The sequence below is a fragment of the Amphiura filiformis genome, chromosome 16 (assembly GCF_039555335.1).
Source record: "Amphiura filiformis chromosome 16, Afil_fr2py, whole genome shotgun sequence".
Lineage (NCBI taxonomy): Eukaryota > Metazoa > Echinodermata > Ophiuroidea > Amphilepidida > Amphiuridae > Amphiura > Amphiura filiformis.
Window position 1 is genome coordinate 19,044,978 of NC_092643.1, and position 72,089 is coordinate 19,117,066.

Below are 72,089 nucleotides of genomic sequence, written 5' to 3' on the forward strand. Positions count from 1 at the left end.
TGTTACATTTCAGAACCACCTATTTGTGATGTGGCCTATTTTCTAATGGTCTGAGGACGATCACCTGGCAGTGCGAAGCAGTCCAAGGAATCTGTCCTTTGACTGGATCAGACTTGGCGTAATGTATTATACTATATATAAGCATGATGAAATGACTTTTTATTGTGTATTCAAGTTTGGTTTGGGTATAGAGGTGTGTCGCTGAGAATCTGAAAAAGTGGACCCATCAATATACAAAATTTTCAAGAAATTTGGACCCATCGATTTAACAAAAGTCAAAATAGTCAGCCAAATTGAGCACAAAATTAATTGTCTTAGTTTTTACAAATTTTCTCCTAAAGTTTGGGGACATTTCCAACATTTTGGTTACAGATTGAGGCCAAATTGGGATATTTTCCTTTTCCGGAAAAAATGAGAAAATTTTGAAAAACGGACCCAATCATGTACCAAAATTGACCTAGAGAAGGGGCGGGTTATTGATTTACCAAAGGGCCGAAAATACTACATTTGCGCCACGTCCCGTATGAATTCTCTCCATATATACCGAGTTGTCTCCTCAGCGTCGGACATGTACGACGTAATATGAGACAAAATCAATGATTTAATTTTTGACACACCGTCTTTGCCCATAATCTATTAGTATTATGGTAAGCAGTAAATCTCTTTCGAAGATCCTCTCCAGATGACAGTCTGAACTCTGGCGCGCCGCGCCAATGCGTATTATGAAATTTGTCAAGTTGCAATTCAAATTATTGATCATCCCAGCAAACACAAAACGTTTTAAAACGTTTTAAACCGGTTATATTTTGGGCGTCTGGTTTTGGTAAAAACGTTATAATAACAATCGGGTTATATCATAAAGGTCATGAAAACGTTTTGTATGAAAACAACCTCAGGACTGTTGTTGGTAAACAAAATCAAAACATCCTAATATGCTTCCGTAGTAGTCAGTTAATTAATATTTTTGAATGTTATGAAAACGTTTTATACCCTTTATATACCCTTTATATAACCCGACATTTAAACATTTTCTAGCAACCTTTTCGAACCTTTTACGAATGATGTCGAAAACATTTTGTGTTGGTTGGGATATTGGCTGATTAACTTTAAATAAATAGAGAGCTTCCCAACTTGCTTCCTATAAACATGATAAAAGAGTGAGCTAAAAGAGTGAGTATTTTATGCACTTCAAAAGAGTGAATGTCACTCCAAACATGGAACTATTTCCATTCTCCAAAAGAGTAAAATTTCACTGTTTCAAGTAGCATAATCATAAAGGATCAGTCCAAAAAGAGTTGACATTATTTTCACTCGTTTGGAATGAAATTTTCTCTTTGAGGGAACACAGGCTCCGAATTTTGAAGAGATTTTCGCTCTTTGGAGTGCATAATGCAATGGGCTATTCCAGAAAATAAATGCACGTGTGCACCCCATATAGAGGAGTAACTTTTTAATCAAATTAATAAATGATGATTTCCAAGTCTACTCCATAGTGAAAACGACTGGGATTCCAGTTGCCAATGTCGCTTGAAAAAGCTTGAAAGTCCAATTAAATGATCCGGATTTCTGATTTTGACTTATTTTTCTGCTGGATTTTTTCGCCTTTGGACACTTTCAAAGTCTGGATTTCCAACAATCACGACTGGACAAAAAGTCTGGAGATCCGAACTCCTCTATAAGGGATGTGCGTCTATTTTCTGGAATAGCCCAATTATAAATACTCACTTTTTCATATTAAGATACGTTACCATAGACGAAAAATCTTACCCAATGTGTACATATTTCGTCTCAGGTGTGACCTCATTCTGCATTTCTACCATCCAAAAAGTAATGATATCGAGAAATTTTGTTTTCTTATTTTGTTCAGGTGTCTTAGTCTCAGATGAAACATTGGTCTTACATTAGTCTTTACAATAAAACATTTAATATCAAAACTGGAATTAAATTGGAGAAAAAATGCAACACACTATAAAAAAAATGACGTTATTACGGGTATGCTCCCCGGAAAGGCCCCCTTTTTCGATTCACAGCTCCAAAAGACACCCTAAATTTGACAAAAATAGAGCTCCGAAAGACCGGCTCTTCATTTTGACAATTTCAGCTCTAAAGTAAAAGACTCATAAATTGCTCACGGCCTCGCATTTCTGTTTTTTGGGCGATTTTCAACCAGAAAGCCAAGAAAGACCCTTGATTTTGACTGTTCGCAGCTCCCAAAAGACCCCCTTTCCTTGTTCGCAGCTCCAAAAGAACTCCCTTTACGGGTACGCCGTCATCTACCAAAGACCCACCACCTCAAAATTCCGGGGAAAAATTCCGGGGGAACATACCCACCAAAAATGTATGGCGTGCCCCTCGGGAAGTGTCTGAAAAAGATGCTTCTTATCGGCAATGACCACCCGGTTATGCCTTCTCCATAAGAACCTTCATGATTTTCCCTACAATACACATATGTGATGCGATCAAGCAAAATCAGTCGGAACTCGGAAATATTGATTTAGAGATATAGCCAAAGAAAGGAAATATTTCTTTTTGTTTCCTATTGTTTTGGAAACTCTTTAATTGCTCATATCTTTGGAACTGGTTGATCAAATTCAATGGGAATATCTGCAAAATGTAGCTTTGCAAATGCTTTTTACAGTACTATAAGAAACTGAAAATTAATATTTCCGAGTTCCGACTGATTTTGCTTGATCGCATCACATATTAAAACAGCAATGTTATCATATGAATGACATTTATGATTCTATAAAAACTTCGAAATTTAATTATTGCACCAATTTAACGACACTATAAAGTTGATTTTAAAATAATTATCATCTAAATACGACTTCACCGTTGACATTATCATTGTTAATCTAGCTTACTGAAACCAAGACATTGTTAGCGCGTCCAAAGTTCAACTTTTTTCTGTAGAAAGAGTCCCATCTGCTAAGCGAAAATTTTTAAGCTAAAGATTATACAATTTATCTCACAGTGCATACACACAGACGGAACTATTCCCAAGTATTGTTGTATTATAGAAATCCTACCAGCTGATGGAAAACATTTTATTCCAATTTTACAACTTTTCGAAAAATTTACTCTTTGGTTTTTAAACTCTTGTTGCTACCACTACCAGCAGTTTATACGGAAGTTATTCTTTCACCTTTCAACCTCGGCGAACTTGTCACTGGTTTTTTTTTCATCCAGAAAACAATTGGATTTGTATGTTACGGTTCAACAATCCTTTACAACTCGGGTTGGAAGTGTGGTAAATCCCGTAGTTGCATGTAAGGCCGACTATTATTCCTATTTCTATAGAGTTGTATGCATAGCGAATTATTTACCAGCTTTTGATATGCAGCTAGACCTCTCAACTCAACTTGCTAGACTATAGCCCACGCCCCCGTGTATTTTTTACCATGCCACGTAATAGGAGTGCTAAACCAATCACTAGTCGCCGCTATGGATATTAATTCGCATCAACTCATCTTTTCAATGACATGTTGTGGTAGCAAAACCCTTTATTTAAAGAAGCATCATCTGTGACACTCGACACTGGAGTCCGAATAGCGGCGGACTGTTGTTGTGTACTTTCTTTTTTTGGTGGGCTGTAGTTGTATATTTTACTAATTCGGTGTGTTATCATATACGAGAATACTAATTTCAATCATGGCGACGGCTTACAACTATTTGGTGATTGTTTTCTGCACTACTGCTGGTCAGAGAGGTGCTTTACTCGGGACAGATGAAACAGATTTGATACTTTTAGTTTGGGTGGTAGTTGATCTTGAAACTAATAAGGTAAGCATTACATTCCTATGTATGACACTCATATTTCACGCCCATTACTCTACGTACTAATAGTATTATATCTCCCCCTGATCGTACCGTTGATGAAGTCACCAAGTATTGTCTGTTATTGTTAACTTCGTTCATCAATCTTTCAAGTTTTACTTCTTTTAAAAACAATACAACCTTGATGATCTTCACTACAATATAAATCTACATGTTTTTAAACATTTTGTTTCCTCCTCTTCAACAGGTGGTGAGTTTTCAACAATCTTTCATCAGACCAGATGAAAGTGAAGTATCTGATGATCTTTGCAAGGCTTTGGGTGTTCAACGAGATGTCATCATGGAATCTGCTTCCCTGGATGTCGTCTTACAACAGGTGAGTTACTTAGTGTTAAGGACATTACGCACCTGGACATCCGGTAGTACAAACTTTCATATCTTGTTATCTACATATATTATAACTCTCTTACACGCGGTATTTCAATATACCGGCGTTGCATATTTAGTTATGTTATGAGTAGTGAGACCAGAACCATGTGTGTTTACCATTCTATTCATAAGTCTCGGTGCGAATCAACAGGTCTCCGTGTTTTCAAAGCCTGTATTTAAACTATTTCTGACGACATGGTCGACAGCCGGCTGCGTAGTTTAGAAATCATGTACATGTACAATTTTGCCGTGTGTTTATATATTAATATCGTTATGATGTACATGTATTTAAGCAATTATGCGTGTAGATTTAAATCAATATTTTTGTATTTGATTCATTTTTATGAAATGATCCGTGAAAGGAAATTGAATAAATTATAATGTCGATTTAAAATAAATTAATTTAGAGATCAGCACCGTAATTTCGACAAAAATGTGATAATTAATAAAATGATAATCATGTAAAATTGCAACCCGCATAATTTGCGATATAGTTTGGCATGTACATATCGCTCGGTTATTGAAAACAGCTAATTATTAGTTTCCATATGTTTGGTTTTATAAATATGCCCGTATATCAACACGTGCGCTTATTACTTATCATACAGATATCTAAATGATGTATCATTGTATTCAAAAATATTTAAAATTGGAGATTGTAATTAGGGATCAAACTTGCGGAAAAGATAAAGTTGTGGTATTTTTTCTAAATGTAATACACGTGTTCCGGGTAATATCAGGATGACTAATTACTTCAAGATATTCTTTTGCACACCTGTGAGGTTAGTCTAAAATAGGACCAATGTATGATCAGAACGGTAACCAAACTTAGGCCTTGTTTTCATTGTAAACATTTTCTACTAATTAAGCAAACAAGATCTGTACACGGTAAAGACTAGTATAATAGTAACATAGCATTAAAATGTTTATCTTCATTTGAGTACATGTACTTTACGTTGTTTACCTATGTCTTAACACAGGCTCAGGTATAGTTTAATGCCATAGTATGCAAATTTTACCAAACTTGTATTAGGATTATAATGTAACCCCAGGTCAAACACGAGCTTATACCATTACAAGTATAATCGGTTAAAACGTGCGTTTGTTGATATTTTCATATATGTTACATATTACTATTTTTATTAACATTTATTCCCATCTACGTTAAAATAGAAATAGCTCATTTGCTTTGCATTTTTGCGAATGAAGCTGCTGACTAAACATTAATAAATAATATTAATAATCTGAGACGGATCGCACCTATATTAGAAATTGTATAGAATATTTATCATAATAAACATTCTTTTTTTAATTCCATATGGTAGTTTATCACTTGAAATATGAAGTGAATAATATCAAAATTAAACTTTTCCATGGTCGGCCATGACTTGCAAAAACTTTACAACCATTTTGTTGGTATGACTGTCATATATAAATGCAAAATAGTATTCTTTTCGAAATCAATAACATATTGAAAAGGTTGAAGTTTTACTACGAATTGTGAGGACTAAGTGGCTAGCCTTAGCAATGAACTTATATAAACGCATTTCAATGACTCAAATAAGTGAAGTGGTCTGGAATAATAATTGAATTCCAAGTTGTCGTCTTATGCAAATCGAATAATCGATCTTTTGGACTATATTGATGAAATTGACTTTACAAGATGCTACCATGCATGGAAGAAGAAAAGAGATTTCCTGCTGGTACTTGGGGCGTATTATCAACGATTATAGGATAAGGAAAATTGCTCTTGTTCAAGAGAAATTGTCTGTAATAAAGTACCATACAATATGTTACCATGGATTTAGGCTCCACCATGAAGGGATGATTGTTTTTTCCTTACAAGTATGATGATCTGTGCCCAGGATATGTGCATCATTTGTCGTCACTGAAAATCCTGCTATGATGTAGTTATTGAGAAAAAAACAGTACACAATTTTTGAAGTTGAAATGTTTTTAATCTTTTGGTCCAAAATAGCAAGGATTTCGATACCGTTTATATCAATTTATTCTTTTAGTACAATATCTTAATATTAAACAAATATCTGTGACATAATCTGGTCTATAGTCTATGTACCAAGTTCTGTTTTTATATGAATTTTGAAGATATGCATATTTCTTGATCAAACGTGTATAGCAGAAAAGTATCAATTTTCTATGGGCATTAAGGGATCTAAAATGAGCGTTTATTGCGTTTCGACAGTATTTTTTGTGGGACATGAGAGCACCTCAGACCTATCGAATTGCATTCTGAATACGAAGCATGTCTTTCTGATATCAAATAATTTTCATTTTTTGAAAATCACAATATAATACAAATTTTATGACAAATTATAAAAATTTGATATTTTTCACATTTTGATATATAACAGTCCTCGAAGTAAATTATATAAATCTAATGATATATTCTTAAAGTGTATGTAGCAGGGAGGAAAAGCCGACGTCAATTGAAAATTTTGACCTTTCATATTGAAGATATAGATTTTTTCCCAAAAAGACCTAATTTTTTTTGGTGTTTTGGGAAAAAATCCATATCTTCAATACGAAAGGTCAAAATTTTCAATTGATCGTCGGCATTTCATCCCACCTACATACACGTGAAGTTTAAATCATCAGATTTATAAAGTTTACTTCGAGTACTGTTAAATATCAAAAATATCAATTTTAATGATTTGCCATAAAATGTGTATTAAATTGCGAATTTCAAAAACCAAAATTATTTGATATCAGAATGACATTCTTCGTATTCAGAATGCAATTCGATATGTCTGATGTGCTCTAATGTCCCAAAATAAATACTGTCCAAACGTTCATACCCCAGCCCTTAACTCGTGAATGGGTTTTACTTAGTGCTTTTTAAAACCATTCTACTATTATGAGATTAACCAATAGGTTTACGATCAAGATTATTGGTAAAAATATCAAATCATCACCCTTTTGTCTGCACCAAATAGGCCTTTAAAATACGATTATAGGTGGTGTCAGATGAAAGTACTTGGGATTATAATAGCTTGGAATTAGAATGATTGCTCTATTGTTTTCTTTTGTATCTTCTTTTGAATAGTAACGAGGTTAGAAGACATTCTATTTGATATCGATTACAATAGGCATTGTTATCAAGTATTGAACTAAAAATTTAATTTTGAACTTAATACTTAATACTCAAGTTGGAATGTGTCAGTCATTTTTTGAAGACAATGGAAATAAAAATTCCTTTAAAAAAGGAATGTGGCGCCCAATGTGAGCTGGACGGGATATGGTGAATTCCATGGTGATTAGATTTGGTATTATAATGATTTTTTAGGAAGAGTAGAAGATGATCAAATACGAGAGAAATGCTTCATGGAATGAAGCTTTCGTGTCAATTTGCGATTATGTGGGGTGGGAGTTCTGTTTTGGGGGCCGTTGTAGTGAGGATATTGCTTTGGATATTGAATATTGTTGAATTTCGTTATCAGGGCCTAGGGTATATGATGGATAACTAGAAGACACAAATAAGTAAGGGAACAACCCAAAAGTTCGATGAAGCCCTATAAACGAAAGTCCTTTCGTTAGAAGGCTAACCCCCTCCCCCCTCCCCTCTAACGTAAGTGACAAAGAGATAAATAACCCCGGACCACGGAACTTAAAAAGTAAAGACATTTTCCACTCTCGTCCTACAATCTAACTCTAACTTGCACACATGTGTAGGTTTTTTTTTAATCTGACCAAAATATGTCTGTGTGCGAAAATACCGAGGTAAAATGCTATTTACAAAATGATGACCATATTTGGCCCTAATTTGCATATTTTTCTTGGTATACGAATTGAATGGTAATAGGCAAATATCAAATTGCACCCACACTCTCAGCCCATTAAAAAGGAGTAATTTGGCCATCCTTTGTAATGTTAAACATTCTGGCCACAACACATTATTCTATAGGGCATTATGTGATTGTAATGCAAAAATGGTGCAGTTTACTTTCTTGGTGCGTGCCTTTATACAATTGGTGTTGTCAGATAGTACTTTCACTATTAAGTTTTCTTGGTCACAGTTTTCATGGAAAAAAGGACTTGTGACACTTCTATAACTTTTTTATTAATCTTATTCTTAATCACGACTTATGCTTAAAATCATAACTCGGTGGTTCGGGATTGCGACAGCTTAAAATTTTACAAGGGGTATTTTACCGTCTTACGTTATTGATTATAATCATAAATATAGAAGATTTAGCATTTCGCATGTTTAATTTAAGGGGGTACTACTACACTCCTGCCCAATTTTGTGCCTATTTTTGCATTTTTCTCACAAATTATAGCGCATTGGTGACAAGTAAGATATGTATATTATAGGGGCAAGGACTACAACTACTGCACTGTAAATTTTATTTCAGCACAGACAACAGTTGTGGAGTTACAGTCAAAATGAGGAAAACCAATATTTGATCAATAAATCAATAACTACTTGCCTTGAGTTGCTGAATTTTCAGTGCAGTAGTTGTAGTCCTTGTCCCTATAATATACATATCTTACTTGTCACCAATGCGCTATAGGCCTAATGTTTGAAAAAATGCAAAAATAGGCACAAAATTGGCCAGGGGTGTAGTACCCCCTTAAGGAATGTGGTGAAGATATATTACTAATGGATTCAATTCGCACATCGATAAAACTCCAGATTTAACAACATCGTACAAAATTAAGAACTTCTTGCCCCCAAATCTAACATTAACAACATTGTTTTATTCCGCAGTTCGACCATTACCTGAGGACAGAGCTGAATACAAGTGAAGGGGCAACATTCTGTCTCTGTACAGACGGACAACTACACGTCAGACAGTGTATCCATCCGCAGGCTCTAAAGAAGAACGTAGAACTGCAAGATTATTTCTGCAATTTCTTTGATATCAGGAAAGAGTTCAGGAAATGTCATCCGGAGGCGCCACAAATCACAACAGTTAAAGATATGGCAGATTGTATCCTTTTGAAATTTTTAAAATTAAAAATGTTGTACATTTTACTTTCATTTTCACCCTTTTCCCTTTTTAAATCTTTGTGTTTTTATATTTGTTTTTGAAAATACTTATGCCGGTATATGTACTAACTACTATCGTCTTGACACTGAACAACGTTTAAACAAGCCCTCTTTAAAATATTGCATAACGTAACATAATGTTATTGCAAACATTGATTTAGACTCGTATCCTAACCCAAAATACCCAGACTGGCTCAATCGGTAAAATATGTATAAAAATATTACCAGTTACTTTAAGGGGTGGGGTATGAACGTTTGGACAGTATTTATTTTGGGACATTAGAGTACATCAGACATATCGAATTGCATTCTGAATACGAAGAATGTCATTCTGATATCAAATAATTTGGATTCTTTTGAAATTCGCAATTTAATACACATTTTATGGCAAATCATTAAAAATTGATATTTTTGATATTTAACAGTACAGTAAACTTTATAAATCTGATGATTTATACTTAAAGTGTATGTAGCTGGGAGGAAAAGCCGACGATCAATTGAAAATTTTGCCCTTTCGTATTGAAGATATTAATTTTTTGCCCAAAACCCCCTAAACAATTAGGTCTTTTTGGGAAAAAAATCCATATCTTCAATATGAAAGGTCAAAATTTTCAATTGACCGTCGGCTTTTCCTCCTGCTACATACACTTTAAGAATATATCATTGTTTAAATAATTTACTTCGAGGACTGTTATATATCAAACATTTGAATAATATCAAATTTTTATAATTTGTCATAAAATTTGTATTATATTGTGATTTTCAAAAATGAAAATTATTTGATATCAGAAAGACATGCTTCGTATTCAGAATGTAATTCGATAGGTCTGAGATGCTCTCATGTCCCACAAAAAATACTGTCGAAACGCAATAAACGCTCATTTTAGATCCCTTAAGGAACCAATAATATATTATACTTTAAGTTTTATTGTGGTGCATGTTTAATCTTTGACAATCTCCGTTGACATGGTCGAGTTTTTTAAGACATTTGTTATTGAGTTTGTTTAAACCTGGCCTTTTTGACCTATTTTACAATTCATAATGCATCCTCATCATATTCGATAAAATATGAAATATATTTATAGCTACGTATAAATTTGGTCACAATACCAAGTTCGTGCCTTTCGTCTAAAATCTGAAGAATTTATAGAACGAGAGGGATTTCCTAGCCATGACTTTGTATTTACACGTTTGTTTAGTGAATAACATAGGTGATTGTCAATAGAAAGGGCTCCCACATGAATGCAGGACCTTCGTTTATTCCAATATTAGATATGTGATTTGCTTGTTTTGTTCTTGATTTGTGTAAATCTCGACGAGGAGATTTTTAGGGGGGATAAGACACATTTGATGATAAATTAAAATAGGGGAGTCATTATATCCTTAAGTTAATGCGTGCCGTGGGAGGCATTTTTGTGTCAAAGAATGGTTTTGTTGAAAAGGAATAGTTCTAGTGCTTATCATACCCTGGGAATTCATTGTATAGATGCGCTTGGTTGATTCAACCCTATTGTCTGTATTCAATATCTCAACCCACTGAGTTTAGATAAGGTATATGATATTTAAATCACCATTTTGTTGTTGAAGGCCGTCAATATTCAATCACCGTTTTCTTTGAGACGATTTTAACGATCGATGTCAGCCACAAAATCTGTTTAATCTAGGTGTAAGCGAAATCCAATAATTCTTATAATCTATTTGAGAAAAATCGAAAATGATTTCCCCCTACGTCCCCAGGCTGCGTCCATCCGCGGTCCATATGGATCATGGACTGAAGTTATACAGTAAAAGGCGTGGACAATTCAGCAGAGTTTCACACTTTATCCAAAGTATGTGAATGGATTTCAAAAAGTGTTATGTTTGCAATTTGCTCAGGTATAAAAGACGTAGTGTCGAGTTATTATTTAAAGAGTTAAACGCCTATTTAGGCTAGTGTTATAGATCGCGTTTTACTTTCAAAAGAGCTCATTGTCTGCCGAAAAATTACAAGTTATTTATCAAGTTAGTTTGTGTAAATTCGTACCACCAAATGTATTTGACTGATTCTGTCGAGATAAATGCGTGTTTTCCATGGCAACGATCGTTTACGGAAATCTTTACTTCCATCATTCTTTAGAAGCCAAGTTTATGTATTCACGGTGCATGGTTTGTGGCTGTATGTCCGGTCTGAACTATTTTCATTCTTTTTAGTGCGGTTTAACCTTCATTTCTTTTAAAGGGCCCGAGCCCTAGGCTATCGTTGATCTTACGTAGTAGTAGCCATATATATTTGTATTCACTTTCAGTTCCGTTCAAAAGACCGGCGTTTATCTTAAAGAATTTGGGACATTCGGAAATAGCCCCAGAATATAGCAATTATGAAATAATATGGTGGTATGGTATTTTTACCGTAATTTACTTCTGCTTCTCTTGCTCCATCCATTTTATTTTCTGTTGGCTACTATTCGCTTCATTAGATTTGTTTTTCTATGGATTTTTGACCCATACTCAACCTTACCATATTGCTGGCATTATTTATACTGTTTAACACTCCCCCTCTCTTTTCTCAAACTCTGCAAGATATTTTGTCCCTTTTCAATGGACGCGACGCACCTACTGATTGTTTTGTTCGTTAAGGGATTGAGGACGCGCCATCTTGTAATGCCCCAATGCACTAACTAGATCCAAGGGTGAAAAGAAAATCAGACACAATCTCGTAGGTACTAAAGAATGTTTTCAAGTACCATCAATAAAAGTGACTACCCATTGTCAGCAAGATGGATCATCGCGTCTTTCTCTTAACAATTAAAAATGACCTGACTTTAGAGACTAATTCAATGGTTCTTTAACCAAAGCCAGTGGGCATGGTGGTACCTATTATTAATAATAGTACCCTTGGAAAAAAGTCAATTTTCTTTTTCAAATAATAATTATTATGTTGATTTTGAAAGGGAAAACAAGTAAATAGAAAATTGCATCGGGGCGGAACGCAATTGTTGGATGGGTCATGGTCGGCGTTACTGTTGTCATGGTAGAAATGATTAGTTTTTTTTAAGCAGTCGACGTTTTCAAATGTAGGGTACCTTACTTGTCACACTGCCAATAGGTACCAGTAACAGTACATGTAGCAAAAATGTTGGTAAGATCCCAAGATTAGATTTAGATTGTATCTACTGCATAGGTCAAATAAAATATATTTAATATGTTTTGATACTTATTTTTAAGTTATAATAGTGGTGAATACCACAGGTCCTGTATATGCAATACCACCACTCGGTACATATGAAATGGTTTTTGAATAATTTGGCAAACTTTGTTTTCACAAATGACTGTCTCTGTGTGTTGTAGCAGATCAAGTAAATCATGCACCGTTTTGTGACGGAAAAAAATATGTCAAAATGAAGTAAGGAAAGAAAATTTCACATCTCTGCAAGAAAGATTTTATTTGAAAGAGTAACATAAGACGTTTTAACAAAATCCAGAGGAGACATAAACCAAATCCCATTCAGTAGTGTCCATAACCCGATCAACATCTCGATTCAATAGCTTCACGACCAAGTATTATCCAATTCCAATACATCATAAACATGATAAATAGGTTAATAACACTTTAAGATTTATAAATCTGCCTGGATCTTTTACAAGAGGTTTGCAATAAATCCGATTATGAATTCAAGGATCTGCTTTGATATAAATTGTTGTTGTCTAGCCATAAATAATCATGAATATTCATGAATAAAATTTGTCTACGAAAATCCAATACAATATAATGCTTTTCTAGTTTGAAAAGGCATTGCAAGGTAAATCAAGGCGGTTTATTTAGACAAAACTTTTCACCAACTTCGAGCGTATTACAGGATGAGCAAGGGCAAATAACAGTGTATCACGATCTCTGTTGCTTTTAATTTAATTTTCTAAGAATTACATATTTAGTATTATTTGTTCATGGCAGAATCGTCGATGTTATTAGTTTCACAATAAATGATACATAGTGTCATTCGAGCGACCTCACGACTGACTGAAAGTGAGGACTTAGCAAGAAATTCTGCAGTAAAAACGTTTTAAAGATTTGGGTTAATTTTTATCACAATCGCATTTTGTATTTAACTTTCTTTACCAATAAAGCTGATCATAATTGCTAAGGATCGTCAAGATCACATTTTCGATGTTCTTATCCGTATCGATAACTTGGACAATCTGAGACGATAATTATTATACTACCTGAAGTATTTTGGTTTCAATTGGAAATGACTGTTGCAAAAATGCTATATCTCGTTGTTTGTTCTTCATCGATATGCTAAGCATATTCCACAATTTATTATGCATAAAAACTCCCACTATTTCAAAATGGGCAATAATTGGTATTAAACATGGTCAAGAAAGTATTTATGTCTTCTGTAAACGTTGCCCTTATACTGTAATACAATGCATGAAAACTAGAATGGTCTATTATTATCATGTTTACAAATTCTTTAAATCCAGACAATTCTATTCAAAACTACCATATTAATATACACTGATGTGATTTAAGCAAGGTTATGTCCTTCCAAAATGTTCTAAATGTTATAGTATATCCGTTTATTCCATCTAAAGTAGCAAATCACCCTCAAACGCTATCTAGCCACGGTGCCATTTAACAAAAGAGTCGGACCTTGGATAGAAAATTGAAAATACTAATTTCACCGATGACAAGATTGCTAACAAAAAAAAATAACTGGGCTCTATCTTTTGGTAACAATACAGCCCCGCGATGAATTATACTTTTTCGGCAATGTATAGGTACAGTTTTTGAATACGTTGTTTTGCAGACTGTACTCTATTGAGGTTAAAAGTCATTACTATCAAAATCTATCAATCAAGATCATTTCAATTTCAATGCAAGGATACTATTATTGCCGCCTTCCTATATGTATACTATGCCTTAAACTTTTGACTATTGCTTTGCACGACACGATAGTATGTATTCCTTGTTTTTGATGGACCGTTGGTTTTCTTGAAACCAAATTGCCTCAAGCAAAAATATTGATATAATGGAAATACACATACGTACTGGTCTTATGATTCTACCTGTTCAGAGTGTTGCCTTGCGTATAGACCGGAATCACGCCAAATATTTGAGGTTTATTTTCATGTTACTTATATAACTCTAATCTAGCGTGCGATAGACATATCAGGTTCTCAAGATTACTTTTAGGAACCTTTTTATTTTGATGATAACCTGGGCCTGAAATTTGCACTTTAAACCCGCGTGTCCGTGTTTCCGTTTTTATGGACATCCTCAAAAGACTTACCCACCGTGTATAGATTTGTCAAAAGTTACTGGAAGTACGATCTTGATCCGTATTAGTTATTTTGACTGTGAAGGTAAATCGCTTTTGTGATTTTATCAAAAGTAGAGACCTTTTGATGTGTAATCAAAGTTAGTTTAGTATTAGATTATTTCATGCTTGAAAACATTGTGCTACTTTAGATAATGTTATCAGCTCTCCAGAAAGGATATGCATGAATAGATGGTCTGGAAGAAGAGATTAATCAACAGCGTAAATTCTACAATGGGTAAAAAGTGATTAATATTTGCGTTGGTCCGTAATGGTCGTATACCGAAGTCCTTTTTGTTGGGAGCAAACGAGCCCCAAGCAAAACAATCTGGGATAGTTTCGTCTGGAAAACTTAATTCAAGAAAGGCAGTATCGGTCACGCCTTAAATTGGACGGACTATTATTAATCATTAAGGTGTGTCTTGGACCCAAATTACCTTCTAATTTACAGACCTGAAACTTTTCCTCTTTTCAGCTGATTTCCTCTTTTTCTATTTCTGTAATTTACGCGTTTTCTTTTATTTTCAGTCCAATTTGAGCCATTTTACCCCAATTTTACCATGTTTTTCAGTGTTTTAGAGTATTTTCCTCTTTTTTTTACAAAGACCCTGTTTCGGGTCTGAATTTAACATCTACGAAGACCTCAATGTTGTCAAACTCCTTTCAGAGCATTATATTGCACTGAATGGTGTCGTGGGAAATTTTGTGTAGGATTGAGCGATTAATTATCAATTTTGTGATATTATCGACAAACATGGAAGCGATTGGCGATAAATTATCGATTAATTAATTATCATGGGAGGATCATTTTCATGGTTGAAATCATTAGAAAGATATGTTACTGGAGGTGTCTGTGTGTGATTTCGCTAAAAGTAGGCCTGCCCTGGGAAAGTGGGAACTTTACTATCTACTGAAGATAGTATACAATAATTGAAGGTCATGGGAGAGTTGACCGCGACGCAACAAATACAATGTAAGCATATTTAGTATGCATGTATGTATTTATGTGATTGAACACCGTAAAGCAAAGTAGCACCGACTGAAAACATATGTTTATATGGGTAATAATGTGAGAAGGTCATGGTTCATGCATATTTAAACTCCTATTCATTCAGTGAATCGCTGGGTATACGGTAAACAATAACCAAAGAATAGAACGTACTTTAAAGATTTATTTAAACTTTTGATTTTTATTATTTGCTTGAAGTGAACTACTTTGGTTGATATTTTTGTTACGCACCTTAATTGTTGATGTACAGATTTAAAGATTGAATGTGGTAAATATAACTTCACAGAAACGGGCCACGACGAGTGTGCTACCATTGCACAGATTGTACAGAGACTAGTCGCAGAAGGTAAGAAGAAATTCTCTTTTCGTTAGATTATTGTCTTCAGTCTGTCGTCGGTCCACCTTTTTCTTTTTTCCCTCCCACCCTTTCTTTTCTTTTCTTTTCTTTTCTTTTCTTTTCTTTTCTTTTCTTTTCTTTTCTTTTCTTTTCTTTTCTTTTCTTTCTTTCTTTCTTTCTTTCTTTCTTTCTTTCTTTCTTTCTTTCTTTCTTTCTTTCTTTCTTTCTTTCTTTCTTTCTTTCTTTCTTTCTTTCTTTCTTTCTTTCTTTCTTCTTTCTTTCTTTCTTTCTTTCTTTCTTTCTTTCTTTCTCCTCCTCCCTCCCTCCCTCCCTTCCTTCCTTCCACTCTCCCTTCCACTCTCTCCTGGTGAGAATATAAAGTTCTCTTCAATTCTTCATTTTCCCCATTTCTGACTCACAAAGTAAACAGGCAGTCTACTATTTTATTTACTGGTAGATAATTCCTATTTAATTTTCCGAATTATTTCAAGAGTATTTTTATTGTTTGTAGTGGTATTCTTTGTTTGAGCATCTTGTAACGTCGATATTCGTCCACATGTTACCCGTATATCCTAAAATACAAATCTGCATAAATTTACTTAATCTTATAAAGACACACATACATACATTATATATACATTTGCCAAGTCATTTAAAGCTGTTTGCTTATGTGCAACATGTGTTGCACCAGAAAGACTCACATACTCTACTTGCACAAATTAACGCAGCTCTGGCACCATTATACTACAACAGGCTCCGGATCTGAATAGCTCGCAATCCTGGAAACTAGTTTGGGATTCAGATATCGTAACTGCTACAAGAACAATAATGTATACATATAATATTTTTTCTATACATAGTGGTATTTATGTTACATGGAACTAACTATATCAAAATATTCAAGGACACCAGTCTTTCCCAACCCTCATTATTAACGCGTATATGGTTATCACGGTCTAACAGCAAAATTGAAAAACATGAAAAATAGAATAAAAGGTCAACAATTGACATACCTAAACAAGTAGTTATATTGAAAATGTTATCAACCACCGAGTTAAGGGACGCACCATTAGATATTATCGGGGGGGCTAGGGAGTTTGGGTCAGGCAGAAAATTTTTTTTTTGGCCGCCGAAGGCGGCGAAATTTTTTTTTTTCGCTGGCTTTGGAGGCAAAATTTTTTTTTTCGCCGCCTTCGGCGGCGAAGTTGTATTTTTTCAATTTTAATGTATACCTTTATACAGAGCTGGGTAGGGAAATTTTTTTTTTTTTCTCATCAATGAGGCAAAATTTTTTTTTTACTCATCAGTGAGGCAATTTTTTTTTTACTTATCAGTGAGGCAATTTTTTTTCAAAAAACTCCCTAGCCCCCCGATAATATCTAATGGTGCGTCCCTAAGTGTATATAAAAAGTATACACTATACCTGATATCAACTGGCATGGAAAAAGTATATTTATGCATTCCTGATTCGCATTTTGACTATTTTATGTCCTGTTCTTCAACAGGGCGTATAGAATATTATAAATGACTCATTGAAATTATCGGTAGTTTTAATTTGAAAGTGAAACATATGTTTGCAGACAGTAAAATCTCTTACGCACTCAAAATTATTGATATTTGATGGATTTGAGAGGCCAAGTGAATCTTTTTACTATTCTAGCATATTTTATGCTGATTTATCCAAATATCCATAAACGGACAAAAAAAGATATCCATAAACGGACAAGATCTCCGAATAACACCGTGTGCTAGAGAATCAAACCGGGAATCAAACAAAATTTAATATAATAATACAATTATGTCTGTAATTAATAGACCTCTGTTATTATCAACAATGTTATCGTATTTTTTATATAGAGAAATATATTCAAACACAAAATAGTTTCAGAATGTGAGAGATCTCGTCCCTGATCGGTGTGAACATGTTAGTCGTACTAAACAAAAAATTCAAGCTAATTCAAAATGGGCAACTCAAAGTTAATTGTTCAACAATAACACAATTGTTGCAATTGTAAACCCCTTTCGCGGTTTTGATTGTAATCTGTTTAACTATCACTTAATGTGTAAATTATACAATACCAAACAATAGCAAAAACAGAACCCCGCATTGAGATACATTGATAAAACAATAAATGGTCAGAAATATTGCTCTGTTTGATGGCACTGACCCGATAAATATATGTATACGCCTGATGGACAAGAGAACCGAGGAGAGAGAAAGTTCACCCAGCTGGAGTGATTCTCATCAGAGATTGCAACACGTGTTTGGAGAGTTTCTCATTATTATAACTGTATATTATCAATCTGAGATATGAGCAAAATACATCCATCTTGTACGGCCACATTAAAAATACAGGCAAAATTATTTTACAATGACAAATATATTGCATTGAACTAGCATTGGACTGTCCTGTATACAGCCTGCGACATTGTCCTATGTTTTAACAAAAGGGCATTAATTTGTTATTCCGTCCATTGTTAACTATGACCAACTGAGAGATGAGTTAATAGTAGAAATATTTTAGGAATACAAATGTGTTTTGGAAGTTTAGTTGGCATATCATTTGTGTCTGCTAAAAAGTGACAATGTTGTAGCCTGTTACTAGTCACATGATACTATAAAAGTGTTATTTTGTTACACGGGAAATATTAAATTACCAACAAATACTTTTTAGTACAGCCTAAAATACGTGAAATCCATTTCCGATACAATGTTCAATAGACTGCATTAGTTAGCATAGCATTGACATACACGTGTCCTTTAAAAAGAGTATTATTTCTGAAAACACCCAATATTCGGATGACTAAAGAATGTGTATTTACCGAGCATAGAAACTAATTATCAAGCACATATTCCACTATAGATTTTACACCAATCGTGAATGCTGATTGTTTTTGAATGGTGTATTAACATAGAAATTTAATAAATATTTGATTTTAAGCACCATCGTAGCAATCGAGCTCTTTTGTTAAATCCTGTTTCTATGGCGATCGTCTGATGATATCAGGTTTCAATTGCGCAGTTAAGTTTCGAAGACACTTCGCAAATATGGACCATCCCTCGTTTATTAGTCCACATGATGAATGCCTATTGTTAGTAAGTTTCAATTACACCAGTTCCTCATCTTTACATTTTTTTTCCACCATTTTCAGGTCATATATTCTCAGATCCAGAAGACATTAGCAGGAAATATGAACCAGGCACATAGTAAGTGTTTTTCTGTTAATATGTTTGAAGAGTAAACATCCACGCACATCTAAATGCTTAGCAATCCATGAGAAATACCTGCCTATTGGTCAAAAAGAAGTTTTATTACCAATTGGACCAATCAGCAACATTGTTAGAATAATTTCACCACGCAAAAAATTGGGGTGAATTATTTGCAAAGCTCCATTCTGATTGGTGATTAAAATGAAGATATCATGTAATTGACCAACCAGGGGCAATGTTAGATCGGCAGGTAGTGCTCAGGGAGTTAAGCAACAAAGCTCCTGAAATAAGGAAGTAATGCTGAATAAAAATTGAGAGCTAAAAGTTACTCAAGAAGGATAATTAGTCATCTCATTAAAGTCAATGTATAAAATTAGTCTGTTATTTAAAAAACACACCTGTATGTATCATGATAATGTAATATTGTCAAACATTAATTAATAATAACTATTATTATTATTTTGTTTCGTCATAGTGAAAAGACAGATAGAGTACCAGATGAGACCGTAGTCAAAGCTCGCGGGTTACCATGGCAGGCATCAGACAGAGATGTGTTCAGATTCTTCAAAGGACTTAACATTGCAAAGTAGGTGGCAAGGTTCTCTCTTTTTTTAAATGATTTCTTGTTTGTAATTTCTTATTTGTATGATGTTGCTCCTGAAGTTGCAGGCTAGTTCTGTGCACTGTGATGTATACGTATGAGTTGAAACTATTTAAAAGTGTTTTAAAATACCCCAAAGTGCCTAACATAAGCCAAGTTTAGTTTTATTCCATATGAGTCCATATCGGTATGGCGAGCTTTCGTTTCTCATGTGAGTATTACATCCACAACAACTATATTCGGGAAGACGCTGTGCCTCCTACACAAATTATAACGGTGTGTTAACGTCTTACAGTGTACAGGAAGCAGCGTCTTCCCCTTGTCGCTTGTTCTGAAGGTGTTAATAATTTTAGTATCTAAAATGCAGAACACTAATTTAGAGCCATTTAGGATTACACTAAATATTGTTTATAGTTACTATAATGTGGTGCTATGTAACATGAAGTAAGCAGAAATGTAGCTCAAATTATAAATATTCTTCTTGCCAACACACACATTCTAATGTGATTCGTTACAATGCCACGGACAAAAGGCAACACATTGAACTTCAAACTGCTCAATCGCATTTAATTTGAAGTAGCCAAAACAAATAATATTATCTACAATAGGGATTGAAGTGAATATATCGACAAGTTATCTCCTGGAATCACTATCTTATTTCTTAGATATTAAGGCACAGTATATAATATTGACACATGCACTCTTTAGTGTTAGTTTTGAACTTACTTATTATACTAGGCATGAAACTGAAGCTATATTAGGATTAAAAGTTTGCCTTATTTAGCCTAAACATATTTTTAGTTTGGGTATTTTGTTAACAACATCAATAAAAGTAAAATTACTTTATAAACTGTAAATTAATGGGGGAATATAAATTACTTCATAGGTATAAAACTGAAGGTATAAGGCTAAAAGTTTGCCTATAATTTAGCCTAAATATATTTTTAGTTTATATTCCCCATTAATTTACAGTTTTATTAACAACATCAACAAAAGCAAAATTACTTTATAAACTGTAAATTATTAATGGGGAATATAAATTGAAAAATGAAATATATTTTATTCCTCGTATTTTGTATTTTACATTAATCGCCACGTGATGATTATCATTGGAATATATTTGATGAAAATAACAAGAAGAGCTGTCCACATCTAGAAGCAGGGTGATTTTGAATCCTTTGTTGCACCATTTTTGGTGCGAGTACTTTTAAATAGAAGTGCTTAATAATGTTATCAAACATTTTGTTGACTTAAGTAATCCACGTACCAACAGATGGATACCTATCTGAGATAAGATGGGTACATAGAATTGATAAACACTGCTACCGGACGACAAAAGGGCGTAATTGACATACTGGCTAGTCAGGAGATAAATGAACAAAAAAATCTTATTTTGCATTTACTTGTACATGCCCATTACCCATCAATATCAAATAAGTTGAGTTTAAGGGGGTACTACACCCCTCGATAAATTTGTGCCTATTTTTGCGTTTTTCTCAAAAACTAATAACACAGTGGTAACAAAAGTAATATATATTATAGGGGCAAGGAATCCAATTACTATTCTCAAATTTCAGTGACCCAAGACAAGTGGTTTGTTATTTATGATAAGAAATAAGGTACAGCTAGCATGTACCTCGTTTCCTATCATATATACTAAACCGCTTGTCTTGAGTCACTGAAATTTCAGTGTAGTAATTGGATTCCTTACCCCAATAATATACATAATTTTGATTACCAGTGTGTTATTATTTTTTGAGAAAAATGCAAAAATAGTCACAAATTTACCACAGGGGTGTAGTACCCCTTAAGGTTAGAGGTGTCAAATTTGGGTGTTTCTGATGTTTTGTAGGTGCCCGAAGCCGCATAAGGTGAAAACTCAATTTCAACAAAAATGTTAGTTGCATCCGTTTGCCCTAGTAGTCAAGACTACTATATTGGTATTCAAATATACGCGGTTAAGACCACATGGTTGGGCAATGGGTACACATCCCGGGGGGGGTTCTCAGTACAAATGACCATACGGGGACGTGCCGCAAATATGGGTAGCATTTTCAGCCTCTTGGTATATCAATGACCCCTTTTTCAAAGCCTATTTTGGTATATGAATGGGTCCTTTTTTCAAAATTTTCTCAATTTTTTCGGAAAATAGCCCAATTTTTCGTTTATTTAGCAAAAATTTTCCCAAAATTTTGGGAAAATTTGTAAAAACTAGGACAATTTGGGTTAAATTCGGCCGAAAATTTTGACTTTTGGTATATCAATGGGTCCAAATTTCTTGAAAAATTGGTATATTTATGGGTCCACTTTCAAATTCTCAGCGGCACGTCCCTACCAAAACCAAACTTGAGTACCCCCCCCGGGGTACACATTGTAGTTGTTGGTATGGGGATTTGAGAGAATTCGATGTATAGTCTACATACTAGTTTTATGGTTTTGAAATATGAAAATGCAACAAAATAAAAATGTCCATATGAATGCACATAAATTATAGGCCCTATATCCCAACACAAATGACACCATAAGGTAGTCTTTCAATATCTTGGAATGCCAGTGTATAATACTGGATAATCATGATTATACATGTATACTTACATGTTCGTGATGCCTATACTGTACCACCCAACCACACCCTCATCCATATACACCCTCGACACAACCCACCGCACACAACCCATCCCACAGCATAAAGATAATACGTTTTTACCCTTCTACGTCATTTTAAAGAATATTTTACACAATATGGACTGAAAATGCAAAACACATATTTATAATATTAAAAAAAATTGCAATACTGTGTTTATTCAAGATAGAAAAAAAAATTAATATCAATATCATGCAACTGCAGACTGATATATAAATGTACATAAATTATCATTTTCCATAAGTTCTTCCACCACATAAACTCCACAGCTGCAACTCAGTCGTCATAATAGTCGATGATGCATTAATTGTCCGATGTGAGCGCAATAAAGGCGTACCGGCAACAGAAATGCAATAGCTGCCACCTGTTGATGCTCCCATATAGCAAACCTTTTTTGGTGTCATGATATCGATGATGTTCGCTTGTGAATTATTTTTCGTCATCCTGGCCATATCTTAATGGATATTTTAAAACATTAGCATGTGGAACACTTGGTATTTAATGTTTGGATTGAAAATGTGAAAAAAAACGTTTGGATTAGAAAGGGGTCAACTGAACAGTTTTCAATCAGGATCAAAAGAACCTTGTCAAAAGCGAACCACCATTAGAAAAAAAACTTAGGCCTATTATGGGGGGGGTGACATTTTATTCAAATTGAAGGTGAAATAACACGACGATCCATATGTCTCGGTCAATGTGTGATATGTGCTGAAAATTGCTAATGCTGTTTTACGAATGGAAGCTATAACTTAATTTATGCAGATACGCTGTTTTTGCATTGTCCCACGTGAAAAAACAAGAATTTCAATGCTCTATAGATTTTCATAGCATAAAACAATGCGAGGTGTGACATGCTTTATAAACCACTAAATAACACACATGACAGCCATTTGTGTTCCCAGTCTATAGAATGGTGTAAATAATCTATTGTTATAATTAAGATAACAATGGAACAGATTTGTTGATTATTGAATACAATGCGAATTTGTGGGGTGTAAGTAACGTAATCAACACATAGTAAATGCTAGAATATGTTTCAAATTGATTGATACTGAATATGAAATTGATACTATATACATGTAAAAATGTTTTACTATTAATAATTGTATAGACCACATTTCACACGATACGCAATGGATAGTGTTTGCACCATCGACTGCAGACGACAAGTTTCAAACTTTTTTTAAAAAATTCAAAAATTTCAGAATTGTAAATTTTCATGACCATATTTGGAATCATCATGAAAAATTCATCAAAATGAGTACAAACAAGCCTAGTATTGGTTCGGTGGTTCTTGAGATAGCTCTTGATATTTTTGAGAAAATATCTCAAAACTTTTTATGTTGAAGCCTATGCCTAGCACGCAGCGGAGCAATAAGCAATCCAACTTAGTCGTCAAATTTGTGGCAAAAGGTTGATGTGCATGTGAACATTTTTCTGATGATACACATGTTACATCATTAAAAAAACGTACTACATGCAAATTTACTTGCCGGCTAATAGAGACGAGTCTGTTTGACAAACAAATTAAATGGTTAAATTAACACCCTCCAATTAACCAGAACAATAATTGAAACCCTAAACCGGTCAGGGGTAATGCGGTGGAAAATCAACCGAATCAATGTACTTTGTATATTTTAAAGGGGTTGAAAGAAACTCATCGGTCAAATAAGTAAATTGACTGAAACATTTTGTAGGCGTGGCATTACGAACATGAATACAATAACTGATCATCTAAATCTCAAATTTACAGGGGTGGTGTGACGAACATGAATACAATAACTGATCAGCTAAATCTCATTTGCAGGGGTGGTCATGGTGGTGTGACGAACATGAATACAATGACTGATCATCTAAGTCTCAGAATTATTTGTAGGGATGGTGTGGCGAGCACGAATACAATAACTGATCATGTAAATATATTTATTTTGCAGGGGTGGTGTGGCGTTATGTTTGAATCTACACGGGAGGCGAAATGGTGAAGTGATGGTCCGCTTCGTGAACCAGCAACACAGAGACATGGCTTTGCAACGACACAGGCATAACTTGGGGAAACGATACGTTGAGGTAGGCCTGTGTAGATATTAAAACACAAAAGTATATACAAATATGAGAAGGTTAACTAGGATGCAATTTGATCAGTTTCGCCGTCGAGCAATGATTAAAGGAGGAAATAGGAAAAGTGATCCCACCCGGGAATTGAACCCAGGACCTCTGGTTTACGAGACCAGCGTCTTAACCACTTGGCCACGGGAGCTTCATGATTATACAGAATAGGAATGCTTGGGTAGAATTCTCAGTTTTTTATGTTTTAAGAAGGTTATCAAAGAATGTAGAAACAACCCAGATTGAGTTTTTAGTATGTGTTTTCGTATCATTGATTTCATGTTGTTTTGGACTCTGAGTCGGTTTAAAATTTGAAACGCTGTTTTTAGTTAAGTAATTTTGAAAAAGGCCTAAAATACCACATTTGTTATTGATGTAAACATTACTGACAGACACATTTCAAAGTTGATAGACATCGACAAACCTAATGCTATAAAGATACCATATGGAAACCCAAATAATAATGCGCATGAAATATTTCTGATTAAAACCACAGCAAATTACATCAAATAATAAATTAGTGCAGTTTACCTATTTATGAGTTGGTGTACTTTTTCTACATCTATTACTTTTAAATCTGTAAATTCCTTTTCAAAACATAAAAATATAACAATTTTTCTTTTCAAAATTGGCAAGCACACACAAATTTTGCTCATAAAAAGAATCCACGTGTACGACTCTATAAATGCTATTAATTTTTCTATGAATATATAAATTGAAAGCTCAGTTTGATTTTGCAGGTGTTCACATATGGTGTTTATATTGTCTAAATCTGAATATGTTAATATTTTTGATATTTTATGCTGGTTTACAGTTCCTGTGTAAATATACCGTTAATGTACAATATCCATAGCTGTATGAAAAAATCGTGCTACTATGCAAGTAATAATGTCTAAATATGGATATATATATATATGCAACAAAGTACGGATAGCTTATATATGTCATATCTAACAGTTTGCACAACTCATTTTTATGCTTTCATGGTGAATAGTTTTAATCTAAAACGAAAAATTCATGAGGAAATTGGATTGATTAAGCTCCTAAAAGCCATATGGAGTTAAAACGAACGAATGATAGAAAATACAAGAAAGTATTTATGGTGTGAGTTGAGGCTGGTACTGGAAAGCGGACGCTGCTAGGAAACTTTAAATTATCCAAAAAACATTATTTTTTCTTTATTCATCGGTAAAAATAAAAAATAATAATTTGACATTACTTTTAATATCTGTTTTTCAGGTTTTCAAGGGCACTAGTGAAGATTTTATTCGTGTGGCTGCAGGTGAGTTAATGGATATTTAAAAAGTTGGAAATAAATAAATATCTTCGTAATCAATTTTGTTAAGTAATAAAATGTTACTAATAAAATATAAATAAATGCCCGTGTGAAAAGGAAAATCTTCGGCATTATGACATGTGATTAGCATCTTTCAAATTTTCATCCAGAATCTTGTTTTCTCTTTATTACAACAACTAACATATTATTTTCTCGATTATTACAATTTGATAGGTACTTCACGAGAAGCGGCACTATTTTTGTCACGTGATGATGGTCATATTATTGTGCGCATGCGTGGTTTGCCGTTCACGTCGTCTGCTAAAGATGTGGTAAGAAGTGTGTTTTTTGCTAATGCTTTAATACATGTGCTTGCTGTTTGTGTTATGTAAAATTTTAACGGTCTTCAATGTCTCAATATTTCAATGTTTTTGAATGGTTAATTGCTACAAAAAATAAAATACGTGTAATTTAGAGGCCCTATTATGATCCCATTCATTTATGGTCATAGCATACTTGTCATGGAATAGATGTCAAAATGCCAAGAAATTTATAGCAAGTTGAAAAAATTGGATATTGTTTGGTGTGTATAAATCACTCAAATTGATTTGCTTATTTATAAAACTGTTGCAATTTGGTTCTTGCATTTCAAATTATATTACCCACAGCTAGTTTAAACAAAACAGTAGATAATAAGGGGGTTCAGGATAATAATCGATTCATGTAAAATGTATATATATTCCCATGCAGCGTTTCTCTAAATATATAAGAAACAGCGGTTTGAGAAACATCATCAATTGGAATGCTGCAAATCCACTCTGGCCTCACTGGGCTTGTACGTACAGTAAGTTCTCCACAATAACAAAAAACTCAAAAATGGTGATAGAAACTACGTACTACATAACCCCCTTGGTTTCAATAGGGTGTCAGCCTAGTGTCTATTGGGATGCAACATGAATTCTGATGTAACTGTTGTCTTTTAATAATAATGGTGCTTCAACTCACAACAAACACATTACACAAAGTGTTTTTTTTTCTTCATTTTTTTTTTCAATTTCTGGTGGGTTGGTGACATTGATAGCGATCAGGTATCATATCTTCTTTGAAATACTCTTATTTGGTGGAATCTTTCTTTAGAACTTTATTTAACCGTATGCACGGGCGGATAACTTACCAACAATGATAGTGTAAAGCGTTGGTGTTAAAATGGTGAATTGATTGGTACTTGGTAGGTGATTACTATTGGTCAAGTTGGATGTGGTCTTTGTTTTTTATTGCAGTGTCTAATATGTCTGTTGCTTGGCTTGATTAATTCTTTGCGCGCGAGACTTTGATAGTATTGACGAAAGAAAAGATCTTAGATTATAAACTCTTAATTTTGATCGTAGTTTGTGCTTTAAAAACAGTTTCGTACAAAATAGTATTCAATGTAGCATATGAGATGATCGATCTTTGAATGATCCGTATCATTAACTCTCTTCACGCGGGTGTCGACTGCAGACGACATGTTTCAAAAAAAGTTTGAAAAATTCAAAAATTTCAGAAATGTAAATTTTCATGACCATATTTGGAATCAGCATGAAAAATGCATTAAACTGAGTACAAACAAGCCTAGTATTGGTTCAGTAGTTCTTAAGATAGCTCTTGATATTTTGAGAAAATATTTCAAAACTTGAACTTTTTCCGTTGAAGCGCATGGCTAGCAGACAGAGCATTAAGAATAAAGCCTCTTCTAAGATTCTTCCAAACGTGCCGACGTTTATTCTTGCAGGCATTGTCGTGCGCAAAGTTTTCTGTTAAAAGTCAAGTTATGTTATACAAAAAGTAGTGCTTTTTTTGCCATCATAATCATTCATGTAGAAATAAAATCGCAATTACTAGTTTACAAGCAAATAATATTATTTCAGCAAGTAGATACAGTGATGAATAGTAGTAGTGATATCATCTGGGTGATTTATCAGGGTGTTTTTTTAGGGTGGCGTGACTTGGCTGCAACGGGAATTAAACATGGGGACATGTATGGTGGTGGTTGAAACATGGTGCGGCTTCTTATATAGAGTTTGTGGGTTATACAGGTCGTTGTAATGAGGTGTCTCTGGTGGGAAGACTGGTCGAATGGATTAGTAAACATTTAACTGTTTTACAAAATGGCGCAACGTTTTCATTATTGCTAATATTATATCCATGCTCTTTTACAGGTTGAGTTTTTCGGACCAGAAGTTCCAGTGGCTGGTTTAGAAGACGGTATACTTTTCGTGAAGCACCGCAATGGTAAAATGACCGGTGATGCCTTTGTCTTGTTTGCAACAGAAGAGATTGCCACCAGGGCGTTGGCCAAGCACAAGGAATACCTTGGCACACGGTATATCGAAATATTCCGCAGTACGACTGCAGAGGTGCAACAGGTAAGTAAATTCGATATACATATCCCATCATTCATTGCACCAGTGCTCTAGTTTATGTGCTAAATCACACTCGTCTGCTTGGAAAGAAGGTTACAATCCCGGGGGGCACTCGAATTTTTTTTTTTTGGTAGGGGTGTGCCACCGCCAGTTTCGAACTTGAGGTCTAAGGAACTGATCGGCCAGCCAAAAAGGAGGGTCTCCGTCTAGGGAACTGATTGGCCGGTCAAAAAGGGGGTCTTGGGAACTGATTGACTGGCCAAAAGGGGGGTCTTGGGAACTGATCGGCCGCCAAAATCTGAAAAATCTCGGAAACTAAACCCGCAGGCCAAACCAGGGTTCAATTTTGTTGCGTTTTTGCCACAGATTTTTGAAGGAATCGATTTCACTTTGAATTGTGCATTAAATTATTAATCAGGAAAATCATTAATGCAAAATAGGTCTGGTTTGGCCCATTACGATGGAAACCTCAACAAAGCAAAACAGCATTCAACTCAAAATTACTAGACCCTGTAGACCTACAATCTATGCTATTAGCCTACTGATAATTATAGCAGCATTACAAAAGCCCACCATAAAAACAAACCCACAAGAATTATTTTTTTTCAGTGCCGAATAGAAAAACATTTAGACTACATTGAACTGTCATGCTTATACCATGAGATGATTGAGTGAAGTGTGCAGAATTTGACAGCCATTCCACTCCCGATTTTACTAGACCAGTAGATCGTAAATTACCTTTTAATTCATTGTTTATGGAGAGCTGCAAGGATGTGTACATAATTATTAAGGTACTTTTCCTCATATTTGGCAATTTTATTCCAAAAGAGATCTCAAAATCATTTATTTCTAGCTAAATGTTCACCAGCTGGACTCTCGCGATCGGCATTGCTGCAATGTTTATTTATTATCAGTCAACCAGTGTTGCCACTACTAAAGGAGCCCAAAATCCCACCCAAAGTTCACCTTATTCCTTACAATGTGTTTCAATGGGGAAGAAATTAATGGAAAATTCCCTTTGAAGTTTTTGGGCTCGCAAAAGTAGCTTTTGGGTCTGCTTTTGGGCTTGAAATAGTAGGACAGAAAACACGTCTCTCAAGATGCCGATGAGAGCGGAAATCGATGATCTGAGGGTCTATGGAACGGCTAGAAAAATTTTGGGGCTTCAGAGCGGGCAAACAATGAATTCAGAGGGTCTAAGGAACGGCCAGTGGCTCTGAAAAAGGGGGTCGTCGCCGCGGCACATACCCGTATAGCTGGGAAATGTGAGTGCCCCCCCCCGGGGTTACAATATACATGATATAGTAAATAACAGTGGCACAATTGAAGCTGGTGCATTGAATTTTGGGAATGATTGGTCAATTGTTGCAAAGATAAGAAACAGATGTAACAGCGTACTCTCTAAATGTAAAAGAGTGAAAAACTCACTCCCCAAAAGAGTGACTCACTTATAAAATAGAGTTGTCCTTCATTTAACTCCTTGAAAGAGTTAAAATTCATTCTTTTAGAGTGGTTTTCACTCTTTTTATAGTGGTTTTAAAGTGAAAAAACACATTTGACTCTTTTTTGAGTGGTCTTATAAGTGAATCACTCTTTTGGGGAGTGAGTTTTTCACTCTTTTGCATTTAGAGAGTTAAATGTATCTATTTTGATTCAAGTATGCCTAGTAAGTCTGTCTATACTATGAGATCAGCAATATCTAAAATTCATCCATGAAGATGGGTTATTCAGGGTTGAAACTATTTGTGGAAAGTGTACAAGGTCGGAAAACATATCAAATTGATATTACCTTAATTAAGTTACCTTCACTGGACATTAGAATAGCATAGGTATTGGGAAAGATACAGTTTGGCTTAATATTAATCTTATAATGTGGTGAATATGTTTAATGGTGTCTCTGAATGCAATACAATCATTTTACTTTCACAAGTATTATTGGAAGTGCTTTGAAAGTTTTGGATGGCTGCAAAAAACACAAAAACATGACCAATTTCAATGGATTAGTAGGCTACTTAATATTATCCTTGCAATTTAATCCACCTTTAAAAAAAATCAAAACTGAATTATTTTCTGAGAGTTCTAAAGTGTGTTTTTGTACTGAAAGTGCGTCAATACCAGGGCAAGGGAAAACCCACAATGCATAGGCCTACATCTTATCGTCTAGCCTTCAAGTTTTAACAAGTTAACTTTGCCTGTATCACTGTCATATATCCTTTGTGAGTTCACAATACCTATGCTTACTGCATGTCTGTGCCTACAGAGAGTTATCTTAATGCTCTGCATGCTAGCCATGCGTTTATTAACGGAAAAAGTTCAAGTTTTGAAATATTTTCTAAAAATGTCAAGAGCTATCTTAAGAACTACTGAACCAATACTAGGATTGCTTGTACTCATTTTAATGCATTTTTCATGCTGATTCCAAATATGGTCATGAAAATTTACACTTCTGAAATGTTTGAATTTAACAAAATGTTTTGAAACATGTCGTCTGCAGTCGACACCCGCGTGAAGAGAGTTAACTCTCAACAACAATGACCTTGAACGATTGCATCGTTGTCTCGAATATATCTAATGTTAAAAACTAACTCTGTAGATCGCATATAAAGATATTATCATGATTATGCACAGTTTTCCTAATTCTTCTTCTCCTCTGATCATGCGTTTACCTTAGGTGTTATCACGCCTCCATCAGGAGCCACTCTTGCCAGAAGGACCACACCATCCACAGATCCAATCAATTCCTCATCATCATCATCCAGCAATGATTCCCCAACCTCACCCACATCCACATCTCATCCATGGAATTCCACATCCATTCCCAGCACACATACCGGGACACATGCCTGTACCAGCTGCAGCAGTTCCTGCAGGTTTAGTGAGGGATTGCATCAGGATGCGAGGACTGCCATTCACGGCTACAATTGAAGATATTATGGCGTTTTTGGGAGAGTTTGCAGACTTCATCAGGCCTCAAGGTGTTCATATGGTATACAATCTACAGGTAAATAAAAATTCCTTTAAAAAAGGAATGGGCGCCCAACTGTTTGGATACTTTTTTTTCTCTTTAAAACAATAATGTAATATTAGCATAGAAAGAAGTCCATTAATTTTGTATTTTAAACAAAAAATATACGCACAACATTTTATCCCGAACATATCAGAAAACAATAATAAAATCAAATCCAAGCAAATTGTTGTTTTATTTCTAAGCTGGGCATACTTTTAAGCAATGCAGTTGCGAAGTAAATCTAGCAAGACCGAAATTAGACGCTCTTTGCAAAGTCAAGCCAAACAAGAGAAATGTGTCTGATTGGGGAAGGTGTTCTGACAATCCAAATATAAACTTAGTCCACCTCAAATGACCTGTAACAATTTGTGATTGACATTACTTAATTCACCTCGGATGACTTTGATCTGACATTCAACTTTTCGTTCTTACACCAATCATATCCTTAACAATTTAACTCTTACAACTTCCTGTCAACTCTCTAATTTAAAACTCTAAATTTCTGTCTGTTTGCCTTTTCTGTCTACAGTTTGTTACAATTATTATGATAAGCAAACATTGCTGGGTAGATAACAGGATTTAGTTATTTACTTAATCCAATCATGGAGGTAGTATAGCTACAACCTTGGCGAAAAATGTTGCCACACCTGAGCGTTAATTGGCCAACATCCTTCCCTGCTCCCCTATTGCAATGTTGATTTGGACAAAATCGTCATCATTTCTACATTACAGTCTCCCAACATTGGAAAATGGGGGTGGGGGGGTGGGGAAGGGCAAGTGTAATCTGAATGTGCATTTGCAACTATTATACAAAATAGTACGGAACTATCCCATATTTAGCTTCGATTGCGTGCTTTTAACACCAGAACGTGCTGGTGTGGCCCTGGTGTGGCAACGAATTTCCGCCAGAGTTGTAGTAGGCTTACTACCTCCATGATCCAATCATGGCAATAACGTCAATTTTGGTCTTCAGTGTTTTAAAATACAACAATGTAGAACATGTATAATTAATATGCCGTGTTGTTTGCATACAGTTTTCCGCCCAATTGTGCCACCATATTGCAACTTTGGCAATAACCGCTATATAGATTCTATGGTAATTAGCAAACAAAAGCCATCAGTAGAGTCCTCGTTAATTGATCTTATCACTATGGACCACAATAGTCTCATCCCAATGGCATAGTCCAATAACCTCAATTACATAATCATAGTGCAAAATTTGACCTCAAGTTGCAGAGTATGAGTTTGTGTACCCAAATTTTCAAAGGATGAAAGTAGGCCTACAAATGTATTAGGGCTTAAGAACTGTTCCCATGATAGATGAGCATGTTGTGGATCCTAGTGTATGGTCAAATGTCACCGTCTATCGGGTTTCTAAGGCACACGGTAAACTGGTTGAACCCATACAAAGGTCAGGATTTATTTGGTGTTTTATAAATCCTAATTTTGTATTTTAAACAAAGAATATACGCTCACCATTTTATCCTGTGCATATCAGAAAACAATAATAAAATAAAATCCAAGCAAATTGTGGTTTTATTTCTGAGCTGGGCATAATTTTAGCAAAACAATTGCGAAGTCAATCTAGCAAGAGTGAAATTAGAAGCTTTTCACAAAGAATCACAAAGTCATGCCTATATTTTGGCGCCTCCGTAGAGGGCGCCAAAAAACTACGGCACATTTTCTTACATGTTATTACATCAATATACTCTGCATACTACACAATCTACTATACAGCAACATATTCGGTTCAGGCTTCAGTAATACCATCTTCACGTTGTTTAGATGAAAATTTCATTGACAATAAGACAGAAGTTAGAGCCATGTTTTGAAATTTGATTCGAACTAGGGTTTATAATCACAAGTTAAATAAGATTACACACTATATAGTATATCTACGTATTGGTTATGACTGTATAACGGCTACATATCCGCAGGTCAGGTGATCAATTGTTCAAATTCTCGTTCATTCCTGAGATACAATCGAAGAAATGATCTTCCACAATATGCACAAGAACCACAGTGTCCAGGGTTGCAAAATGTCATCAGTAAAACTTAGAGAATCAAACATAACTTTATTATGATTTCTGGGATTCTATAAATATCTCCTAATGTTATCCGAAATTTGGCTCTGCGGCTTGGAGCAAACATGCTAGGGTTATATTACTATGCTTGAAAAATAGTATATTAATATAAAGAAGATAGGTTGATACAATTCTCTGATTTGGGAATAAAACCATTTCCCAACAATAACAAAATTGAATCTTTCATGTCACAGACATGTACGCAATACCATGTTGTGGACTGGCAGAAACATTATAATGAACGTCATTATTACTATATAATGTGACCTAAAAGTCCCAATCACATAACTTTCATTGCTTGATTCATCTTCCAGGGCAAGCCTAATGGTGAAGCATTCATCCAAATGTTGACTGCCGAGAAAGCATTCCATACGGCTGGCAAGTGTCATATGAAATACATGGGTACTAGGTTTATTGAGGTCTTCCAATGTTCTGCTGAGGAGATGAGCTATATGCTTACTGGAGGAGTAGTCAATCCAAAACCACCAACAGTTACACCACCTGGTGAGTTGATCTATTTATAAACCGCAAAGCAAGGGTATAGTACAAGAAGACCACATCTGTAATAGCTGCCAGGTGTCATTTTTTAGATGTGCTCACTGTGTAGAATGCAGAATTTTACAAATGCCTATAAAAAAGCTATTGCAGATAGAACCTTGCACTAACCCTTCGAAATCCTAAACCTTTCCGCTCGCAGCAAAAACAAAAAACAAAAACAAAAATGAAACAAAAAAATAAAATAAGTTCTAAATCAACACGGTCATTTTAGGCTATTTGATATCAGCATTGTGAATGTTTCTGTATTTTGCTTTTTGGAGGTTGATATCCAGAAAAACGCACTGCATTAGTTTTTTTAGTAATTTGACTCAAGCTCTAGATCACTAATGTAAGATTTAAAAAATCACAGCCTTTGCAATACAATGCTTGTAGTTAACGTAATGTTTCCATGTCCTAATTTTGAAGCATTCTAAATTTAAAGCTTTCTAGGTTCTAGACCATATGTCAAAAACAAATTAGCCAAAAGATATTGACAAACAGAGAATAATAAAAATCCTTGCTGCAAACTAATTAATTCCTTCAATTTTCCTTTTACGCAGTGTCTTCCGTGATCTCACCCACGACACCACAAATCCCCTACCCACAACACTCGCATGCAGGCACCATCATCCCCACATCCTACCAACAGCCACGGCCTCATCCAGGTGCTACCACCACCATGATGCCACACCCAGCCACACACCCTATGTACTTCTTTCCTAGTCCACCTGTCTCACCGACCGGTCAGCTGTACTATCCAACAGCGGCTGCCACAAACAGTGCAATTATACGTCTTCGCGGCTTGCAATACGGCGCCACACAACAAGATGTCGCCAACTTCTTCCAGGGATATGGGGTATGTAATTCCGCACGTTTACGATGTACATGTTTGTAAATACAAGTAATAGTAGTTGCATGACTGTGTATAAAAAAAAAAGCAAATAGTTTTTCTATCGTCTAAAATAAAATCCCATTTTCCTATTGTCTGATGTATATCCTCTGCTGTAAATCTGTAAAACTAACTAAAAGCTTGGATGCGAACGCAAATGACTTAATAAAATGATTATAAAACATCACATCTTAAGAACTTATCCATGTACATTCTCTTCATCATCTTAAATCCCGGACTATCCCCCATTTCTCGTCATCGATAGTTTCTGTAGTTTAGAATAGATTATAGTTAAATAACCAATTCCGTGTAATTTCCACCCCGTTTCAAAAAGGCTGCATCGATGTCAGGGCCTAGAGTCGACTGGCAATGAAATTTGCAGACGCAGCATTTATTAGCACGTGCAATACAGGACTGAAATGAAACTATGCAATAGGTATTATGTTCATAAATTTTCAATGCAGCATGTCATAAAGGTGGTTGGTTGGTTGGTGGTGCTATTATATTATTTTCATTATGATTATTATCGTTTATACCAGGTGGTTGCGGATTTCAGACTGGCATTCTTGATTCTATTATATCTTTCATAACATTGGTGACTGATCAATTATTTTACGAACGCTTTTAGAATTAGCAAGGTTTCTCTAACTTGGTTGCAGATAAAATAAAGATATAAATACTTAAATATGGTGAAATTCCGTCTGACAATATAATGGTTCCATTATCATGATTATTATGGTGATGGTGTCGTATCTTTTGGTGGAGGCAATTCAAACGCAGGTGTTGGTTCGATTTAGTTTGTTTCTTCAAGTTCCGAGGTATTTTGGTACATGGTGGCGGTATTGTTGACGTGGATTGGAGTCACGCAGCGGTAATGGTCATTCAGTCTCTTCTCACTACAATCTATACGTTTCAACAATCATTATGGTCAAGGTTTGACTCGATCTTAGGTTGCAATATCATTCGTATTGAACAAAAAGGATAGACTATCATGGTCTACCAACTCGGGATATATCATTAAGGTATATTACAAATACATTAGTACAGTTACAACATCCATAGCAAAGTTAACCATTATCCAGTACATCTTTGTACCACAACACGAATAACATCCCACTTTAACATGTTTAAAGACTCTTTGTGATCATGGTAATGTTTAAAGACTCTTTGTGATCATGGTAATGGGATAAATGGGGCCAGCTTAGACACTCACTGGGGTGACGGGACATATGGCCATATTGACCCTATTTGATACTTTGTCACAACCAATATATTAATTCAGATAGACTGTTAGATAAACGCTCATCAACTGATCATGTTTTATTCTTAAAATAGGCAAAATTACGCATTTCGGCACTGTTGACAAAAACAACCTGAAGTATTTGAGTCCTACTGAATGACCGCTGAGTTTAAGGACTGTCAATAATGAGCTTTGCTTAATCTAGAAAAACGAATTTATTAAATTGCTGGCCGCATATCCATATCCCGTCACTTCAAAGTTGAGGCACCAGGGACAAATTTATAATACGGTTTAAAAATCATAATCTTCTAGATTTAAACATGTTTAATCCATCAGTCGATTGGAAGTTTTTTAAATCTTATTTAAGGATTGTCCTCTAGGGCATTCAGAGAGATAGATACCTGAAATATCTTGAAATGGATCGGTTAACAAAATATTGAAGGAACATACGCTAATAATTATAATGATGATGAGTATTAGCCCGCCAACCGATCTGTATGAAGACATTTCCAATACTTTCAAAACCCGACCAATCTTCAGTCGTGTATCCGGTTACCGGTATAAACCGGCACAACCTTACTCGACACCCGTCTTCCCTGTTTACATAGTTACTAACATAACTTTGTTCTGCTTTGATCTTTTATAGGTACCGGCTGAAAACGTACAGATGCAATGCAATGGTGATGCTCTGGTCCCCTTCTACTCTCAGGATCTTGCCGTCAAAGCTCTTCAAGAAAAACAAATGGTATTCCCAGGAAAGATGGAACTTTTTATGGCTTGAACATGAAAGCTACATCTCCAATGGCCTGGTATAAGATACTGGTATATAACAAAGTTGGTGTCTTTGTGTTGACAAATTTCGCACAAGTTATCATCTTTGGTTTATTTTTAAACGTTTACTCTAAACATTCTTCCAATTGTATAAATAGTTATTTTGCCATTGCTGTCTTCCAAACACTTTACACTACATTTTACTCACGGATAATTTATTTTTCAATCATGAATAATGAATATATCCGAATACAGGCATTTGTGTCTTCCAAACACTTTGCACCAAATGTTAGTCATTGATAATACATTATTCTATCGTGAATAATGAAATTATATCTTTGGTTGTGTCCGCGGATCCGAAATAAGATGAGCATTTTTATGCTTCTATTTTACTGTTACTCGTCTCAGTAAAATTAATAAAAATGTGTAAAACGTTGCAAAGAGTAATGTAAAACTCTCATCATAAAGCAACAGTGCAAATAAGTGATGATGGTTCGAAACAGTTTATGACAGTACAGTACTATTGAATATTAGAAGTAAACGTAGTGTAGTAGTAACAAAAACAACTGAATCTCGTGTAGAGGTCTTGTTGAACAGCATATCCGATGTCTTCCATAATGAGTATCGATCAACTTGATAACACATGAAAAACGTAGGTAGATTTTTTTTATCATTTTTAATAAGTTTGTGTGCGCTTTAATGGAGAAAGATGCTCGCAAATTATCACCATTGTGCCTTATAAATTTGTAGCTTTGAGTAGGAATTTAATTCTTTCATTGAGGTGATTTGGTTTGTCTTATTCATGAATTAAGTGAAGTTCTTCCATTTTAATAAGCTGGATCTTTATCCACTCTAATAATTGACTTTTGTCTAAATGCAAAAAAGTTATCCTTCCACTAGATCAAAGTGCCTTAATGGTTTTTTTTAGAGTAAGAAAACTCTTCCATTGAAAGTATTCAGCTTGAATACGAGTCGAACAAACGTCTTCCACTAAACGAACACCTGAGCACTACCTGCCGATCTAACATTGCCTCTGAATGGTCAGTTACATGATATATTCACTTTAAATCATCAATCAGAATGGTGTTTTGCAAATAATTCACCCCAATATTTTTTGCGTGTTGAAATTATTCTAACAATGTTGCTGATTGGGCCAATTGATAATGAAAACTTCTTTTTGGCCAATAGACAGGTAGTTCTCATGGGGTTAACGAACATCCTTTATAAAACACTTTGAATTTACTGCCTTTATCTTGAGAGGACCAAGATTTTTCGTCCATTTACGTGAATTTGCCTTACGCATTTTGCATACAGTCTGGATAACAGAGTATCACCACTTCTTCATATTTTTTTTGCACATCGTCTTGCCAGTTAGGGCTTCTAGTCCAGAAGCTTATTTAAATAATTAATTGTAATGCAAATTGATTGATACAACTTTTGAAACAAAAGTACAATATTGTAGTTTCTAGACACAACTCGTAATTGAGCTTCCATTTTTTTGTCCCAATATGTATTATATAATGTATTCGTGAAAACAGTATGATACTAATGGCCTAATTGTTGTTGGCAGTATTATTTTCGTGCATGTTATTATAAAGTAATCCAACTATGTGTTCACCTGTAGTAATATAATTGATTTATATACGGCCTATTCCTACGGCCTATTATGTGTAAAAAGCACTATGTAGTGTCTATGATGCCGTTCAGCTTTAGATAAACGGTAATTACAACTTTCTAAGTTCAAATTTGAAGACTTTTCACTATCAATTGTGCTGAGATCAAATCACTATTTTAAATGACTGATGAGGGAAGTGATGCGCGGAGTCTATTGTTGGCGATTCACAAACGCCATGTTTGTTGTCATAAACACGGCAGATTTTGACCGTCTGGTAGAGCTAGAGTCTACTCGTCAACGTTATCTCGCGAGAAATTCTAGTTTCACTTTCGAAATTCTTTTTTTCATCTTTCATTTAATTATGAATTTTATTTTAGATATTATTATATACAGATTTAATTGAATCTGCAGATCGTGTGCTCAAGAGCCACTGGCATTTATAGTAATAATGATAATAATATTAGCAATCTTAATGATATCACTATTTTGTATGAATATATGCATAAATATTTTTTCATAAATTTCACGATCAAAGTAGGCATTTTTTTGATGATGTATGGCGCTTCATCGAAAACGATCTTTAAACAGTAATGATAAAAGCAATTAGCGGCTTGTGTCTTTCATACATAAATAATCTCGCTTCTGAATTTGAAACTTCAGTCTATCCGCAGATTTGAAGTTGTTTGGATTGCTTTTATCAAAACTTTTGAAGTTTACAACCGAACTGCCTTATTGTTTTTCGAATATTTTGTCAAAAATAAGCTTTACCGCAAATATATAGTGAACATTAGTCGCAATTTTCGCCTCTTAGCGTTTAAAAGCTTAAGAATTGTTGATTCATGGCAACATTATGTATACGTTGCTATGGTTACTCAACATCAATTGTTATTTTTCCCGATTTTTCGTAGCCATTTAGTTGTATCTATCAATAGTTTATTTGCCAGGTAGATCAAATGTTAGCTTGAATATTATTCCAAATCTTGCATAATTATAATTATTATTTTACTATTCATATGAATTATGTTGTTTAATTATGTAAATCACGAATTGAATTGAATTGAATTGTATATTTCTGTTAAATTTAATGTATACTGCACATTGTTGTTATATATAGTTATATGCAGTCTTTTAAAATCTCGATGTCTTATTTTTTCGTTAATTAGTAAGTAATCATATTAAAAGTGTATTTTAATGTAATGTAGTTTGATCATGACGAAGAGGCGATTGCAAAAATTCCCTGATGTTGGTTTTTCACACGAGAAAAAGAAAAACACAATTCAAAATGGTTCATATTTTAGAAACACTGAAGTGATTCTATGTATTTTTGTAAACCATTGGTATTAGTTGTTTTTAACAACTGATTCAAACATAAAACCAGAAATGAAATTATTGATTTCAGGTTTTTATTTTCATCGGATGTGGGGAAATTATTATTTTTTTAAAAATATAAAATATTGCGGGGGAAATAATATATAAAAGTGAATCACTGTGCGTTGAGATCAGCTGTTTATACGGAAATTAAGTTGCTGGTACAAATTTTCGCAATGAACTTTTATGTATTATTTCCTTCATAAAATAAAATAGAAGTTTATAGAAAATATTATACCCATGATATGGGTATATAATTATTATATTATCATGAAACAGAGTCTATGAAGAAAAAGAAAAGCCACGTTGAGACCGTGGATATAAGTTTTTTATACACCCGAACCTGCCACTGTGCTACGCAATACAGTGCAATATTGTATGTACCGTCGGTGGAGGGCGTCTCCTTTTTGGGTCCTAGAAGTGGATGGTGACACGGGCACTTTATAATCATGGCTGGCTTATTTAATCCACCCCTTGTTTAATTTTTGATTTTAGACTATTCACAATTTTTTTGGGAATAAAAATGCCTCCTAATCGCAGCGAAAGTCGATTGTATTTTTTTTTCTAAATCGACTTTTTATAGGCCAATAGGATAATAAGAATGTAGTTAGACTTGTTTATGCATTAATTTCTGCATTGTATGTAATATACTATTTTAGAATGTAACAATATATAAGTGCCTTCCAAGTTGCGCAAGAATTTGACCAATCTGAGGGCAGCGTTTCTTATTATGTAACAAAATGCTTATTTTGAAAAAGAAAATTGTCTTTACATTTGAACGCATAAACAAGGTTAATTGGCATAATAGGCCTTTGTACAATGATGTATACAGCTGGGGAAACAAGCTATGACTTGATTAACTGACTCAAATCTGAGACTAATCTCACCTCAAAGCTTATGGATATTCAAGCCTGGCTAATAATGTCAATGGGTATGATGATTTGGGGATCAAAAATGTTATCATATACTGCCAAATGAAACAAAGCTGAGTTGTAGTCACAACATCAAAAGACTGACACACTTTTAAATAGAGTGCATAGACTGATAGGGGGGCCTATAACTAAGACTCGAAGTCTTTAGGCTTGATTGTGACAGCATAAAAAACAAAAACGTTTGGATTGGGCTATGTTTAATTTGGCAAAACAGTATAATACTTTCGTAATCGCCCCCCCGAAATAGTGCTGTATTTTTCTGAAATTAGGGAGTAGCACACTAAAACTTTAACAGGTTTAAATGAATTATGTATTATGGAAGCTCTCAAATTTACAATTTTAACACACTCGATTCGCATACCTTTTTTCCGGGTACCCTGGCTTGTCTCAACCATATTAAGCAATTTTAGGGCCGAAATGCACATTTAGGAGGGCGAAACACAGGGGGGGGGCGGTCTGGGCGAAACACATGAATACTCATTTGGATGTATGTAGGCTATTAATAATTAACACGCTTTGGGTAGAGTTCAGTAATGGCTTATTTTATGCGCATGGTCAGTAGTGACGTGAAATATTTTATGCGCATGGTCAGTAGTGACATATTTTATGCGCATGATCAGTAGGAGCATTATTTTCATGAGCATTAGCAGTAGAACGATTATTTTAAATGTATTTGGAGGCTCCTTTAATGTTTTAACGTCTTTCTATGTCCTTTATGATGAACTTACTGTATAATATATTATTAAGATATAGTCTAGTATTATTAATATTACAACTTGAACACGTTAAGTATGTAGAGAAAGAAAGCACCATTCATTTGTTGATGTACCTCATTTTAACTATGTCTACATTTATTGATATTATGAAAAAATGTGAATAAAATACTTGTATCGTAACAATTGTGTGATATGAAATCATCTTTTCTCGATTTAGAAATATTTGGGAATTGACAGTTTCATTCTTATAACCAATTACTTCTTATAAACAATTCACAAGAAAGTGAAAATTTGAGCAAAATTAGTTCCACATACAGCCGGGGGCGGGGGGGGGGGGGGCACTCAACTACCTGCGTCGCGAAGTAGGGGCATATCGGGTACAAAGCGTTATTTAAAAAAAAAGGGGGTCATTGGGTACAAACAAAATAAAAAAAAGGGTATCAGATATCGGGTAGAAAATTTTGAAAAAATGGAGCAAAATTTTGAAAGTTTCGGCATAGGCCTAATTTGGAAAAAATGGAGCAAAATTTGAAAGTTTCGGCATTATTTTGTTGCATTTTGATGATGCTATTCTAGAAAATCTAGAAAAAAGGGGGTCATTAGGTAGCCGCAACCAAAAAAGGGGGTCACTGGGTAGCCGCAACTAAATAAAACGGGGTCATTGGGTATAGTCGACTTCAAAAGAGGGAGCCTATTGACAGGCACATACCGTCATGACGCGTCACTTCCAAAGTTGAGTGCCCCCCGGGCGTAGAGCCTACTAAAGATTTTAATGCTTGAACTTCAACTTGTACCAAGTCTTTGTTTTTTGCTTGATTGTCAGGAAACATGCTAAAAATGCACGTTTTTAGCTCTTTAAAAAACCCATAAAATTATGAGCTTTTACTTTTATATCCAGTTAATACTAAATGAATGATTAGGATTGAGCTACATTTCATTTGGCAATGGCAGAACTTGATAATATTTTTTTAATCCCAAAAAATTCAGTGCTTATTTTTCTGGAATGGAGAGTAGGCCTAAAACCTTGGCCTATTTATCATTTGTTTATGTTGAAACGCATGCAAAAAATGTGACCGTTGCCGCTTATTTAGAGGGGCGTAGCCCGGGATGAAGATGAATTATCTAGTTTCATCAGGTGGATGGCAAAAGCAAATTGCAGGAATCTTTGGTGCCATAGCTACAGTTGGCTGAATCAGTGGCGGCGCCATGGGGGCATGAGGGGGCAAATTCCCCCAGTCAGAACTCTTGCCCCCTGTTGCCCCAGTAAAATCCAACTTTTTTTTTTCTGGCGCCGCCACTGGGAATAATACGGCGGATGAAGATGATTTGTATTAATGCTCTCAAATGGTCCTAATTTGGTAGAAAAGTTCAACTGTATACTTTAGTAGGCCTACTTAGCATAATGATAGTGGGTGCGAACGGATTTTCCAGAAAAGGTTTTGGAAATCCCGCATAGTTCTAATCATAAAAAAACTCGGAAAGAACGTATTATGCCTGGGGTGTTATGATTTGACTCATACATTAAACCTGGGATAAACATGATAAAAACGTTAACCACAAATTGGGGACATGTCGACATAGTTCGACCGTACATACTTCTCATATAGATAAGGCCTAGGCCTAGGCCTACATTTTAGGACCAACTACGCACGGGACTACGCACCCCAAATTAACAGTACGAATTCAAAACGAAAGTGACGCTTTCATTCAGTATTTGAATATCGTATGATGTACAAACCGGGGGAGGTGGAAGCCGGGGGTGGAAGTGACTTGGATGTGCGAACACAAGTTCAAAACTATAGGAGTCTTTCGGTGAGATGAGAGGTTCGACACATAAGTAGCATTGGGTGAGACGGGATCTCTCCGCGAAGCTGGGCCAACTTAATCCCCCGCCCACTAAAAAAAAGAAAGGTGAGACTGGGACTTTTGTTGAGACGGGGAAAATGTTACCCGAAAAAAGGCAGTCTTTCTGTGAAACTGCACTGCAAAAATTGTGTCTTACCTGAGGACAATATTTTAAGACGCGACTTTGAAGCCACTTTTTAGCCATGTCCTTATGCAAGTCATGTCTTGCATGGAGACATGGCTTGTGGAAAGACAGGACTTTGAGCTATGTCCTTATCCAAGACATGACTAGCTACAAGACATCAACAAAGTATGTAGCTAGCCTTAAGTCATGTCTTAATTATAGGATCAGAATGGGACATGTCTTACTTCATGTCCTAATTAAAGACACATTATTGAATAAGTGACTTCTAACAAGTCACTAATGCTTCGAGTCGTGTCTTATCGCAATTTCCTATGTCTCTAAACTAGACATGACTCATATGCATAAAGTCATGACTAACCACAAGATATGTGGTTATGATATGTGACTTGCACAAAGACGCTAAATTAAGACATGTCTTCTGAAGACATGTCTCCATTCTAGACACAATTTGTTGCAGTGTGGGAACAATTTTGGGTCAACGAATAAAAGGTGACAAATTTCTTTAATTACAGAAAACGGAATCATTCGGTGAGACTATTATCAGAAAGTTGTTCAAAATTCTTTTGGTGAGATTCAAAAAGGGGGTTCATTGTTGGGAATCATTGGGAAAGATAGTTAAATAATGGTGGCCAATGTGGCCGCATATTCCCGTCGTTCAAAATTAAGTGAGTCCCCCCGTAAGCAACATCTACTTTTTAATAATTTTATTTATGATAAAGCTTTCATTTTTTACCGGTTTGCCATGTTTGCGGGTTGGAAAAACATGTTCTGTATGTATTTTCAACTTCCACTGCACTATCATAACCTGGCCTATATCAGTTGACAACTATTTTAACAGTTTAAGGAAGAATAACTCTTTCCTCCATTATTTCCGTATATCGAATACCGCAAATAATGTGGGTTCATTCAATAGGAATCTTGTATCTCATGCCAGACAGTTCCAAACACTGAATTATTAGATACAATGGACACCAACAAGAATCTCAGTGGCGTACCGTGGCCGCTCCTACCCCGGGGGCTGCAGAAGAAAATTCAATTTTGCCGCCCCTTCCCCAACAGCCCGAAAAGGTTGACCCAATTTTTTTCGGTGGTTTGAAAAAGTGAAGAGCAAAAAAAAAAAAAAAAAAAAAAAAAAGGATTTTAGGCGCTAGCGCCCTTAAAAGCAACACATTTTCATGTATGGTACAATTTTTTCACAATTTTTTATACTTTTTCAAATTATTCCACCCTTTTTTCTTTACTAATTCTTTTTGTCGCCCCTTCGTTTTGGCCGCCCCTGTTTTGGCCGCCCTCCTTCCGCCGCCCCTTCGTTTTGGCCGCCTCCTGCTTTTACCCTAATATTGACGTCACAGTGTATATTTAAATCAATGTAACCCAAGATTTGAAAGTTGCTGTGAGCGATTATGATATCTGAGTGTTTTTGTTCTATAGTGCAACATTCAAACCTGGACCCGGGACCTGGACCTCACTACATTAAATTGACCGGTTTATTGTATCACATATCGTATCGTATCAAATGAGGTGTTAAAATGATCAAAATGTGTAATTATTAAAACAATGATAAACTCTCATTCGTATAGTTGCAATTTCTGACTTCCTTGTTTAGCAGGATATAAGAGTTGTAAGCGTTGGCTGGATTGACATCATCTAATCATTGAGGTATGACCACAAATGGCTAAAATCGACCCATCAATTGAGAAAATTATAGTTTTAGCATCATTGTTGGTACAGCATCGGTCGTCGCGAATGTACCGGCCGCCACGATATTTTAGATTTAGAAGTATATAAGAAATAATGATGTAATTTACGTGTTTGTAATAATGTTAAATACATAAAATTAATTACATGCGTCTGAAGAAATTTGCACATTTTTAATACGTTTGTGGCCATGAACTTGGGTTAAAATGTTATTTTAGAGATAAGTTCGACATCGAGAAAACATACTCAATACAACAATGAACCATTTTACAATAATTCAAAAACCCTTCCTTAAAATTCATGTACTCAGATTGAATGGATTTGTCAAAAATGTTTGAATTATTAGGTTTTTTGCATGTATGTATTTAAAACAATTATATATCTCTATGTTGTTTTTCTTTCCTTATTTTTGTAAGATCTACAATTTACAGAATTCATAATTGCCTAAATAAAGCGCGAAAATGAGTATCTATCCGTGAAGCAAATGGATAATATCGGATGGTGCGGATCCAGGGGGGGAGCGGAGGGGGCGCGCCCCCCGTAAAAATAGCAAAAGTAGGAAAGATGGGGCGCGCGCCCCCCGTAAAAACGAGAAAAGGGGAAAGGAGAGAAAGAGGAAAGGAGAGAAAGAAAGAGAAAAAGAGAAGAGAAAGGTTAAATTGCGCGTAATTGAGTCCTTCATTTTGCAAAATTTTCTCCCTCAGACACACCTACGTATGCGTAAACAACTGGCCGTTTTTGCTTTTGTTCGGACACCCATACACTTTAGGCCTATACGGTATTGTTTTAAGTAATAACTGAATAATAATGATTAGGCCTACAGTAATAGTGAATAATGATAATGTTCCACGAATGGCTTCGATTGGGCCTTCATTTCCGAACTTTATCTAACTAAAATTTTACACAATAATACTTTAATAGTGTCAAAATCGTCCACCAAATGGCTTCAACTGGACCTTCTTTTTGCACAATTTTCCAACTTAGACACCCCCTGCGTAGGCCTATGTATAAAGAAGTTGTCCTTTTCTTTATGCTTTGGATACCCGGAACTTTATGTTTAAAGCAATTGAATTTATACAATAATATTGAAAACTTGTCCACGAATGTGAAATGAGCCGGCATGGTCATTTCACAAATTTTCCGCTCTTTAAAACTCAAATTTCACACAATAATAATGTCAAAATGGTCCACCAAATGGCTTCAATTAGGTCTTCATTTTGCAAAAGTTTCTCACTTCTCAGGGGGCACATCCCCCTCAGACACCCCCTACGTCGCGCAAGCAATTAAATTTATGCAATTATAATATTGAAAACTTGTCCACGAATAGGAAATGAGCTGGCATGGTCATTTCACAAATTTTCCGCTCTTTAAAACTCAAATTTCACACAATAATAGTGTCAAAATGGTCCACCAAATGGCTTCAATTAGGTCTTCATTTTGCAAAAGTTTCTCACTTCTGAGGGGGGCACATCCCCCTCAGACACCCCCTGCGTCGCGCAAGCAATTAAATTTATACAATTATAATAATTGATAACTTGTCCACGAATAGGAAATGAGCCGTTATATTATAATATTGAAAACTTGTCCACGAATAGGAAATAGCGTTATGGTCATTTCACAAATTTTCCGCTCTTTCAAACTCAAATTTTACACAATATAGTGTCAAAATGGTCCACCAAATGGCTTCAATTTAGGTCTTCATTTTGCAAAAGTTTCTCACTTCTGAGGGGGGCACATCCCCCTCAGACACCCCCTACGTCGCGCAAGCAATTAAATTTATACAATTATAATAATTGATAACTTGTCCACGAATAGGAAATGAGCCGTTATATTATAATATTGAAAACTTGTCCACGAATAGGAAATAGCGTTATGGTCATTTCACAAATTTTCCGCTCTTTCAAACTCAAATTTTACACAATAATAGTGTCAAAATGGTCCACCAAATGGCTTCAATTTGGTCTTAATTTTGCAAAAGTTTCTCACTTCTGAGGGGGCACATCCCCCCTCAGACACCCCCCTGCGTCGCGCAAGCGCGACGCCATGACCGCTTCGCGGCCATATAGTTCGTCGCCCTCATAAATCTCATGTATTTTGCGCCCCCCGTATTTTTTTCTCTCTGGATCCGCGGGTGTGATAGGCCTATCATTCAGGTAATGCACACCTCAAACTGCCACACCTTCATGTAGGTGGATTTAAAGACTTGGTTGAACAGTATATCTAAGGCGTGATGATGTAGTTTGAGATGGGTGGCATATGATAGATGTCGATGCTAAGTTTAGCATGAGGGTAAACCCCTATCATACGTGTCTCTGAATTTAGATGTCAATCCAAGTAGATGGGTAAATGTGGTAAATAAAATCACGAAGTGAAGAAATAACCTAATAATACCTGTTAAATGCATGATATATATAAGATGAATGATTTGACCATTGACAACCACACATACTTCAACAGAAACATCAAAAGTGAAATTGGTATTTGGAAGAATAGAGGAATTTTGTTTAGCAGTTGATAGAAAACAGATTATACAGTCATACTTCTATACTCATAGAAGACAGGAGAAGGCAGAAAAAGTTAACTTGGCAGTTGAAACAATATTTAGCAATTTTGTTTGACACAGAAACAGAACAGGTACCGGCATGGAATCATTGAATCAGGTGAGGTACTTCTACGAAATAAGCGGTACAATTTAAAGCATCTATGTTTATTTAACATGTTTAAATGCACATGAACATGAGGAAGAGAATTACTTGATGGCAGATTGCACTGGTAGATATCATCTTATTTTATTAAAATCTCGTTTGATAAATAATGCAATATTGCATATGTAGACTAAAATGAACAAATAGCAAATTAATAAATTATTGATATATTGTAAAAGTAGGAAATAAGTTGCGCATATAGTGAAACAGAACAAACACTTTGGGGGGAACAAAGAGGCCTAAACTTTATGTATATCTTCAAAACGCAGGGGCAAAATTTTCATATGATGGTCGGCATTTCATCTCAGCTTACATACACTTTTAAATACATAGCATTAGATTTATAAAGTCTACCTACTTTACTTAAAGGACTGTTAAATGTCAAAAATGTCAATTTTTAATAATTTGTTATAAAATTTGTTTTATATTGTGAATTTGTTCTCTGTTGACAAGGTTCAGTCGTCAGTGAACGGCTCTTTTCAGAGCCACCAAAACCGTTTACATTAGCATATGCGAGGTCTGCTTGTTCTCTGTTGACAAAGGACAGTCTTTAGTGAACGGCCTTTTCAGAGCCGTCAGTAGGCAAGGGGCGGCCTACATGTCTCATTCTTAGGTACTTTGTCCTGAAGAAGGCACTACTAGTCCCGACGAAAGCTCGGCAGTTCTTAAGTGTCCGACGACGAACCCGCGTAAAACTTATTGTTATGAATTCCCGAACATAACGTATTCCAGGACTGGTAGTGTTCAGAACTCAGAAAAAGGCAAGGAGTCTTTTGTGGCGGTCTGATCCCTGTTCTGTGCCCCCAAAATATTCCATATTAGTTAAATTTATTTTGTCATCAGACATTGGTTTTCACTTGTTTTGATATTTATCTCCATTTGTTTGTATATGTAATATTCTGCAAATTCGATGGAAAATGTTAATGAAAAAGGTGAAAAAGTAATTCATATTCAGTTATATATGGAAGTTTCTGGAACATGAAGTGGTGGCGCTATTACAGTAACCATCCATTCACACTGATGATTTTAATTGGCTTGTGATGATGTAATGAGCTATATTTAGAAATTATGTAATGTGTTATAATTGGTGGGTGATTGTTCTGAAATGGTCACAAATTAGATATAAGACCTGGAGAGTAAATGATTTTATGAGCAGTGTAGAGTTATAACAGGGAACTATGTGAAACTTTTGTTAGCCAGTGGTGGTACAAAAGTTACCATAATTGTGTGTGAAGTCTTCAAACCTCGTTTCGTGGTTCTTGTGTGTTCGAGAGAATAAAATACGTCAAAGGCGGAAGTGAAAACCGATAGGGCTTGATTGTTTTGTCGACTCAAAGAAACGACAGAAATTTGGTAGCATTGGACAACTTCAACATAGTATAAATTATAATAAAACAACACGCTTCTCCAGATCTTTCAGGTTGCTTGTGTAGCTCTACTGATGTTGATGAATATTAGATACAGTTTAGCCAATCCAACCCCAAGACATATTCGAGCAATCGATGACCATTGTGTCCCACAGAAGGATGTCTTTGATAGTACAGCCTTGTATCCATTGAACACCACAACAAGTACATTCTTGTAGCCAATGTCTATGGGCGTTTTCATATATTTTGGGGTCAAAGGTCATATAGGGGTTATAACACGGCTGTGTTCGTGGGTTAGACCACAGCTAAGTCTAGTTATTTATTTATTACATCTTCTTCAGCCTGGGGATACCCAATCAGCACTGTTTTCATGGGTGCCCAGGGGTCAAACAAAATACATCAAAAAGTTAAAACATTACATATGGAATATACAAATTCTTAAAAGTACATGTATAGACATGATAGAGAAATAAAGCTAACTACAACAATACATTATTAATATACAAGTGTAAAAAACAAACGTTAAGAAATAATCTGTTTAAAAATTGACTTGTATATGACTTTTAGCAAAGTCACATACAAGATACAAGATTTTATTTCCCATAATTCACATGAAATCACACAAATAAAATATTGTGTTTTGTCATACAACCGTATGACAAAACAGGCGAAAATAGTAACTTTTTGCACAAGATTTGCAATTTAAAGAGAATTGGCCATGCATTCTCATTAAAATGAAGCTACAATCAACGAAAAAAGTCTTGGAACGCTTGCGTGTAAATAACGGAAAACTCTCACCCCCGTTCAATGTTGAGAAATGCCAATGTCTTCAGCGGTTTCCCAATGTGTTCCAACATTGATTGATGGGGAGAGTGGAAGGGTAAATCATTGTTGTAGATGTCATGCTTGTTCCCAGGCAAAATATACGTCATTTCCATGGTCATATGAAGTTCTGCACGGAATTTCGACAGAGTGTACCAAGCGTTCCAAGGACTTTTTTCGTAGATCATTTGTAGCAATATGGACAATACCGGTACCGGTATAAGTGTGCTCTTTCTATAAAATTGGAAAAATATTGTAAGGGACACTCGTGGTTTTGACTTTTAAACTATCAAAATTTGTGCTTGAAGAGGTCGTTTTCAACAGGTTTTTCACACTCCCTTTGCTATAAACATTGAATTGTGTTATCTGTTGACGGGACGAAAAAAATGTTTTTAGCGGGAAGTGTAGAGAAGTAATAGAGAAGGCCGCGTCATCTCAAGTTAGTAACCATGTGAACAGCTTTGATCTTGGTGAAAAACATCAGTCTTCATATAAGAAACATCACAGTACGGAGACAGCCCTCCTGAAGGTCAAGAATGACGCTCTCCAGTCCCTGGATGATAACAAAGCTGTTCTCATGGTTCTACTTAAGAGCTGTTCTACTTGACATGTCTGCGGCGTTCGATACCGTTAACCATCCCATTCTTTTAGAAAGACTGGAGAAATGTTTTGGTTTGCATGGTGCTGTAGTATCTTGGTTGATCTTGAAAATCGTACTACCAGAGTTTCTATTAAGAATAATTTTTCTGATGAACATGTTTTGTCATATTCCTTACCACAGGGCTCTATAATCGGTCCACAGGGATTCATATTGTATACATATCCGTTTGGAAACATCATTCGTGGTCGGTGGGTCATGACCTGAGTTTTCATTCTTATGCTGATGATATACAACTATATTCTGAATTCGACCCCAAGATTCCTGGTGACTGTGATCGTGTGCTTAATAATCTTGCCTCATGTATCTCTGAAATCAGTGCATGGATGTCTCAGAATAGGTTGCAACTTAATCAGGATAAGACTGAATTCTTTGTCATTGCGTCTTCTAGAGCTCTGTCTACTTTACCTTGCATTCAATTAGACATTGGTGATATCACTATCAATCCTGCCGTCACTGTTAAAAATCTTGGGGTGACTTTTGACCAGTGTTTAAATATGCCAAGTCATGTCAACAGCATTTGTAAAACTGTCAATTTTCATATTCGTAATTTGTGGCGTATTCGCCGTTTCATCACCCAAGATGCTTGTCATCATGCCGTCAGGGCATTGATCTTATCCCGCATCGACTATGCCAACTCACTTCTTTATGGCGCTCGCGAAGTCGACCTGAAACGCTTGCAGCGATTACAAAATAAGGCTGCGCGGCTAGTCCATGCTTGTGGATCAATCCTCTGATGGCCTCTTGCTGCCTCTCCATTGGTTACCGGTAAAACAGAGAATTATTTACAAAATCATTCTATATGCATTTAAATGTCTAAATAACCAGGTCCAGCTACTTCGTTCTTCTACTGATGCAACAAGACTTGCTGTTCCTCGATCTAAAAAATAAGTCGGAGATAATTCCTTTGTTGTTGTTGCACCTCGCCTTTGGAATAGTCTCCCCGTTGACATCAGGGAATCGGCGTCTGTGTCTATATTCAAAAAACGCCTGAAAACACACTTGTTCCAGAGTTAATTTTTCTGCATTTCTTTTTTTTTTTCTGTATTTTTGCTTGTGTATTGCTGTATGTGTTTTGTCGCTTTTTGTAAGGCGCTGTGTGCTCCTTAGAGCGCCCTATAAGTATTGTATACTACTACTACTACTACTACTACTACTACTACTACTACTACTACTACTACTACTACTACTACTACTACTACTACTACTACTACTAATAACACTAATAATAATAATAATAATAATAATAATAATAATAATAATAACACTAATAATAATAATAATAATAATAATAATAATAATAATAAAGTGTTAGCTTTCATTTGATCTTTGAGTTCTGGTATTATGCCTGAGGCCTGGTTAAAAGCCAATGTTGTTCATGTTTTTAAAAAATCTGACAGGCAACGTGCTGAAAATTATAGACCTGTGTCATTATTGTGTATAATGTGGAAAAGTGATGGAGAGAGCTATTTTTGATCAAGTGTTCCCCGCAATTAAAGACCAATTATACCATCTGCAACATTGTTTTATCGGCCACTGTGACACAGCTGTTATCAGTTTTTCATGAAGTTAGTTCTACTCTGGACAACGCTGGGCAAGTTGATATGATCTATCTTGATTTCTCGAAAGCTTTTGACAGTGTTTGTCATAGCTTGTTGCATCACAAATTGCAATCTTTTGGCTTTCATTCTGACCTCCTCAATTGGTTTCGCGCTTATTTAACAGGGAGGAGGCAGAGGGTTGTTATTGATGGGATTAATTCCGACTGGCTTCCTGTTGTTTCAGGGGTACCCCAAGGATCAATATTGGGGCCTATGCTTTTTCTTTTATACATTAACGACATGCCCAGTGTGGCCTAGAATTCTTCTTTAGCTTTGTTTGCAGATGACTCTAAATGTTATAAAAACATCTCTGATGTCTCTGATTGTCACATGCTCCAAAATGATATTTTAATATCATTTAAAATTAATTAATTAATTAATTAATTAATGCATTATTTAATTGGAGCAAAACTTGGGATCTCCATTTTCATCCCTCTAAATGCCAGATCATATCAATCACCAGACGTAGGAATGCAATTCGTCATGATTATAAAATGAATGGTGCCGTTCTAGACCGTGTTGTTATTTCCATCAAAGATCTTGGTCTTGATATTTCTTCATCTTTCACTTGGGATGATCACATTAAGGGATCTAAAATGAGCGTTTATTGGGTTTCGACAGTATTTTTTGTGGGACATGAGAGCACCTCAGACCTATCGAATTGCATTCTGAATACGAAGCATGTCTTTCTGATACCAAATAATTTTCATTTTTGAAAATCACAATATAATACAAATTTTATGACAAATTATAAAAATGTGATATTTTTCAAATTTTTGATATATAACAGTCCTCGAAGTAAATTATATAAATCTAATGATATACTCTTAAAGTGTATGTAGCAGGGAGAAAAAAGCCGACGGTCAATTGAAAATTTTGACCTTTCATATTGAAGATATGGATTTTTTTCCCAAAAGACCTAATTTTTTTTGGTGTTTTGGGAAAAAATCCATATCTTCAATACGAAAGGTCAAAATTTTCAATTGATCGTCGGCTTTTCATCCCACCTACATACACTTTAAGTATAAATCATCAGATTTATAAAGTTTACTTCAAGTACTGGTAAATATCAAAAATATCAATTTTTAATGATTTGCCATAAAATGTGTATAAATTGCAAATTTCAAAAATCAAAATTATTTGATATCAGAATGACATTCTTCGTATTCAGAATGCAATTCGATATGTCTGATGTGCTCTAATGTCCCAAAATAAATACTGTCCAAACGTTCATACCCCAGCCCTTAACAGGGTTGTTAAAAAGTGTAACAAAAAACTTGGTATGATTAAACGCACCATTGGCTTCAATGCCCCTCGTAATGTATCCAGGACTTTGTACTCAGCCTTGGTTCGTAGTGATTTCTACGAACCAAACTTCTGTTTGCACTTGGACTTCTTTTTGTAATTGTCCAAATTGCAGGCAAATGTAACGGTACCCAATACACACATATTGTACACGGAAAACACTCGGGAAAACACTGTGACAATACGTAGTGTAAAAATAAGTGTATTGTCACGGTGAAGACCGTGCTTGGAAGAGTATGCTGTATGCTAGCATACGTATGGTCACGGTGTTTCCCGTTGTCAAAATACCACGTACTTTAGTACAGTAATAGCGCCCTCTGTTGGTCATAATTCACTTTAAAACGTATTTTCAACATAGTGAAGAAATATTTTAGGTAATATAACACTATAGAATATAAAAACTAGTATTTTTAGAAGTTACATTTCAAGGTCGTTACATTAAGGTTACTCAAGGTTTTAACATTTTTTTAAAATTAGAGACAGCCCATCACCCTTAAGGTTACTCATTGTTGTTTGTTGATGCTGGGGCCCAGTATCAACCAAAAACATCAAGGCCGCAGGGCCGACAGGCCCGAGGCCGGAGACTCCCATACGACGACTAAACACTCCAAGTGAGACCCCAATATAAGGGCCCCGCAAGTCAAAAAGCAAGAGTAACCTTAAGGATGACGAACTGATAACGAAAATTCTGTTATATTTACGGACAGCTCGTCACCCATTTCATAGGCCTACGTTTACATTTTTTTTACTCTTTACCCCATAATTTCCCTCATTCTTCAGGCCCTGCCCTCTATCGGGGGGTAATTTATAGTTTAAGCTTGTTTGCTATTGTGTTTGGAGCAATATTGTTTCTTTATAAGCCTGCGGCGCAACCTTGAACAATATTGTCTTAGCAATATTGTCTTTTGAGATAACGCTGCGGAAACTGTGCGCACACCGACATCGCCTGGTTAATAATTACATTGTACAGCAGAGACACTAAAATGAATACCCGGGATCGATACACGTGGATGTGCTATGCACGATTTGATATTCAGAAGATAAATCTTTGGATACTGGGTTAGAAAATGATGAATATCACCCGTAATATTTTTATTCTAAAGAAGCCATATTTTTATGCTTGCACTCGAATATATGTGTTGAAAGGGTATGATAGTCGTTAGCTTGCGTATTGAGAAAGAACCGTGCGTATTGAGCTCAAAAACTGACAAAAATTCTGATTTTATATGTGCCGAACTATAGCGCAGCGTAGGCCACTCGTGGAGACAGTCTAAAAGCAGATGACCTCATGGCGTAATGCTCACTGACCGTACAGAGGTCAGTCACCAGGCTATAGACCTTTTCATACTGAGTAATTACAATGAGTAATAAGCATGAAATAATTTCCCCTGTCGCGCGCGTCTAAAAGTACCTCTTCAGCATCATGTACAGTGCGAAGTTCCAATGTGTAACAGGCACAGAGGAGTAAGATAAGACAGAGCGCGTACCACCAGTCAAAGTCTCCGCCTCATCCGATAATGAGGGCCGATTGTTCCATGAAATGCGACAGGCGAGACTGCTACGCAATTACCGCGTATTTTCATGGTCTATCGCGTAATCGCGAAAGCACGCAACGCTCTATCGCGTATACGCGAAGGCACGCAGCGCTGGCGTGATTGTTTGACACAGCACGATCGAACAATCGGCCCTCATGAATATGCGAGAACTGGTACCATACAATACACGGGGACTTTGACTGGTGGTACGCGCTCTGTCTTATCTTACTCCTCTGTGGTAACAGGCATCATAACTACGATGAACTTTCAATTTAACTGACGAAAAATTACGGACATTATCCATTTCTTTCCATTAGTATCTTATTGTGAAAAACCAAGTAGCAGAGGTGTTAGCTCAATATGCTAGGAAAATATTTCTCGCGATGACCCCATGTTCAAATTGGCTTAATAAGCTGTATTTTCGCGCAAAAGGGTGTCGTAATTCATGACATTTCTTGTCTGCCAGTTTGGGTACAATTTGACCCCCTAGCTTACTAAATAAATATTGCGGTTTTCCGAACTTTTCCGATCTTGATATGAAAAGGTCTATTGTCAATAGCCTTAGTCGGATGTCCCTCGGCCCATTATGCGTCTCAAAACTATTAAACAGGTCGGAACAAAATGGCCACGCGTGGCTGTGGATTCAATCTACCATGGCGATTTCTGCCATGAAGATATCGTGGCGATGACACTGTGGTGCGTAGATGCATCGTTTTGTAGCCAAACCTTTCATATGTAGATTAGTATTTAAGTAAAGACCCAAAACATCTCTAAATATTATGAGTACTCTTCATGTTTATTTGTACATGATTGTTAAAACAGGCATGAAACATTCTCTGATCTCAATCAAACGCTCCATTACACGTTTGTTTTTATTTTAATTACACAGATCACGCATCCTATGAAGGTTTGGTGGAAAGATACTTGCCAAAACGGTTATCAGATGTACCGGATGCAAACTATAGAAATACCAGTCGCTTGCGTTTGTGATAGGATATGATGGCGTTTACAATCATGACAATTCGCTGTCGTAGTGCACGTTAGAATATGACCGTTGCTAGGTCAACTGGATCACGCTTTCTTTGTTACGAACCACTGATCGAAATGATCACAACACAACGCCTATGGCATATCAAAATTCGGAACAGGTGTATGTGCCCAGGCTTGGAGCAGTAACCAATGGTTACTAACGTGCACTACGACAGCGAATAATACCACAGAAAAGAGGCTGAGGATGATTACATTTTTAAACTAACTCCGCAACTAATCTTCAGAAACACGCCGTATGTGTAAGACTGGTAATTGATAGTTTGTGAGAACATGGTAAATGTAAATGTCCCGGTAAAAATATTCGTCGTCATATGACATAAGTGCAATATCTATATACCGTAGTTTACATACCTAGTTATCATAATAGATGTGATGTGATACTGTACTATGGTTGGCCTATATATTCAGATATTGTAATTTGTTTTATTTGCAGCGAATGACGTTTTTACTATGATACTCTTGTAATATTTACAGGAAGACTGGATCGAGACTGCATTAGGAGTCAGTATTTTGTGCGGGATTCAGTTTGTGCTGCGTGTCAAATAATCCAGCCAAACATGTTATCTCCTTTTCCAAAAGTTTCGGATACTAGTAACAAAGTCTATGAATTTCGGCGCGCTAAATATAATGGTAAAAGGGTGTTTCTTATATTTACTTCATGACTGTTACTTCCTTTTGTCACAACTTTAGAATTAAACTGCTATGATGATAGACAAAGATAAAAAGACTAGTTTGCGTCTGACGTCATCTGTCAATCAAACTCCGAGCACGGTTTGTTTACAAGTGTCGTGATGATATGAGTTGCTGAACACGGCGGTAAAACCGGGGCGCCTTATTGTTAATTTTGCACCTTTTAACATACAAACCATCTCAATAGTTAGGTCTTAATGGTAGGAAACTTTTTTGGCGAAGGCACCATGTCCACAATGCCTAGAAAAGTTGCTTTTTGCCTTGTAAGAGCACGTAATTTTTCGCCATTCACTGCTATTCCTTTTTCTGCCTCCGCCAGGAGGTAGTATGATTTGAAATTTACACCTAAAATGCCGCACATTGCGCGGCATGTAGGCCGATTGTACAAATTTATATTCTGACAAGTACTCTAATTTCCGCCCAATATCGAGAGCCCAATATATATCCCCCACCACTTTGCGCCATACATAAATTCGCCTATCGCCATTTCCGAATGTTCAAAAAGGTAATCACGCTTCCTCAGCATGTGCAATAAATTAGCATTAAAATTAATCTTATTCTATAGGGATTCTAGAAACACCTAGCACGTGGCGCCAATGGTGCGAGTCTATCAAGCTCATGAATTATGCATTAGAATTTTTCAAACTCATATGTTGTATAATTGAAGACCGAATTAAAAAGACTAGCTTGCGTATGCCGTCCTGTCAACCAGACCAAAAATGCCATACTGCGCAGGTCAGCAACCAATCACGGCGCGCCTTTGTCATGACGTCAGACGCAAACTAGTATTTTTAATTCGGTATTTAATTATGGGTTGTAACCTCATCACATCAGCAATATCGTAGAAATCAAGTCGGACAACCGTTATGCTGTGTGTGGCAATGGGAAAACACATTAAACAAGGTTTAATTTCATGATTACATGAAACCTGATTATCAATGCAAAAACTTTGGCTGGAGAAGTTGAAGCTCACGTTCATGGCGACACTTTGGATGTGATAATTTGACATCATGGATTGTTTTGTGCAAAATTTGAGGTATTTTTGTGTCATTTAATACGCGGTGAGTCAGCAGGCCGACTGGCATGCATGCTAGGCTCGACTAGGCCGCAATCATCGTGCATGCGTGTCTACATCATAATAATAGGTTGAAATGATGGGATTGAAAAGACCGGCTAGCTATTTGATTTCTCTGCATACGAGATGTATGTGCTGTGCCGTGTTCAACTATGATGCGCCTAGCGGCGCCTATGGCCGGCTTCATTGCTGTTCAAATACATGTACTAAAGTATTGCAATTTTATTGCGTTGATATAATTCGGAATAATTCGTTTTAAAGTATTTGCTTCCCATGCGTGGTTGGTCATGTTGGTGGTATGTATGTCAGTTTTTACATTCTACTGAGTACTGTTGCAATATTTTTGTATGCATACCCATGACCGTTTCAAGACTATGACTGAGAAATTTGCTTTTTGTTTGTTAAGATAAAAATAAAATGCAAGAATCATCTTTCCCCACACAATACTTCTTACAAACAAGGTGTTGATATTGGCCCTTTCGATGCAAAACAAAGCACAAATGAAGGAAAGAAAACAAAACAATAATGTTTTTGATTTTTTATTCAATTACACATACAAAAAGTAATGGCCTATGAAAAGACCCCCTAAATATAATAATATTAATATTATTTTAGTCCTGAATACAAAATGTAATAAACAAGCATAAAAGAATCTGATACGAAAATGTGTTACTCTGAAACGTTACAATTGTAATTTTCAGTCAAAAAATCCACAAGAAATGACTCTTGATACAACTTAGGCCTATATTTTAAAAAACAGAAACGGCTGCCTGCATCTGGAACTCTTCATATCTGAAAGTTTGAAGGTCTTTTTTCATACATCAGAATTATCTGCAAGATGGCTTTAGGTGACCGTGGCCCTATTGGCTAATGCACAAATTTAGATTTTCTTTCTATTTAAATAATACTATAGTATGTTAAAGCTTATGCCCTGTAGATTACATTCGGTTCTTGAGATATGGCCTGTCAAAATGGCGCGAAACCAAAACAAAAAATTGGCAACAACTTTCTTTTTATTTTCTATATTTCCAGTTGCCAGATGATTTTCTAATTACATGCATGAATTATGCAAAGTAAAGATTTCAGATAATCAGATACAATTAAAAGAGCTATGGCACTGAGGCATGGTAGGCCTACATGGGTAGAACACACACTATACTACAAAATTACGGTTGCGTTTTGGCAAATTTCAATTTGCATAATTAATCAGGGCCACTTATTAGAAAAGTTGATTAGGGCACAAATTAATTATGCAAATGGAAATTTGCGAAAGGCATCCATGGGTTTTATATCTTATTTTGTAGCCGATCTGAACATTTTACTTTGTATAACTCTTGCATATATAATTAGAAAATAAGGCCTACCTGACAACATTGCATAACAAAAATAAAAGAAAGCCATTTTGACAGGCCATATTTTGGTAACCGAATATCCGATTAAAATAAAATTTTCAGTCTTGTAATCAGGAGAGAATGGGCTCACATATTTCAATCAGACAAAAATCTATATCCAATAGCGTTACCTTAAAGCTAGCATTATAAGTGTCTCCTTAACTAATAACAAAAGGTGCCCATTAGTATCTTGGAGGCATTGTCTTTTTTAAAGACATTTCTTGTTTCCGATCGGCACCAGCCAGATGAATCGACCTTCCTACAAGCTATTAGCCAATCAAGGATCGTAGAGAATTTGATTGACAGTGACGTCAGACGCAAACTAGTCTTTTTATCTTTGTCTTTCATTATAGTGGTGTCAGTAGAAGATGGCCGTACGTACGGCCGGCTTCTATGTATCTTGTTTATACATCGGAAATAGAGACCCTAATTGAAGACAGTGAGCGAAGTTGAAATGTTTAACTTGCCTTTCATTTTGGGTCATAGTTTACACGTATACATGCTAAATGTTATCTCTTTTTGTTATTTCATTATTTCAAGAATAGCAAAACAATGAGATTACGAAATACAGTCAAAAATTTTTCCACGGTTTAACGACTCACATCCCTGTTTTAACTGACAAAAATGAATTTGTGCATCGACAATCGACTTGATTGACTAAATTAGTTACATAGCTAATGAAGTACTGACTCCTTTTTAGTTTCGATGAGGCTTAGCTATTTTGCACTCAATGAGCGCACCACAGCATATTTAAAAAACATTTTGTAACCACATTTTTGGTGGAGTTTTAGTCAGTTTCATTCTAGAAACGATTCGGTTCAATGTTAGGTGAATCCCCGAATCCCATTCCTCTCTGCGCCAAACTCCAAGTGTTTCTAGAGGGCTGTTAGAATAAGAAATTTTTTAATGCTAATTTATTGCACATTTTAAGGAAGCCTGATTACCTTTTTGAAATAGCCGAGTGAGGGGTTTTCAATGAATTTTTGTTTGGTAAAAACTGAAGTGTATAAAAGATATGATATTTAAAGTTAAACTGAACATCATATAACGATTCGTGATACCCGAGCGTGCTACAGGTTATGTGGTTTAGGAGACAGAGAATTTTATTTCAATGTTATATATGCCAAAAATATTTTTTGAATTTAGTGAAAATGAAGACAGAAAAGGTCGTGAAAATTCTATGTAAAAATTACATTAGACCCCGCCAAAGATTGTTGTTTCGTTTTTTTGGTAATCTAATCTAATCTTTTAGTTTCTGAAATAAACTCTGGGGTCTAATGTGGATTTTGTTTTATAAATGAAAAGACCCAGAACATCTGTACAAGAAAAATGGGCTCATTTATATAGGCTCAATATAGGCTCATTCTCAACAATTTAGTGCTATATAAATACACATTAATGTTTTTAAGCAGATTAACGTTTTCTGTCTTAGCTTGTCACACGGTATGTTGATGCTGCAATTATATGTTCAAATTTTCAAGATGGCTTCCAATAAGTCAGGTAGCCGAGCGGTCAAAGGCGCTGGAAGTTTACTGTATCCATGATAGTGACCTGGGTTCGAGCCCGACCTCTGCTGAACTCAGTTTTTAAAAATTCCGTATTAGGGAAATGTGGCTGGGAGAATTTATGTTTTGGCGTTGGGAGGAGTGGGTGAATCCTTGACAAGAAGCGTCCATGTCACGAGCTGAAATGTTGAAAAATATCGGTTATGGTACTATTTATAATTTTATGTTGTAAATAATAACAATATTTAAACACCTGTTAAGATCGCATTTAAGGGTTTGCCAGATTATGTTGAGCGTATTGTTTACGTATCACAGACCATCAAACGTGCTATCCACATGATCAAAGAATGTTCATGTTCATGTATATAGATATTAGAATAATTAGACATTAAGATAATGATTTCATTTTAATGTTTTATGTTAACCATTTAGATTTAGAAGATAATTTATATTGGTCTATTATGGTTAGCTTGATTTGCTTAAGAATTTGCTTAACATCGAACCATACATTCTATTATGGTATTAACAATAGAATATAGTCCTATACATTTTGTAAATTTCATATCAAGTGCAATGTATCTCGTATTTCATAATCATGAATCATGTTTATCATGTATTTATGTTAATGTCCACTCACAAATTTAAAGAAAAATGAAATGATTGAGGTGTAGACAATTTTAGAAATTTGTTACCATAGATTAGTTTTATATGAAAATGTATTGGATATTTTCTATGTATATTTAGCCAATGCCTAACTCCTAATGTAGCCCTACATCTAGACCTAATGTTATTAAAACGTTTTTATACCCTTTATATAACCCGACATATAAACGTTTTCTGACAACCTTTTATAACCTTTTGCGAATGATGTCGAAAACGTTTTGTGTTTGCTGGGTTAGCAATTGCAATTTTGCTACCTTTTTTTATCCAATTTTGGGGAATGTAGTTTAGCAGAGGAGAGCCTCGAACCCACACCGCAGCTAGTCGCTATCATGGCTACAGCTATACAGTATAGTTTCAGTGTCCTTGACCAGTTCACTACTTGACCTATAAGTAGCTAGCCATATTGAAATTTGAACCTGTACGCTGGCGAAGTTACGTAATAATCGGATTAACTACCATAGCAATAGGTGAAAACAATTTTTGAATATACCGCGCTGCACTGATACGTTCACGCGGTACCTCTGCATTGAACCATATCATGCTGGTCACTTGCACCTGTAAGATTAGTATCTTTGAAAAGACCAGTATTGTATTCAATCTTTGATTGCAGACTACACAGGTGATGAGTGTAACTTGTTTGTAGTGCAGCGTGATATGTTCAAAATTGTTTTCACCTATTGCTATGGTAATTAATCCGATTAATTACGTAACTTCGCCAGCGTATATACGTAACTCCAATTAACAATACCATGACAAGTAAAGACATAAACTATAAATCGTACCATATTTCGGATTTTAAAAACATTAATGTGTGTTATAGTTCTAAATTGTTAATAATTTCGTGTTTCTACGTACAGGAATACGACAATACATGGGCCCACAATACATTATATCGATTATATCACATGCACGTGGTTTATCTTGTAAAGACGTTCTGAGTTTTTACTAGGCCCCTATTTATATAAGATGTCCACATGGACCTGAAAGTTTATTTTAGAAAATAAAAGATTAAATTACCATAAAAACGAAACAGTAATCTTCGGCGGGGTCTAATATAATTTTCACATAGATTTTCGCCATCTTTTCACAGTCTTCATTTTGGCTAAATTCAAAACATATTTTGGCGTATATAAAATTAAAATTAAATTCTCTGCATGTTAATCACGAATCGTTATATATGATGCGCAGTTAATATTCATATATATTTATATAAAAAATATTTCATTGAAAACCCTCCCACTCGGCTATTTCAAAAAGGTAATCAGACTTCCTCAGTATGTGCAATAAATTAGCATTAAAATCTTATTCTAAAAGCATTCTAGAAACACTTGGATTTTGGCGGACAATGCTGTGGTCTGCACGGTACTCAGGGGGGGAAGGAGGATTATGGCCTGTTGACTAACTGAATACTACTATCGCGGATTCAGGGAAATAGGATTGCTCAAATACGCAAATTAACGTGGTGTAGGGATTTTTGAGCATCTTCGTTAGAAATATAAAAACCAAGAGAAACATAGACAGTCATTTGATCTGTGCCATTTTATTACAGACTGAAATCACTCCAAATGAATACCATACGAAGAAAAAACATAAAATCTAAATTTTAGCCATATATATTCCAGTATCTATGGGCCGTTTTCGAGAAAATTTAGCTTTTGTAATAACCTCATAGAGTCAAAGTTCAGTTACAGGTCCGTTTATGTTGGTATGTAAGCGATCGGTTAAGTCCGGGGTTGAGTCTGTTGAGACTGTGAATTTGCCGATACTTCGATTATTCAGGTGAAAATCCTGTGAAAATACGCAACGAACGGAGCCACAGAGAGATCGAGGCCGGCGGTCAGGACAGCTGCAGCAGACGACGTTTTGCACTCATACTCATTCACTGATTAAGCTTAAAACGTTCCCATCAGTCGGAGTTGATATTTATCCATTCTAGGCATTGCTGTGGGCTCATTACTGCTTTAGTAGTGCTAGCCTTTATGTCATGGATTTGAATCTTCTAACGTCCAGCTTTCAAGAAAAGACCTAAATACTGCACTGTCACATGTGCCACTGACTGTGGTAAGTTTACTTACATGACTTAGGGTCACTCATATGCTTATTATTTTAAGTAGTAATTACTATAATCAAATTAAGTATTTCTACTTGGCCAAACTGGAACACTCAGTCTCAGTCTCTGAACGCTAGTGCAAGTGGCTCCGCGATAAAACACACACAAATATATAGCACGGTACAGAAGAAAGTATCACACCGCATTTGCGATGCGGTTTATATGCGTTGCTTGCCTTTGCGATGTCGATATAATATTGACTACTTTTTGCCGCAACTCGTCGCATTTCCAAGTTAATCGTATTTAACTTTAACTTTATTGCGATATCGCAATGCAGTACCGTACCAGTACTAGTTAGTAGTGCCAAATTGGTCAAGCTGGGAGATTCCACGTTTGTTGATAGAAAGACAGCTTAAGGTCCGTTCATACTACCACCGCATTTGCGGTGCGTTGCTTTGCGATGCCGATATATCGATTACTTTTTTGCCGCAACTCAACGCAACTCGTCGCATTTCCAAGTTAAAATGTATTTAACTTTATTGCGATATCGCGCAATTGCAGTATTTTCAGTACAATGCGATGCGGCATCGCACCGCATCGCAATGCATCGCAACGCAATTGCGGCGTAGTATGAACGAACCTTTAGGCTATAAGGCCAAATAAAAAAATAAACATGTTTCACGTCCCCTCCCGCTTCCTTTTTTGAGGTTTCCTCAAATATATTTTTATTTTTTGAAATTTAGCTATAGCTTTTCAAAAAATATGTCTAGGAAGTTGGGATGCTTTCTATAGCCTTGTTAAAATACAAGAAACAATTTAGGAAGGTTTTGTGATCATTAGAGGGGTGCAACTCCCAGAACAACAAATAAAAAGGGCCTCCTCCTTTTCTAGGCATTATTGTATACGCTAAAACAGCTGTAAGTATGGGTATTTACACCAATTTTGCGATAAAAAATAGAAAATAAAAAGCCCCTCTTCCTCCTTTTTTTTTCTCGAAAACCGGACGTGAAACATGTTTTATTTTTACTTAGCCTAATAGAAATTGGCACTCCATTCCAGGCTCCATTCGTGGTGGATAATAATAAAGTTTAAAACATGTAGGCCTAGCCAAGGTCTTAGCCAGCCATGTGTCCACCCGTCTTTAAGACGGGCTAATCTAATTTTAGACGGGTGGATTTAATGGATTTTACAGATGTGATAGCTCTAAAACAGATGATTTTAAGGTTATATGAACTTGAAACTAATTCAGAGTGACATGTGAAGGCCAAATCAGGACATATTTGACCCCAGTGACCCTGCCATGGGTATAGACAAGTTGTTTTATATTTGAGGGTCAAATTTTGGTATCTGCTTGGACGGGTGGTTTCTGATTTCTGGCTAAGACTCTGGGCCTAGCCTATGTCCGGCACTTAGGCAGGGTGATTCTTTGTTGGATTATTTTATTTGATCCTATTTGTGACCTCTAGCTTTCCTTTTCTCACAAGTCTGAAACATCGAGTCGTAGTAGGCCTACCGTCCATGCGAACTTGGATGTAAGCTATAAAGCGAGTTTAGGCCTACACGTTGACGCAAATTCAAGAAAGTAGAAAACTTGGAAGTATGACTACATGTATATCCCGGGATTATATCTGCCTCTGTATTTTGCAAACTAAAACAAGAATAGGGCCTATACTCTATTAAATAAATACGAGAATGAGAGTATGACTGAATTAAGTTAGATGCCAAGTCAAGACACTGAAACTGATATCGTAAAAGTCACACCGGCGCTTGCACAAAGTTATGAATGAATGCCGTACAATGGTTATACTCATCACATGTAAATCGCCATGGTCGGGGCACGTATATAGGGCTATTTGCATGCTTGTCATGGGTCGACCGGGCCTGGCTAAAAATCCTGGCATTTGCGGGCCGAATGTGGCAACCCAAAATTTACGGTCGACCTGGGAGAAACCGATTTACAATAACTTAGGTGGTCTATCGTGTGCGATACTCTATTTTTGGTCGACCTGGGATTGTTTTTTCCCAGCTTGACGCAAAACGCGTTAGTAGTTTGCAGTACCATGGCATGGCAGCAGTGCGGCAACGCACCGCATCGCAAAGCAACGCATCGCAAATACAGTGGTAGTATGAACGGACCTTTACACTGCTGGCTGCGTACACGCTTCACTACATGGACGCAACGCGCATGTTCCAGTTTGGCCAAGAAATACTTAATTTTATTATTTTTTATATTTTTTGAATTGATACTACTACCAGCTGACTACAACTATTTTGAAGACCGAATTAAAAAGACTAGTTTGCGTCTGACGTCAGGGCAGCGGCGCGGTGTGATTGGTTGCTGATCTGCGCAGTACGGCATATTTGGTCTGGTTAACAGGACGTCAGACGCAAACTAGACTTTTAATTCGGTCTTCAATAATACAGCCAGGTAAGTAAAATTCCAATTAAATGAACGCAGCAGTCGCACATGCGCAGCCTGACAGTGACATAGCGTGATGTTTTTTTTGCGTTCACTGCGAGATGCACGTCAGCGTGAGCTGTCATGTCATGATGTTAGTAACGAGGAAGTGAATCAAACCATGACAACACACTTGGTGTGATTGGTTTGTATCAAAGGTTGTGTGTTTGCGTTGTAGTTTGAAATACGCAATACGATCATGCGTGGTGTGCGTCCATTAATGATGTAGCATGTAAATGACTAATGTAAGGCGCGTGTGTATGCCCGGGCATGCTTTCTTCTGGCCATGCATGCTATCTGCGCATGCGTTCATAATGTTCGAGTTTATTTATTTATTTATTACCGTATTTATTATTTAACCTGGGGTGACCAATCAATGCACTGGCACCCAGGGCTAGGCAGCCAGCCGTGTAGGGAGTGTTTTACACACCCAAATTTGTAATGACACACCCAGTTTTTGCCCACATGGCCTGATACTTTGTACACAAATCTTAAATTTACACATCCAGTTTTTTGAATTTACACAACCAAACCTTATCCTGCCTAAGACCCTGACTGGCACTGTTCTCCCTTGGTTCCCTTGGCCAAGAATGAGCTAATTTACCTGATGTATACACTAATTATTCAATCAGGGTTCCTTTTAGTTTTATCATGTTTATGTGTTAACCATCGCGTACTATGCGCGCAACGTCTAGCGTGTGCAAAGGACCTTGTGGAAGTTGTGGAAAATAATATGCACTGGACGGCTGGCAGTGCGATTAATTTGTTGAAGAAAATCTGGAAAAAATAATTATAATACCAGCAGTGATGTACGAACTCAGTCCTTTAGAAAACGCACATTTCAGCACAAAGTCAGTTAAAAAGAACATTTTAAGACCGATATTCAACTTCTAGTGACCAAAATTAATAAGTGGTAGCTGGTAGGCCTTTATTTGTCCAAACTTTTGTGCGCTCCACGCGCAATTGTTTCCAGATATTCTCGGGGGAGGGGGTAGGGGCGCCAATTTTGTTTCTTGTCCCAGGCGCTACCAACCCTAGCTACGCCACTGATTGGGGTAACCAGAAACACCCTAAAATTAGGCCTGACCCTGACTTTTTTTTTTCAACAACAAACAAACAATACAAAACAACAACAAAAATACATAAAAAAGGGAAATGATTGAAGGAATCCAATTAGCATTTAATCACATTCCTATAAATTGAGTTTTTGAGAAAATCTCAAAATTTACTTTACTGCCTCGAGGTCCATGAGATTGTGCATTTTACATTTATTCCAGTTAGTCCGGTTACTGTATGTCAACAATGCAAAGTGTACTTCCATATGTATTTATTCAATCTACTGTTAATTTCATGAATACAGGTAATACTAATAGTATCATCAACGCCTGGTGAAGAATCCACAATGTAGTCATGATAGTGGCACAATCTTGGTCAAGCAGCATGACGACAGTAAAGCTGCAAGGACAGCTCAGAAATTCTGGCTATACTTGAAAACCATACATGGATGATGACTTCTGTTCGAGACATGAGCTTAGCACAGAAGTGGAGGAAGACATGCAATAGGTAGTTTATTTATGATTTTTATGAAAGGGGGCAGTAGGCATGACAGTGGTAGATCCAGAACTCCTCCCAAATCCGGCACTTCGTCTCCATGTATCATCGATAAAACACAAACAATATTTCTAATATAGGCCTACCCCTTTTTGCCGGAAATGTGTAGGACACATAATGCACGACACCGGACTGCGGTTGTATGCGACATATAATAAATTGATGTGATGTAATGTGCACCGCACAGAATAATGAAACAGAGGTGATGGTGCATAGGATTGTGATTCGTTATTGAAGAGGGTCTTTTTTTAATTTTGCAAATAATGAAAATGACCCCTATTTGTTGTGTTTCACAAATCTCTTTTCTTTATCTGAAAATACCCCAATAATTTCGTGAAATTTAAAACGAGCATTAGTACCCATGGATACACTGAGTGCCAGAACCGGGGAGCCCCTATTGCCAGGAAGATTGGTTTTTAATTATTAAAGCTTTAATGTAGTGTTGTATGACCCATTCTGGGGTGCCTAAGGTTCTCCCCTTGGAATTAAGAAGATTTAACCGATAACATGTCCAAATCGCCCATAAGACGATAAAAAAAAAACCCTGTCCTATGATCGGACGGGCCTCAGGTTCAAGTATGGTCGGTAGGCCTGGCATTTTCGGGTAATTTTTTTTTTTTTTTTTTTTTAATTTGGTACCGGGCAGGGTATTTCCTGCCGGGTAATGTAATCTCGGCGGTATCTGCTAGCCGCTTCGAAAATGCCAGCCTTAATGGTCGGTCAGTCTGGCTTTTTTTTTAAATTTTGGAAATGACCCAAAAAATCACCAAAATCTGTAAATATTTTTCCATTGGGGAAAATACAGGAAAATTTTTTTCCCAATTTGTTCAAAATCTAGGTCGGTCAGGCCTGTAGAACAGGAATTTCTTTATTCATTGTCTAATATAAGGTCGCATGGCACAAATAGGTCACCCAAAAATGGAGGAGCCGTAACATGAAAATGCTTTCTTCCCACTTCAAGTTTAGTTTTTTCTAAAAGTATGATACCTATTTTAGAAAGTTTGGTGTCATTTTGTAGATAATTATGTTCAATTGTCAAATACAAAATACCCCAAGTCAATTGGAAAACTACTTTGAGATTTATACTTCAATATGTAAGATGTGTCAATGGAGGATCTGGGGCGGGTGAGCCCCATAGGGTTGTACACAAAATTGTGAAAATATGGCAAACTTCAAACCTTTGTATCTTAAAAAGTACAACTAGCATGGACACCAAATTGCACATATATCATCCTGGATTGTTAATCTACCTCATAGTAGATCAACTGTAACAAAAGATGTAACTAATTAATTGCCTAATTAAATGCTAATTAAGACAGTTTTCCCTATATGTTACTGTACAAAGTGTGCACGTAATGCTCCGACATTTCTCTTGCCCGAGTCACCCTGCTTATTCAAAAGTACACATATTTTTAAAGGAAATTTGATAAGGAATTCAATTATGCTATTAGTTTTAGTGCCAGATATAGGAAAAAAGTTTTGATTGATAATGTCATACAAATTGTACAATTATTTTACAATTTTTGACCACCCTGTATGTTTAACGCAAGGATACCAAACTCTTTCTTCCGAATATGTTGGAAGGGCCCACACTGCATGCAATGTCTTTCTGAATCCATATTTATTTTGAGCTACATAGCTTTCAGCAAATATGGTGTTTACCATGACACAAAAGATGTTAATTTTGTTGATGTTCCACCCTGTATATTTCTTACCCACCCTGTATTATGATATTATACTTTGTTGATTTGGCATCCTTGTAATATACGCTTTCCAGAAATGTATACTTTTAATGGTTTTAAATGTATTCATTAAAAGTTGTGTTGAAGTGAATCAAAATTGGTGATATTTTTATCATAAAACATTATGTTACACAAAAGATGACCAATTCATGACATGCGAGTGCGACCATAACAGTATGGACTGCTCAGGTTTGTTTGTAGCACTGCATGACCCATCATGGAGGTGCCTAATTGAGGTTCCCTATAAATCCTCCATTTGTGCATGGGGAGCTAGTTGTGATTCAGAAAATGCACTACTTCGTCAACTTGTTTGTGCATGGTGTGTGCCAATGTTATACTGAAATTTTGAATACAGTTCAATACATTCTGTACATACAAATAATTCTCTCTCTCTCTCTCTCACTGACAGTTTCAGAGCTCAGATCCCCCAGGATATAAGTTCTGATTGAACACCTGAATGGTCAAGAAGAAGTTCCCCTGCTTGGATGGTGCTGGATAGTGTGCCTGTGATAATATATTGTTGTATGCAGCATTCTGGTCAACATCAGCCAGGATTGATCATTCATGTCGGCCACCAATCATGTGGAAGCTGCTGTTGCTGATGAAGTAGACCTGGGACCTGGCCCAGTGTTGATGTGATGGACCCTCACTAGAAATAACCAATTGCACTACCCCGCCCCCAGAAACTGATGAGTCATTGTTATACCAAGAACAGTGGAAACTCATTACAATAAAATCTGCCAACATAAAAATTCCTGATAACACAAAACTTTTCCAGAGTATATATACATTATATATATCAGTTTTCCTGATAAGTGATAACACAAATTCCTGAAATGTGAACTAAAATTCTAGGCCCTGGCACTTTTGGGTTTTAAGATTCCACTGTTCTTGGAATTGCTATGAATGCTGTTGCTGTCAGGGGTGGTGCAATTTATATGTACCCGGGTGGTGAATTCTCAAAATGGTCTGCCAAAATTGCTTGCACCCCTCTGGCCGTGCCAAAAATCTTTGCCCCCCCTTTTGATGTGCCAAAAACCTTTGCCCCCCCCCTTTTCATGTGCCAAAAATCTTTGCCCCCCCTTACACAGCAAAATCTTTGGGAACCTGAATTTAAAACTTAAATTGTCTTATCATATAATGCGAGCAGGAAATTTTGCATATTTTAATGTGTTCCTAACGTTTTCCTACACTTTGTTAGGGCGTAATATAGAAACGGTGCACAAAATATCTGTGCCAAAAACTGCTTGCCCCTTTGACCTGCCAAAATTGCTTGACCCCCTTTCGACCTGCCAAAAAATCTTTGCCCCCCCTTTGGGCCTGCCAAAAAATCTCCCCCCCTATAATTCACCACCCAGGGAGTACACATAATTATTGCACCACCCCTCACAGTCAGGAATAAAAAATTGTTTTATTTAACTTTTAGATATGTTTAGGGCCTACCTTTTATAACTTTATTTCCCATGCTGTATGCATGCATTTTACAAAAGCTCACACAAAAGCTTTTTCAAGTCTTGTGTAGTAGTGGAATAGCCAGCAGTGCCTAATTTACATAATTCTAAAATGACAAATTAGCAGGGTGAAATTTCAATGTTGGTCAAACTTAGTTTAAAAAAATACCAATGTATTCCTCTCATCATGACGAAGTATTTCCTATTCAGTTACAGCAGAAAAGGGGCAAAATTTCCCAATGACCTATAGTTAGTATAGGGCGCTATGGGGTAGCTTGGGCAGGGATATAAAGGGATAGGCATCGTAGCTATTACGTAACACACCGAATGATGTAGTTTAACTCTAGACAATAGGCGCCATATTGCAGGAGGGTTAGAGTTCATAGAGGAAACGTTAAAGGTTAGTAGATTAGGTCACCCAGGCACATCACTAATGTGTTTCACGAGTTGTAATACCGACAGGTAAAAACATTGATTTTGTAAAATTCTCCGATTTTTTAAAATTACTAAATAAGGTTAGTACTTCAAACCATTCTTTGATGAATCTATGCAATATGACGGTAATTTTTTAACATCTTAGAATCAATATTAAACATCTTCATGATATTCATTTTTTTGCGCATGGTCAAAGCATGCTCTTGCGCTATCCACAGACTATCCGTGGAAACTTCAAAGCAACGATCATGCGTTAATATTTACAAAATGGCGAATGATGTAGTTTAAGTCGAACAATAGCGTGACCGGCGTGACGTAGTTTTTGGCATTGTTCCTATATGCACTTTCACCCTCCTGGCTTGGGGTGATATTTGAGTTAGCATTTCGTCTTGCTACATTAGTGGAACCAATAATTTTTGGCATCCTTACACCTCAAATTATAAAACTTGACTTGGTTCCATTTTTTGCTATGCCCCCTATGCTGCCCAATAGGGGTCAAAGGTCATAATGGGGCCAAACTGTAAAATTTGTTCTATCATATTGTAATATATCTCATATTGCTAGGAATATAAAAGTCAATTGCCATATTACACTAGGGTGCTTAGTTCAGGAGTTTGACCTTAGTTAAGGTCAATGTCAAATATCTCATGCATAGAGGCCAAACTTCAATGCACCGATTCAGTCACGCTTTATCTCATATTACTCCTCTTGACAAACTTTAAATAAGAAAATAATTTGTTTGAGAAATGTTTGACCTCGAAATCGGATGTACATATTTCTATTGGACTTTGGCTGCATTAAATCTGATGGGGGGGGGGGGCAGGACAATGCAAATTGCACCAAAATTATGAATAAAGTATATGTTTGAGATTTCTTATGTTAAGGGGAGTAATTTGACGCCAGTTTCGAATAAATAGGACCATTTTTAAATTGTGATATCTATGAAAATTTTGACATTTGACCTATTCGGCCTTATAACTCATGAACTAAGCACTGTAGAAAAATATGATAATTGACTTTTTTATTTC

The 72,089-nt window shown here is 35.9% G+C and overlaps 1 protein-coding gene across 2 annotated transcripts; it reads left to right on the plus strand.

The window, feature by feature from the left end:
• Positions 1 to 3,361: 3,361 nt before the first annotated feature.
• On the plus strand, positions 3,362 to 41,442 carry LOC140135683 (epithelial splicing regulatory protein 1-like). Of its 2 annotated transcripts, XR_011856554.1 has the most exons (15): positions 3,362 to 3,783; positions 4,025 to 4,153; positions 8,936 to 9,158; positions 15,774 to 15,869; positions 19,014 to 19,068; positions 19,547 to 19,657; positions 24,251 to 24,383; positions 25,662 to 25,704; positions 25,933 to 26,030; positions 27,897 to 28,103; positions 30,772 to 31,101; positions 33,506 to 33,695; positions 34,289 to 34,584; positions 34,952 to 35,053; positions 36,504 to 36,638. XR_011856554.1 is itself a non-coding variant. In XM_072157269.1 (14 exons), exons 1-14 carry the CDS (start codon positions 3,652 to 3,654, stop codon positions 36,636 to 36,638), a joined length of 2,178 nt encoding a protein of 725 aa, XP_072013370.1. In that variant the 5' UTR covers positions 3,364 to 3,651; the 3' UTR covers positions 36,639 to 41,442. The 2 variants fall into 2 exon arrangements, 1 of the variants encoding a protein (XP_072013370.1); XM_072157269.1 differs by lacking the exon at positions 34,952 to 35,053 and having other exon boundaries at positions 3,364 to 3,783; positions 36,504 to 41,442.
• Positions 41,443 to 72,089: the final 30,647 nt, after the last annotated feature.

What these genes read in the sequence shown, in the direction of transcription:
- LOC140135683 (XM_072157269.1), top strand. Translation starts at nt 3,652, where the DNA reads ATGGCGACGGCTTACAACTATTTGGTGATTGTTTTCTGCACTACTGCT. An exon ending in ACCAACAGTTACACCACCTG is followed by an intron (nt 33,696 to 34,288) that starts GTGAGTTGATCT and finishes CCTTTTACGCAG; the next exon opens with TGTCTTCCGTGATCTCACCC. An exon ending in ACTTCTTCCAGGGATATGGG is followed by an intron (nt 34,585 to 36,503) that starts GTATGTAATTCC and finishes GATCTTTTATAG; the next exon opens with GTACCGGCTGAAAACGTACA.